Here is a 72,089-nt window from a genome sequence, read left to right as displayed (position 1 = left end):
TCACTGCCAAAGTAAATGTAAACCTCAGTCTGAATAAGCTTTGCACTAACCGTGGCCTACTTTTACTGTCATAAAACTACTCATTTCTGTCTAAAGGTTCATGTAGATTTCAAGAAGCTGATGTGTGTCAATTGAGGCTCTTTTAGAAATTCGCTTCTAATGCCAGGTAGCATATACCTGGCTTCCACTAAGAAGTGTGATAATTTCATCGCTGTTTAATGGATGTTATGGCTCAATATTATGGCCAATAAAGTTTGTTAGCACATATTGTAGGCTTTTTTGAAGTTAATTAGTTTCATGTTCTGTGGATCACTTTATACGCCCATTGCATGCCTACATGCTGACCATTTACATGCGGTTTTTTTCTTACTTTTCCTGGTACAGATGTCAATTACTAATTCCTACCCACTACCTTTTATAGAATAGAGAAAGCTGAAAAAGAGGTATTTTTCACTTTGTTTTCAAATATAATTTTGCTATGTTTCACACATTTTAAATAACTGTGCAAAAGATTAACAATTTGGTGGCAGCATTGTGTCTCCTTTATTGTGCCAAAGACAATCTTAAGGTGGAATAATGAACCTCATTCTTTCCCTTGGTATTGTTATTATGTATTATTGACTTGTAGTTGATTATATACTGTGAAGCAGTAGTCAAGATCTGCAACTCATTAAACATATGTCTACAAGATGATCATGGGTGACCACAGCATATTATTCTTACAACAGATTTTTGAGCAATGCAGGTTTTCTTTCTTAGAGCTTAGTTACTCTGGAATATTGTCCTATATAATGTGATGGAATGAAAGTATGCAGAATATATTATGTTACTGATATGTTTCTCCCCAAGGTCTGCAACGATTAGAAATGCAAATGTGACTGTTTTAGAAATTCCAAAATGTATTTTTTCGTTTAAACTCTCATCAACATGGGCACCTAATAATTTTGAAATTTCCATCCTAGTTTGCATTTCCTCACCATGTGTTACATTTGTTATTGGTAAAGTACCTCTATATAAATATGTATCTTCGCTTATTTGAGATTATTTGCAGAAAGCCACTCAGTAATGCTGTTAAGGAAATTGTTTTATAATTTATTTTGTTGCTGTACATATTTTTGGATTTATTACAATACTAGTGTCATCTGCGAAAATGACAAATTCTACTTGTTGGATATCAGATGAAAGTTCATATACATATATGAGAAACAATACAGGACCTTAGTTCTTGGCAGTTGGAAGAATTTCCCCAGCTTACATTGGCTGAATTGTCAGATACAACTTTCCACATTCTTTTGGTTTGAGATGACATTATCCATTGGTTGACTATTCCATCAGTTCTATAAAACCCTAATTTATCTAGGACAACATTGTGATTTGCATAGTTAAAGATCACAGAAAATATTAACTTAAGGCCTTTAAATTTGGTGAGTGAATGTATAAATGATACTGTCAATTGAGAAACTCTTCTGAAGTCTAAACTGTGATTTATTGACTATATTAATGTTCCCAGGTCGGATATTAATGTAGAATGCAACGTAACTTCTATCATCTTTCGTAAAGAAGGGTTTAACACTGGCGTGTTTCAATTGCTTTTGAAAAATGCACTGAGTTATATGCATAACATATTTTAGGAAAGACTGCAGTTATTATAAGGGAACAAGTCTTTTGTATTCCCAGGAAAAACCATAAAATCCAGATGACCTTTTATTTTTGAGAGGATACATAATTTTCTTCATTTTCAGAAGAAGAAGTGACAAGAAATCTATAAGACTGAATTTTATGTTAGTTGTTTTTCCAGCATATTGCTCTAGAAATTCTCTTGAAATTTTGGACCTATATTATCTTCTAAATTAAAAAAAATTATTATTAAACATATCTGCTACCCATGATTAATCGTTTATAGGCCATCTATCTAAATCAATAATGATGTTATCTTGTTCTGTATCTTGTTGTCCTGTCTCTCGTTTCCCCTACAATATAAACTGAAATCTTTTGGCATAATGTGCATGTTCATTTCTTAATTATTTATCTTACCAGGATCTCTACTTGTTCTTGCCAACAGATTAATCGCCCTTTTACTTCAACAAGATACTTTAATCACTCTTGTGATCAATGGCTTTTTACTTGGCTGTTTAATATCACACCTGATATGTTTATGAAGAGAGCTATTTTTTTCAATAATGATATAAATTTATCGTTGAATAAATTAAATTTTATGTCAGTGTTGCTTTCCTTATAAATATTATCCCAGCCATCTTTTGCAATCTCCTGTAAAATACCGAAAATATATAGTTACGCACAAAAACCATTTTTTGTAAGGTAATACACAGAGCATATTTACCTTAACCATTGCACTATTCACCAACACCAAGTTAAGATTTTATGGAGTGACTTTTGGAATGAACGTAAATGGGAAATGCCTTTATGATCACTCCTATCTCCCAACATGTCAAATGTCAACTTAGTTTGCAAGAACAGTATTTTCTTCTCTGATTTGCAAACAATGTCAAACGCAATTATGTTTTCCGTCCTAAGAGACCTGACTTTTCCACTGTTAAATGAAAATAGCTTAATGAAAATATCTTCATCGCCTTACAATCTTATTTATACACATTACAGACTTTTTTCCTTTCCAGTTATTGTAAAACTTAATCCCTTTTCGCTTTCAGACATCTGTGAAGGAAGAAAAATCAGTGGAAGAAATTTCCACATTGACATGGAATGGGACAGATGCGAGGTCTGAGATGACTTGACATGGCTTGCACAGCTCCCCCCTCCCCCCCCCCCCCCACCTGTCAGAGGTTCGATTCCTCCCTCAGGCATGGATGTGTGTGTTGTCCTTGGATTTACATATCTGGATTAACAGTTGTTATATTTAACTTATCTCTTTTTCGGAAGTTAGTTCTTTTTTAGCTGCTTGTACCATAAAATTGAGTGCCTTTGAGGTACAAAGTGCAGAAAAATTCGTGTACTCGGACTTCACAGAGCGATTCCTCACATTCACTACCACTATAAAAATGTCTCTCACAAAATTTCGTTCTGACCACATTTCTAGCAGTAAATGAACGTTAAAGATTGGCAATCTGGCAACACTGGAATCACATGTATGGTAGTTCCCTCTATCAGCATGTAGCAGTACTGCTGTGCAATTGGTGCAGTGGATAGCGTTTTAGGTTAGCATATAGGAGGTCGGGGGTTTTCCGGTCTGCGTAGAGATGTATTTTCTTTTATTTGACAATTTGTTTTTGTTATATAATACTGTAATATATACTGTTTCTTAAGCCACACCTATCTGATATTTACAGAGTACAGTGTGTTCAAACGTTGAAAGATGATTAACGTTAATGAAGTAAAGTTCCACGCAGTGGGCACCAAATGAATACGCTACTCCTTATGTTTTTGATCTAGACTGCCATAAAAATGCGAAGGAACTGTTAATCCGAACTCAGGGAGAAGTTGTAGTCTAGTTCACAATCGATTTATTGTTCTTAAACAAGACAAGACAACAAAATTATTAAAGAAACATCATACAAAAAATATTTATTTAGCAAAAGCCTTACTAAAATGGTATCTATGGTGGACAAAGTGATCTGCTGGGGATCTACACACAACACTAACCAGAACACTACTCACTCTATCTCACTTCATACATGTGAATCCAGGTTGTGGCTTCAAACTACGCCACCACCAAGCGTCTATATTCTACCACACAAAAAAAAAAGGAAAAATATGGTTCGAAAGGACTGGGTGATGAGAAATAGATAGTAAAGCCCTACTTCGCAGCAGCGAATACTTTACCATCCTACTGGTCAAGGCGCCACACTACGATGCATTTGCCGACTGAAGTCATGGACGGCAGCAATCTGTAATTAAATGCACGTTCCCGAAAAATGCAAGTACGCGATCTCACGTTCGGTTAATGCAGAACACAGGTACTTCCCTAAGAGCCTCTGAAACCCTGATGAATTCCAGTGTGCAGGTGGACTCGTTTGCTGGTCTGCCAAACCAATCTGACTCCATGCCACGACTGTGAGTGTCGGAATACGTCAAATGTTTAGACGGCCGACTCAAGACAAAAAAGTACACCCATGTGTCACTCGTTGCGATCGTGATGATATAAGCAGTACCTCTGACGGTTCAAAAGGTGACTGGCACAGGCTCTAAGTCGCACCCTAATAAAGGACACAAGTCTCACCGTTTAGGTAGATCTGCGTTCATTACTAGCGAAGCGCCAGTACAAGAGACTTGTACAAGTGTGACCATCTCCCTTTCTCCTGTGTTGCCTCCTCAGGTCGGTTCCAAAAGCACATTTCTCTTTTTTGACGTCCCCCAATTTCGCACAAGCCAATCATGAGCTGGAGCCCAGCATTCTAAGCTCAGTGAATGGTCTTTGCAATGCAAACCGATTTGACCAGTCAGAGACTTAAGGTTAATTGGCAGAAAACGGGAAAAAAATCAGCTTCGTGGCCTCTTTCCCACACGTTTGCTGTGTCTTTTGTTAACACAATATAGGGTGGAAGCACAGCCCTCCAAAACAGTTTGTTATCTCCCCTGTTGCGTCCATTTCAAAGTTTGCAGGGAACAGCCATAAACTCGTATTGACAAAAGATGTTTTGAAATAGAGTCTGCATTACTGGGCCCCAGTGTTCCTGTCCCACGGACATTTGCAGAACGTTTACATTTCTTTTGGAGGCCCACTCGCTAACAAGGCCTACAATGCGCTGTCGGCTAGGCCGTATTCTTGGATGTCTGGCGCCAAAGCTAATGTGTTTCTGCACAATACGACCGCGGTACGGGGCCATCTGGAAATGTCTCTTCATCGCTCTCCAGAAAAAACGCGCTTTTTCGCCCCACCAACGCCGTGCTTTCACTGCAGCCGTTTAAGTCAGCACCCTGTTCCTTTGAAAGCAGGTAAAGCTTACCGTATTTCTTTCCCTAGAGCATGCAGACAAGCCCATAAACTGCTGCCCACCATTTCATCACAATGTATGAATGCAAATCGCCTTAGATCGTATTCCCTACACCGAATTAGAAGTGAGAGTTCCCTGCAATCTCTCAACGTAACAAAAACATGTTCAGAGAAGTCATTTCCTTGCACGTGCAAACACTGCGTGACATGCTGGATCATACAGTACAGGACTCTTCACAATATGGCTGCATCCAAAGATACAAAAGCAGCATGAACACACACTGTCAATTCAACCACATGTACAGGCGAAATATAACACACATGCTCCTTCAGGCATTCCTACAGGATGAAATTCAGGGGATGTAGGTCAGGTGAACATGGAGGCCAAACAACAGGACCTCTCTGGTCAAGCCATTTCCCTCGATATGCTTCTTGTGAAACTTCCGTTTCTAATTACACTGTTTGCCTAGCGCTAGTGGACGTGATGTTACCACATTTCCATCGATTACATTAATTTTAATATTAATGCATGGAGATACTAAACAGTATGTGATTATCAGACTCAATGTTGAGAGGCTTAATTAGTGATTCCATGGTGATAATACATGCAAACAGTAGCTAAGTTTGGTAATTATTTGCAAAGCATGTTGATAGCCCTACCAGTGATGTAAGCTGCTAACAAAATGTGTCAAGAATAATACTTGGCACTGGTTGATGCGACTACTCGGGGAGGGTATGCAGAAAACAGATTTGGAATCTAGTGCTGCAGTGCTGTGAAACAATTTCCTGTCCACGGTATGCAAATGTCTTCTTTAAAAGCTGACCAATGATAACGATTGTACATCCAGTTTTGTGTTCGTAATATGTAAGTGCAAATGTTTTGCAGAAGATACACTGTAATCGCTGTATGACGATTATGAAGCCAGATACTGTATATTATCAAACAAAACCAAATATGAAACTTCCTGGCAGATTAAAACTGTGTGTCGGACTGAGACTTGAACTCGGGACCTTTGCCTTTTGCGGGCAATTGCTATACCAACTGAGCTATCCAAGCACGACTCACGCCCCATCCTCACAGCTTTACTTCTGCCAGTATCTCGTCTCCTACCTTCCAAAATTACAGAAACTCTCCTGCGAAACCTGCAGAACTAGCACTCCTGAAAGAAAGAATATTGCGGAGACATGGCTTAGCCACAGTCTGGGGAATGTTTCCAGAATGAGATTTTCACTCTGCAGCAAAGTGTGCGCTGATATGAAACTTCCTGGCAGATTAAAACTGTGTGCCGGAGTCGTGTGTGAGTCGTGCTTGGGTAGTTCAGTTGGTAGAGCACTTGCCCACGAAAGGCAAAGGTCCCGAGTTCGAGTCTCCGTCTGGCTCACAGTTTTAATCTGCCAGGAAGTTTCATATCAGCGCAGCCTCCGCTGCAGAGTGAAAATCTCATTCTGGAAACATCCCCCAGGCTGTGGCTAAGCCGTGTCTCCGCAATATCCTTTCTTTCAGGAGTGCTAGTTCTGCAGGGTTCGCAGGAGAGCTTCTGTAAAATTTGGAAGGTAGGAGACGAAATACTGGCAGAAGTAAAGCTGTGAGGACGGGGCATGAGTCGTGCTTGCGTAGCTCAGTTGGTAGAGCACTTGCCCGCAAAAGGCAAAGGTCCTGAGTTCGAGTCTCGGTCCGGCACACAGTTTTAATCTGCCAGGAAGTTTTTTATATCAGCGCACACTCCGCTGCAGAGTGAAAATCTCATTCTAAAAACAAATATGTCTCGACCCAGAGCTGAACCCTCATCCACTGCTCACTAACCCAAAACGCTATCCCCTGCACCAAGCACACAGCACTACTCCTATATGCTGGTGGAGATAGTTACCAGACATGTGATTACAATGTTGCCAAATTGTCAATCTTTAATATCCATTTATTGCTGAAAATATACACAGGACGAGATTTTGTGACAGAGATTTTTGCATAGCTAGTATGTGAGGAATAGCACTATGAAGTCTTAGTGTGCAAAGTTTTCTTTACTCTGTGTAATCTGTTTGTTTAGTATTATTATCGTTGAAGATAATTTTATAGTCAACAAACATTGCTTCAAATTTTTCATTAAATTTACATTTTATTACTTTAACAACAAATAATTTCATTTTTGGTGGATTGCCTTCCTTTTCTTGCTCAAATAGTTTACTGTTTGATCTAATGTCAATATTTTTTCTCGTCTTCGTGGCTGTGTGTTTTCAAAGACATCATTGTCAAATTTGTAAAAATAATTTATATTAGGTACACGTTTTGGGCTTGATCTAGTCTTTTAGAATAATTTTGGATGAAATAGTTACTAATTAATTCTGATTTCCTTAATTTGCAGTAGCCTCTGAAACTATTACTTTTAACTAAATTTTTGAATTCAACAGCTTTCATGTTATTGAGAGCTTTCACAGGGTGTGGTAAATTATGTGAAATAATTAGATTAATTAAAACTTTTTTTAAAAAATCTGCTATATACCCTTAAATTACTCCTTCTAGAATAATCACAGAGTTGAGCAAGTGTAAAATCTTTCAAAGTCTGAGCCATTTTATCCTCTATTAAGTCAATAAAAATGTCAAGAAGTTTTTGTAAAACTAATGTTGAAGAAATTTCAAATGCTGTGATTAATTAATTTTCATTAGTTTTATTTAATTTCCATTTTGTTTATGGTAATACTGAAGACAAACCTTTCATATGCTTGAAAGCTTGTTGCTAGATGTAATGTTTATGTAAAAACAACTATAATGTTTAACTTCTTGACAACCAATACATTTTTACATCCTGTTTTCTCTTCATCATTTTTCAGTTGCTTAGAATGTTCATCACTTGGAATTCTTATCTAACGTTCTTTTAATAACGTATTGAAACATATTTTCCGCATACACACATAATTTGTTTACCTCCATACAGTTTTTATGGTCTTCACTAACACAGTCCATACATAAGTTCTTATATTTATCCTTAGTATATCTGTGTGAATGAAAGTTATTGGTCGACTGTAGTACTCAACAGTTCTCACACTTTTTGCATGTTCCCATTTACACAGACAATTTTAATTAGATTTAAATACATTAGGCAAAATACGAATTCATAAATAGAAATTTATATAAATAAATGAAGTCATTTGTTGTTATAGTGACCTAGAAAAAGTGTTCATATAAACTGTTTGAACTCTTAATTTTATTGCTATCACTTCACTTTTCTTTCAGCTACCCAGTTTCAGCTACTTTTTGAGCTATCAAGTTTTATAAAGTTTCACAGCTTTTTGTAATAATTTTGCATCTATAATTATGGGTACTTTTACACAAACAAATTTATTCACTAGATTTTTAACTATACACATACATAGATGAAGCAATAACAAATAATATAGATGTAGATGATACTAATGGTCGAGATGTAGATGATACTAAAACATTATAATATTTATGGGGCATTTCAGAGACTTCTGTGACACAAAATGAAATAACACTGTATTTATCAATGAACTTAGATTACGTTTTCAGCATATGAAAATACAAAACAAACTATTATTAAAAAAAACTTGATGATAATGATATGCCACAATTTAGATTATTGTCTGTGATATCTAGGAGAGATGTCCAGAAAATTGATGTGAAAATCATATTTATCAATGAAGCTGCCTTGATGAAATTTTGACTAATCCTGCTATAGAATTCGCCTGAAATATTTTATCTAATATATTATCAATCTAGATAAATGTTTTAAATTGTAGATCTTGTCAAAAACAAGCTTTTCTGTTAATTGATGCAATTGTTTCCGTTAATTGATAAAGAGAATAATCCTAGTTTTTAGCTAAAGATGGAGCCAAAATTTTAGAATATGAGATACCTCAAAATGATGTACAAATACATGTAGCTCTTGAAGATAAAGCATTTTTCGATGATCTTAACAAACCTGATTCACGACAGTCTCAAAATTTAAATATTATTCGCAATGAATCTGGACTGTACAAGTTGATTTTTAAATCAAATATGCCTCTCGCAGGTGGATAACGAAATAGATTTTACCAACTATCAGAAAATATAGTGAATAAAATACTACAAGAAACTATAAAATTAAAAGATAAAGAAAATCACCATTACAACAGCAACTACAAGGAAAGGAAAATGAATGACTATATTTAAAAGAAATTGTGGATCATATGGTACATATGAGTGAAGAACAAATTATTTAACTTGCTACATCGAAGTACTGTGCCAAGAAAAACTATTTTAAATTTGGTGGTTTATAGTCTAAAAATCATCTTTAGGAAGATTATCTGGTTATAATAGTGGAAGACCGAAAATATGAATGTATTGATTATAAAAAGTAGAACATATGCTTACTATATATTTTTGCGTACATAAAGTAGATAAAAGGAAAGAAATGTGCAATATTGACTTCAACAGTGTAAATGTAAGCCTAAAGGATGACGTGTGTATTGGATAAAGGACAAAAGGAAAATTATAGTAAAGGATCAATTGCTTCTTTAAACAGTTTAAACAATAGTAATACTCAACATACTCTTAATGGTGTTGAAGTAAATATAGCATGAGTACAAGTAGATTATTTTGATAAAGAAACCAATACTGCTTGTCATTGCCATGGTCTATGTAGCATGGTTGTACAACTGTTTTAAAAGTGAGACGATTAACAATAAAAACATAGGGTCAATGGATGTCAAAGGACATTGACAAGAAGTGTAGAAATACGAAATTACGGATATAATTTAGTGGACATGTGAGAATGTGATTGGCTTAACTCAGCAGAGTGTAAAAAAAACTTAGGAAATTGAAACAGTTACCTAAAGTTGTCGACCATGAAATCCAAGAGGTGCTTTCGATGGTGGTCAAACAAATATGACAAAATCAGGAGCTAAAGCAGGTGGTGTTAATACAAAAATAAATTTGGTGATGTGTGTGGTCTTTATCCAGCTGTGCATTATTGTGATTATTATCCTGAGCGACAACCAACAAAAATTTGTAGACCACTATATTATACTAAAAATAGTATAGATTGATAAAATGTAAAATATTAGCACAATGAGGATTGTGTCATTCAGTTTTGGCAGTATGAATGAAAACCGATAAAAATTAAAAACTGTTTTTTCTTTTTTGTGTCCAATGTCCAGAAGAAAAAATATATAATTGCAAACGGAATGATAATGAAAGAAGTTTTATTGGAGCTTGGGTAACTGCTGAAGTAAAGTTAACAGTAGAAATGGGATATAATATTTTAGGTGTTTATGAGGTATGGGATAATAGAAATAATATTTTTTGATCAATTTTAATTTATTTTTTTTGTTAATTTATACAAATGCATGTATTATGTGGGATGTTGTTGATTTTTTGTGTAGACAATATTGTTTACTCATTCATTTGTATCCTACTGTGTCCAACATACCCACTTACTAGTTTTGTGGTCTATACCTTTCTTCATTGTTTGTTGAAATCTGTACCTCAGTGCATAAATTACGAGTGGCTGAGATTTTATGGAGACTCACTATTTCCTTTCTCCTCGACTTATTGTTTTAAACACTGTTATTACTATAAGCGAATCTCCCTGCTCTATTTTCATTATTAACTACCTCTTGGAATATTAAACGATCTTGCACTTTATTCGATTATTTTCAACTGTTATTTTCTTTTCAAAGACTCTTGTGCTCTACATATTAAAGCTTTATTTGTAGGAAGATCTTACAGAGTTGCCCTCTCCAATTATCTTCACACTTCTAGGAATTGAAGGTAAGTAGACATCAGTTTCCCAAAGTAGCACAACGCAATTAAAAAAATTACGCAAGAAAAAGGCTTCGAAGATTAGAAGATTTCCGAGTGCTTTTAATCACAAAAATATGTGCAGTTTAGTTACCAATTCGTCAGTAGCTCAGCACCTATCCTATATGGATTGTGATTCTGAAGTCACTCTCACTATAGTCCATTCCATGAACGATGGTGGCTTGCGCGGGTCAAGACGCAAGTGGGGATTACATTGTTGCCAATTCCAAGCGAGAATTGCGGCATGCTCATAAACGTTATTTGAGATTCATGAAAGCATGTATCCTGCAAATTATGTCTCTCATTTGCTTGTCTAGACTTCGTCGTTTCCCACCACCATCAGTCGTAATAGCTTTCAACAAATGGAATAATAAGCCACTGAATAATTCTCTACTATGACATTAAATGCACACACTGGCTATGACATCCACAGCAGGAGACTAAGAACACTTCTGAAAGTTAATTGACTGTCGGAGATTGCTTGACGTAGGTGCACAGAACAAGTCTAAACTTGACAGCCATCGTTTGTGACTCCAAATATAGCAGTATCCTATTTTAGTTTCCTGAATTCCATATTTGTTAAAAATGAAACAATTATGTAATAAATATATAATCATGTTGTTGTTGTTGTCTTCAGTCCTGAGACTGGTTTGATGCAGCTCACCATGCTACTCTATCCTGTGCAAGCTTCTTCATCTCCCAGTACCTACTGCAACCTACATCCTTCTGAATCTGCTTAGTGTATTCATCTCTTGGTCTCCCTCTACGATTTTTAGCCTCCACTCTGCCCTCCAAAGCTATATTTGTGATCCCTTGATGCCTGAGAACATGTCCTACCAACCGGTCCCTTCTTCTTGTCAAGTTTGCCACAAACTCCTCTTCTCCCCAATTCTATTCAATACCTCCTCATTAGTTATGTGATCTACCCATCTAATCTTCAACATTCTTCTCTCCATACAAATACTTTCAGAAACGACTTCCTGACACTTACATTTATACTCGATGTTAACAAATTTCTCTTCTTCAGAAACGCTTTCCTTGCCATTGCCAGTCTACATTTTGTATCCTCTCTACTTCGACCATCATCAGTTATTTTGCACCCCAAATAGCAAAACTCCTTTACTACTTTAAGTGTCTCATTTCCTAATCTAATCCCTCAGCATCACCAGACTTAATTCGACTACATTCCATTATCCTCGTTTTGCTTTTGTTGATGTTCATCTTATATCCTCCTTTCAACACACTGTCCATTCCGTTCAACTGCTCTTCCAAGTCCTTTGCTGTCTCTGACAGAATTACAATGTCATTGGCAAACTTCAACGTTTTTGATTTCTTCTCCATGGACTTTAATACCTACTCCGAATTTATCTTTTGTTTCCTTTACTGCTTGCTCAATATACAGATTGAATAACATCGGGGAGAGGCTACAACCCTGTCTCACTCCCTTCCCAACCACTGCTTCCCTTTCATGCCCCTCGACTCTTATAACTGCCATCTGGTTTCTGTACAAATTGTAAATAGCCTTTCGCTCCCTGTATTTTACCCCTGCCACCTTTAGAATTTGAAAGAGAGTATTCCTTTCAACATTGTCAAAAGCTTTCTCTAAGTTACAAATGCTAGAAATGTAGGTTTGCCTTTCCTTAATCTATTTTCTAAGATAAGTCGTAGGGTCAGTAATGCCTCATGTGTTCCAACATTTCTACAGAATCGAAACTGATCTTCCCCGAGGTCGGCTTCTACCAGTTTTTCCATTCATCTGTAAATAATTCGCGTTAGTATTTTGTAGCTGTGACTTATTAAACTGATAGTTCGGTAATTTTCACATCTGTCAACACCTGCTTTCTTTGGGATTGGAATTATTATATTCTTCTTGAAGTCTGAGGGTATTTCACCTGTCTCATACATCTTGCTCACCAGATGGTAGAGTTTTGTCAGGACTGGCTTTCCCAATGCCGGCAATAGTTCTAATGGAATGTCGTCTATGCCCGGGGCCTTGTTTCGACTCAGGTCTTTCAGTGCTCTGTCAAACTCATCACGCAGTATCGTATCTCCCTTTTCATCTTCATCTACATCCTCTTCCATTTCCATAATATTGTCCTCAAGTACATCGCCCTTGTATAGATCCTCTATATACTCCTTCCACCTTTCTGCTTTCCCTTCTTTGCTTAGGACTGGGTTTCCATCTGAGCTCTTGATATTCATACAAGTGGTTCTCTTTTCTCCAAAGGTCTCTTTAATTTTCCTGTCGGCAGTATCTATCTTACCCCTAGTGAGGTAAGCCTCTACATCCTTACATTTGTCCTCTAGCCATCCCTGCTTAGCCATTTTGCACTTCCTGTCGACCTCATTTTTGAGACGTTTGTATTCATTTTTGCCTGCTTGATTTACTGCGTTTTTATATTTTCTCCTTTCATCAATTAAATTTCTTTCCCCCATTCCTGTCAATTGTTTCCTTATGCTCTCCCTGAAACTCTGTACAACGTCTGGTTTAGTCAGTTTATCCAGGTCCCATCTTCTCAAATTCCCACCTTTTTGCAGTTTCTTCAGTTTTAATCTACAGTTCATAACCAATAGATTGTGGTCAGAGTCCATATCTGCCCCTGGAAATGTCTTACAATTTAAAACCTGGTTCCTAAATCTCTGTCTTACCTTTATATAATCTATCTGATACCTTCTAGTCTCCAGCATTCTTCCATGTATACAACCTTCTTTTATGATTTTTGAACCAAGTGATAGCTGTGATTAAGTTATGCTCTGTGCAAAATTCTGCCAGACGGCTTCCTCTTTCATTTCTCTCCTCCAATCCATATTCACCCATTATGTTTCCTTCTCTCCCTTTTCCTACTCTCGAATTCCAGTCACCCATGACTATTAAATTTTCATCTCCCTTCACTACCTGAATAATTTCTTTTATCTCATCATACATTTCATCAATTTCTTCATCATCTGCAGAGCTAGTTGGCATATAAACTTGTACTACTGTAGTGGGAATGGGCTTCATGTCTATCTTGGCCACAAGAATGCGTTCACTATGCTGTTTGTATTAGCTTACCCTCACTCCTATTTTTTATTCACTAGTAAACCTACTCCTGCATTACCCCTATTTGATTTTGTATTTATAACCCACATAATCATAATTTTTATTAAAAGTAACATCATTTTTAAATTACTATTTGTATGAAAGTGTAAACATTCACAATAACTTAAAATTTGGTACAAAAGTGTGAAAAATCAAACAGATCTTTTTATTTCTGTAGACCTATTGGTATTATTTATGTATATGATTTTTGCCATTTAATAAAAAGATTTATCAAATTTTGATTTTTTCATATGATCGACTGTTAAAAATAAAAAGGTATTATCTTTATTTTAAAAATATGTGATTCAATATTTGCTATTTATTTTTCCAGGCACCCTATGACTGCAACACGATTAACGTATGCGCTGAGCTACCGACTAGTTCGTTAGTATATTGCAGGTTTTTATACTTAATAGCATTTAGAAATACTCTAATATTCAAAAGCGCTTTTTAATTGATTTTAAGAGAAGTGTCATATTGCTTTAGGAAATTATCTGGATATTGATCTTATAGATACGAATAAAATCGAAGAAACTCAGTCCGCAGGGTGTTCTTGTGAGATTTGTTTGCCGAATATATCCACCGAGAGGTCACATAATTTCTTGTAAGATTTCCTCACTTTCAACTGTCGCTGAAATAGTCATGGTAGAGAGTTGATCTGTGTTTCGCTGTGGACTTAATTCTGCTTTTGTGCGTCAGCTGTAAAATTCATTTGATATCACACACATCCAATTAGATAACTTTTTCCGCATAATATGATCGAGCAGATATTTGAGGATTCCCAATGCGTTCACTGTGCAGATGGAACCGATGGTACTCATAGTTTTCGTGATTAGCTTTGACCTGTTTAAAGTTCAGCAAGGCGAAGATGGCTGCTGCCGGCTTGCGTATGAGCTTGAGGGTGGCATGTGGGTTTACGGAAAGTATTAATGGACAGGCAACAGTTGTAACATCGAGGTATTCACTTAGAAAACGAAATACATAATGTGGTATCAGAGAACAGAACTCATGGCATATATGTTTTACAGATGTATGAGAAATGTTTCTTACATGTTGCGTAAACATTTGATAGGTGCGTTTTCTGGTTCTCATAGATTTTCTCACCTCAAGTATGTTCCCCGCAATCGTCAGCAGTGGAAAACTTGCAGCACAGCGGCATATGAAGGGAAAAAAACCGATCCAGACCCGACGCCTCCAGGAACGGATACAACAAGCAATAACCTGAAATCAGAGATTGAAAAACTGAGTAAAGAAGTTTCGCGGTTGACAGAGGAAAACAAAACATTGGATGTAAGTACAGTAGTTTGCATTGTCACAGATACAAATGATTTATATAATTAACCTAATGTTCAGATGTTTGTTATCAAGAGTTGTCTGCATTGCATTCATCTTTCGACTGTTGCCTTTGATCTTATCTTTGACTACTGTGGACTATCCTGCCATTTATTTGAAGATAAAATGATCTTGTAGCAACATGATGTTTACCTCTGTTCGTTGTGACTGTTTGGTAAAATGACAGACAATAGATCCAATCTTCTGAGCAGTATAACTGGCAAAGTGAAAACGCAAGTTGTGTAATTGCAGGATCTAGCCTAGCAAACCACTGTTGCTTTCATACCAACTTTCATGTTGACACCAGCTTAAAACCTGTCCGTTTCTAATTTTTATTGAAATATTATCTCAAGTGTTGTATTCAGTCAAAGTCAAGCTGAGTGTCATATTGTTGTTTAGTAGTCCTGTCGTTTCGGGCTGTGGCGCTGAAATCGGTAAATGTTTGAGATTGACATCAATGTCCAAACTACATTGGTTGTCAGTCTGTGTTGGTGCAGTTGTGGGCAAGGGTGTTATACTGACAGGACATGGTGCCTGCCCCCTCCCCATCTCTCTCTCTCTCTCTCTCTCTCTCTCTCTCTCTCTCTCTCTCTCTGGCTGTCAGTAGCCCAAGGTCTGAATGAGATTGTGGTAACAAATTTTTCTATTTTCTACCCATATGTAGACATTTGCACCATATTTCGTGCATTTCTTGTCTTTAAAACTAAAACTACAAGATTACTTCAGAAAGCCAAATTATATAGTGGAAGAGTCTGATTGTTGTTACATTTGTATATCATACATACGCTACTAAAAATGCAAGGAGTTGTCCGCTAAATAAATTTAACTCAGTTTGCGTGTGTTTAGTCTTTTATTCCCTTTATGTAACTAATTGATTTTATTTTCGGTGTTGAAGTGACCAGGTGAAGCTAATGTTGCATGCTTATTGCTCACCAGTTACATGGACACCATCCTACCATCACAACCATAGCTCCACTAAGCCATTTGTTTGTGGCCAGTTAACCAAAACGTTACTGCTCTGATTCTTGGCTAACCAGGTGGGTCTTGGTAGTCCTTTGGAAGTTTCTGCTGCCACTGTCCGTTTATCAGTGCCATCATGTTGTGGCCCTGTGCTATTCTACTCACTGGGCAGTGATTCAGAGTGATGCAGGTGGCCATCGCCTGCAAGCATTGGTATGTGGAGGTCCTAATACATTCTCTCTAAGCCATGTGGACCTCCGGTGGTTGCCCTGTCCAACATTGTTCCCAAACCACCCTTGCTATGTGCCCTGGCAGTGGTCATCTCATCAATTATATATATTGGATTTACAAACTTCTTATATATTATTTCTTGATGTCAGTGGTTCATCTACCTACTCTTGCAACGTCAAACACTAATTGAATTGACTATAACATGAAACTTTTGATTCTTATACTTTTGTGACATACTAATGGGTGGGTGTATGACTACAATGGACTAATCTTTATTCAGTCCTCATTTTTTGACCCCTCTATCAGCCAGGACACTGAAATAAAATAAATGTTAAGTTATTATTTCCCTTACATTATGACACTATTTAGCTAGGGTGCTAGAGGGTGTTTTGGGTTCATGTAATGAACTGCTTCAGATGTTGTACATTCCATTATTCATACTTGTTTTGGGATGAATGCATTCCACTACATTAAGATGGCCAGTTTCTTTCACCTGATAAGGTCCTTGATAATTCTGGAAGAACTTTCTCTTTTGTGCTGCTTTTTGCATTATTGAGGACGAGATCTCCGATTTGGCATTTTCTCGGTTTAGCACATTTTTCATGCATGCCCTTGCTTATTTACTTACTTTGGCTGCTTTTTTCTAAATTTTCTCAAGCCAACTTGTGATGTGTTGCTAGCTCCAATGTTCTCTTGGTTGGAAACTTAGTGCATATTGTTATCGAATGAGGGGGGCTTCTGCCCCAGCAGTGCCTCACATGCAGTGAAATGAATAGTCGCTGTTTGTGATTTCGTAAATAATACATTTGGAGAAATTCATCTCACTGCCTTTACAGCTGAATTTAATAATTGATGGTATCGGGAAATGCAGAGTGACCTAATTCTTTCAGTACTTCAACACAGACTTTACAAATGAACTGTGAGCCAGTATCAGAAATCAGCCTCTGTGGTATCCTGTTCTGGAGAATATATTGAGCTCACAGTAACTTGGCCATACTTGCGGTGGTAGCATGTTTTAGTAGAAACAGTTTCATGTGTTTTAGAAAGCACTTTAAGGGCTTGCGCATTGCATTCAGGAGGCGGCGAATACAGACCCACTGTTGCCATATCTTGTACAGTGGATGGCAAAATGTTGTACATTGAAGCTGTGTTTGCCATAGTACACACGTTAGTTTGCTGACAGTTTGTGCACGTGCAACACGTTTTTATTCCATGGACCATATTGTGGAAGGAATATCACCACTCTACATGTTGAAGGCATTTACTGGGCCTGTAGTGTACCTGGTGTGATATGTATGCCAAATTATTTTGATTGCTTCATCTGGCACATATAATAACAGTTTTGGCACCTCCACATGGTTTATGGAATAGAATCTTTTGTGATATAATATTGCCTGATCTGAATATTTGCGTTACTATTCCACTTCTTCATTATTTTCCTTAACCCATTACCCTGTACTTGTTCTTATTCCATGATTTTACATGTGTTTCAAATAGTTCTCGAAGGGGGCTGGTTTCATATAGAGCTTTTCACCTCTGGATCCTCTTCCTCCTCCACCCGCAGTGACCTCAATAACACATCTGCCAGAGAATTCTCTTTTCCAGTGAGGTTGTGACTCTCAAGGCTGTACTTTTGGAGGGGCAGTATCCACTTCAGTAGCCGTCTGTTAGTTAATTTTACCCTTAAGAGAATTTAAAGAGCTTTGTGATTGGTCCAAACTTTTGTGTTCCATCAAAATAGGAAATAGTGGGATTATTGAAATGCTCATACAACAGCTGGGGCATCCAGTTTTGTAACTGAGTAATTCCTCTTGCATTTGTTGGTACCTGGTTCACAAAGGCTACTGTATGTTTTGTGGTTTTGTTTTCGGAATCTCTCACTGGAAACAAATAGGCTCTGACTCCATGCTGGGGGTTATCAGTTGCTAGGTGAAGCGGTAGAGTGAGATTGGAATGTGCCAGTAACTAAGCATTGCAGAACTCTCTTTACTGGATCAAATTCTTCCTTAAAATCCCCATTCCATTTACATGTCACATTGTGACCTGTGACTGCTAGAAAAATGGGATTTACTGAAGGCTTGATCATTGGCATATTTCCTATAGAAGGATACCAGTTCCATAAATACTCCCATTTGATATGAGGTAATAGGCACTGGCACTTTTCTGAAAGCTGCCAGTTCTGTCGGATCTGGCCTGATTCCTTCATGGCTAACTATACGTCACAGAAATTTCATCTCTCCTTCCTGAAACACACACGTCAGGTATATGTGTTGCATTTGTCTTCAAATGCTCACAACAAAATAATAATTCACTACCAAGTCCTTGTCCCAAAGCCCTCATCGATGCAGAGCTTGATACTGCCAGTCCAAGGGGGGGGGGGGGATATCATAAACTGATGCGCAGTACCTCTGTGTAAGCTGTGCCTTAATGTTGAGAAGCCAATCCCACCCATGTGTGAATGGGGGCACATAGTTGTAGCACTACTATCATGAACTCACTCAGAGCCTGCTTTCTTATTGGCTTGCTGCTTTTTCCAGCAGTGTTCTGGGCTCTAATGCCATGTTGTGGCAACAGTGGCATGGTTCCTTCCTTATTAATAACCTGTAAGGTGCCCTCTGATAAAGCTGAAAACTGTTTCCAGAACAGCACAAAAACTCCTTGTTTATCATTGGTAGCTGACTACAAGACTATTCGTATCTTCTTCTAACAGAGCTTCTTGGACCCCATATCCATACATCACCACTCTTAATTGTCATGGTTGATTATTCCAGCTAGATTCTCGTAGGATCATGTAAGAAATTATTTTATCTTTATCACCCTCTTGCACATGCTGGTAGCCAATTGGTCCTGTTCTGTACTTTCCTCTCCTGTTTTCATCAACAAAATGTGTGATATTTGGAGGAGAAACTGTTCTACAGGTAGACTTCACTACAACCATATCCTACTGTGTGTATTCGTGTTTTGGCTTCCATTCGTGCGGTATTTGTCCCTTTCTTCCCAAATGTATGGAATTGCCACAGGCTTCTCAGATTTCCTTATGTAATTTTATTATTAGTGGTGTCACCCAATTTCCGTGTGTAAAAGGTTCATTTAAGTATTGACTGGTTTCCCAGTTCCTGGAGAAAAACCCTTTCGAAGCCCCTGCAATTTTTTCTGCTGTATGTATGACCTTGGAAAACTGAGCCTGAACATCATTTTGCTTCCAGAATGATATTTTCACTCTGCAGTGGAGTGTGCACTGTTATGAAACTTCCTGGAAGATTAAAACTGTGTGCCAGACCGAGACTTGTACACGGTACCTTTGCCTTTCGTGGTTAGAGTCTTGGTCTGGCACACAGTTTTATCTCCCAGAAAGTTTCATCATTTTGCTTATTTGCGACCAGAACTAATTAACACATTTGCTGACGAACTCTTTGAGATAATCAGAACTCCACTGCTTGCAGTCCCCAAGACAATGCTTCTTTTTGAAACCAACTCAACACATAAACACATAACTTATCTTTCATTCCACTTCAGTGGCACCAGGCCCTCAAATTATCTTAAAAATGATTCTGGAATTAACTTTTCCTGTGCATGAAATAGCTGTGGTGCACATACAGTTAAGAAGCACTTGCTTCCATATTTACTAAATGACAGAACAGATTCATTCAGTATTCGTGTTGCAGCTATTGCTACATTGTTTATTGTGCTCGTTGGCTAAGAAATCATAGCATGGTAGTGTCCCTAACTCCATTAACATTTCTTTGCAGTTTTATGTTTCGGTCTTCCGATCCTACCATTACCAGATGCTGGTTCTGTCCATGATGTTACAATGTGGCATATCACATTATACATGCGCAAAAAGGAAGAAAACAGAACATTAGCAGTAGTTTTCTTTGTATGTTTTGGAATGCAAGTTGTGGTGGCAAACTGATCTGTAGAGTAGCCTGAGATCTAGCCAAGTTTGAAAGGCGATTGAGCTGGTTAAGTCAACGAATCTGAGTATAAGTTCTTAGTAGTGGTGAAATACTGGTCTGTAGTGTAGCTTGAGCCCTTTGTTTGGTTGAAATGTGACAGTTTGCTTATGAATTAGAGAAGTGTTATCAAACACTTAGGTTAATTCCTATGTTGCTGATAATGCATCTCTTTATCTACCAGCTGATATTGAATTCATCTTTTGTTGAAGTCAATTCAACCATGAAGTTGGTGGCAATAGCCCCAACTTGTTGTTTTAGGTGCTGCTTGATATTGAAGACTTTGTACACAGTAATTCATTTTGCAGTGGCCTTGGCTAAATGATCCACCATTTCATTAAATACATCTTGCCTTTCAGTTTGTCCCTTCATGTTACGAGAACCTTTGATTTATTGGGCTGATTATTTACAATCTGCTCACGCTTTTTGTGTCTATGCCTATCCTCGTTCAGTTCCCAGTTGAGCTTCCGAGTTAAACGTCGTCTTGTATGGATGTGTATATGCAGGGTGATCAATAATTAAACTTTCAAACTGCTGTAGAAATAACACCACTGGTCAGAATGATGTCAAATTGCAACAGAATATTATCACAGAAAGGGACAATGTATGTCAGAAGAAAAATAAATAGTTACAAAATGTAGCAATAGATGGCGTTGTAAGCATCATAATTTAAGTGATCGACTACAAATGACAAATGAATCATACAACAGTGCCTAAGGTGTACGTTTGGCGTTAAACAAACTGTACTGCTCAGTGTACATGGATGTACAGGTGCGATGCTGTTAGTTGCGTAAGCTCAACCACCATGGCAAGGTCATATCACATTGCATGGGAAAAATTGGTTTTTAATTGTCCTGAGGCAAAAAACCGCATAAAAAAGCATCACTCACATCAGTTTTTATTGTCCTGAGGCCAAAAACTGCAAAAAAAAAAAAAAAAAATCATCACTTGCTTTAATTGTTCCACAACTGATCAAAGTGTTTCTGGGGTCACGTTTAGAATGCTTTGCGCAATGCATGCCTTCAATGCACCTAAGTTTGCAATTGGAATACTGAACACAACGTCTTTCAGATATCCCCACAGCCAGAAGTCACAGGGATTAAAATCAGGTGATTGGGATGGCCAGGCTGAAGGGAAATGGGGGCTGATAAATCTGGCATTTCCGAAATGGCACTTCAGCAGCTGCTTAACTGGATTTGCAATGTGCGGAGGTGCACCATCTTGCATAAAAATGATCCCATCCACACATCCATACTGTTGGAGAGCTGGTATGATGTGGTTGCACAAAACACACTCATAGCACTTACCAGTGACGGTGCAGGTAACAGGACCAGAAGCACCTGTCTCTTCGAAAAAATATGGCCCTATGCCATAAATATGGGGCCATAAACCTGCACCACGCAGTGACCTTTTCAGGTTGAAGTGGTACTGGTAGATTTGTGTGTGGATTTTCCATTGCCCATATTCGACAATTCTGTGTATTGACAAATTATCCTGTCAGATGGAAGTGGGCTTCGTCTGTCCACAAAGCCTTCCATGGCCAATCATTGTCCACTTCCATGCGAACAATAAATTCTAAAGCAAAGGTCTCTCTTGCTGGCAGGTCAATGGGAAGCAACTCGTGCACATGGGTAATTTTGAATGGATAGCAAATAGGGATGTTTCGTAGGATTTTACACACTGGTCACAGGTATGTCCAGTGTTCGGGAAATTCTCCATGCACTACACGTTGGCACACGACGACGCATCTCCTCCTTCATTGCAAGGGCCATTGCGTGCACTGATGTTGAATCAATTAATTTCCTTCCTCTACCAGGTTGCACACCAAAAGAACCCGTCTTTTTGAATTTCTGAATCATTTTCTCCAGACCCATGGCAGTCATTGGACCAATGCCTTTTTTTTTTTTTCAAACCATTCAGTGTCTGGAATTTCTGCAGAGCAACGTGTGCACAGTAATCATTCTTGTAATACAGCTTTACAAGCAGAGTGCGATCCAGCAGTGAGACAATCATGGCGAACATCGCAGACGCGAAAGGAGGATAAGCCATGTACCCAGCGTGTTTATACCAGTTTCAGTGGGTTGTGCGCATGACAGGTGTTTTGATTTACATATTCTGACGCATACAGTGCCATCTGTTGATGAATGTTCACACTGTTTTTTTCTTCTGCCATACGTTTTTCCCCCCTTCTCCGATAATATTCCATTGCAAGTTGACATCATTCAGACGAGTGGTGGTGTTGTTTCTACAGAGTTTTGGAAGTTTAATTATAATCACCCTGTACTTTCAGCTTACTATATCATTCAATTCCATGACTACAGCCTCTCATAGATAGGAGTCCCAAGTTTGAACCACCTACATGCTTGCAAAAGTATTTAACCTGTGAGCTTCTGCTTTTGTATACTCCAACAAAATTTTGTGCTGAATAAGAATACAACTGACTTTCGATAATTTGAAACTCAAAGGACTAGGGAAAAAGTTCAAATTAGAGTGTCCAGACAATTGAGAGGGACGGAGGAAAACATTCATATAAATGAGTGTGTGATTGAAAGTAAATTGTAGTACATACATGTGACATACATATGTACATTCATCTTTATTTTAATAATGTACAAAATAATATGTATGTATGTACCAAGATGACGGAAGTGTTGGACCTCTTTTTGCCCAGCGTGGTGCACCAACTCGACACGGCATGGACTCAACAAGTTACGCGAAGTCCCCTCCAGAAATATTGAACCATGCTGCCTCTACAACTGTCCATAATTGCTAAAGTGTTGCCGTTGGAAGATTTTATGCATGAACAGGCCTCTTGGTTACACCCCATAAATGTTCAATGAGATTAGTGTTGAGTGATCTGGGTGGCCAGATCATTCACTCGATTTGTCCAGAGTGTTCTGCAAACAATTCGCGAACAGTTGTGGCATTATCATCCATATAAATTGTTGTTGTTGGGCTGCAAATGGTCTCTAGGTAGCTGAACATAACCATTTCCAGTCAATGATCAGTTCAGTTGGACCAGAGGACTCAGAAGTCCATTCCATGTAAAGACAGCCCAAACCATTAGCAACCCCACCAGTTTGCACAGTGCCTTGTTGGCAACTTTGGTCCATGGGTTTGTGGGGTTTGTGCCACACTTGAATCCTACTGTCAGCTTTTACCAAGTGAAATGAGTAGTCATCTGACCAGGCCATGGTTTTCTGGTCATCTAGGGTCCAACTGATGTTGTCATAGGCCTACGATAGGCGCTGCAGGCGATGAGGTGTTAGCAAAGACACGCTCTTCATTGTAGGTTTAGGAAGGATCAGTCCACCTTCGATAACCTGGCTCTTGTGGAAGCAGCTGCAGTGTAGGCTTTCTTGCATCGGCATCATCTCCTAGTTATATTTTTTGACATTGAAAAGGCCCATGATACTACTTGGAGATATACAAGGTGTTTCAAAAATAATATACTTATTTCGAATGCCTATATTTATTAAACATTGAGTCATATAGATATTAAACTGTACACATACATTTATGAACCTCTCAAGTTCAGAGTACAGATGTTCAATATGTCCTCCATCAGCCACACGAGCAATATCACATCAGTACTCAAATTCCTCCCATACTCGGGCAAGCATGTCCTCCGTCACTGATGTTATGGCAGTACGGATCCGGTTCTTCAACTCTTCCAGGTTCTGTGGGAGTGGTGGTGCATAAACATTGTAATGAAACCTCACAGGTAGAAGTCAGAGGATGTCAAATCCAGTGACTGTGGAGCCCAGCTGAGACTTGCTAAGTTGCCAGCTACTTGACGACCAATCCAACAGTTTGGTAGAGTTTCATTCAGATATTCATGCACTTCACAACTCCAGTGAAGGGATGCCTTGTCTTGTTGAAAAATGAAGTTGTCCTCATGCAGTCTCAGAAACAACTAGTTTTGTAATATATCGAGATACTGATGAATGTGGGCCAGAAACAGGTGATCGGGATATTGCACAAAACACATTGACTAAGGGCAAATCTCGTACATGTTCAGTGGCTGCATGTGGATTCTGTAGGCTCCAAATTTGAACATCATGTTTGTTCACCTGACCACTAACATGGAAAGTCGCTTCATCACTGAACACGATGCGTTGTGCAAAAGTGTTATAATTGTCAGTAGCATCAAGAGTCTCTTTACAAAATGCCACACGTTTGCGTTTGTCATCAGTACGTAACTCGTACAGCTTCATAACCAACCAACGTCTCAAAACACACCAAATTGTTGTTGTAGGCAGTTGTAACTTCCGACTGGCACGAGGAGTTGATTTTGAAGGACAACGTTGGAAAGCATTTGTATTCGTGCAACATTTTCTTCAGGAACACGAGGGCGGCCAGGACTCTTTCCTTTACATACACATCCTGTATCTAGAAACTGTCTATACCATCTGCAAGTGTTCCTTCCTATCACCATGCTGTTTTCAACATCAAGTTAATGACACCTTATGTGATCATTATCACTCAAGGTAGTGTTTGAAGTGTAACGATGTTGATCATAGCTGTTAATAGTATTATGTCAATAGTTAAGTGCCTAGAGTCTGATTAAAATTACTTGATATGACACTTCATGGGCTGGAGCTGGTTTGTTTCAATCAGAGCACTCAACGTCATTCCTGAACTGTCCACTATTGCCAAACTGTCGCAATATTGGCCAGTTCACCTTGTACAGTTTTCTTTGTTGTTGTATTTGGATCCCAAATCCTGGATCTGGCCCTCTAATTTTGTATTTCATCATACATGGAAACACACACACACACACACACACACACACACACACACACACACACACACACTTATTCCGTACACAGCAGTAGCCAAACACTACTAGATCCTTCTGCTCAAGACGTGATTCAGCGTTACATATACAGTTATTATAATCACAGAGAAAAGTTTTGCATGAGATTATGTGAAGCCAAATTTTTGAAGGTTGAACTCATAATGGCTACTGCTCTATGACTGTAAACGTAGTGTTTTAGCTTAGGAGCTTCGTGGAGAAGGTCACAGGTTTGAAACTCGTCAAGGACAGCCATATTTTTTTATTTCTACACCTAATTAAGAATTTCATTGCTATTTTTCAGTTAATTGGTTTAAATCTAAGTTAAAAGCTCTTTGTCCAATGATTACATTTCTTTAAATGATTTAAGCTGACTTTTACTGTAGTAAAATGATGAAGGCTTATGACAGTCAGTGCCATTTTAGTCACAAAAAAAAAAAAAAAAAAAAGATAGAAACAAGCACTTCTTGGTTCCTTTCACAAAACTTATAAAACACAAATTAGTTCAGTCACAAAACTTTCCAAGAGCAAACTAATCACAATGTCAACACTGGACCCCCCCCCCCCCCCCCTGCTGGTCCGGGGATTAGCATAGGCCTGAGGTATTCCTGCATGTCGTAAGAGGGACTGAAAGGACTCTCCCACTTTCTGGCCCTATAACTTCAGGTCCCGTTTTATGGTTTGAGCTATCCCTTCCCAAATTCTTCAGAAGTGTGGGTCATTTGGGGAAGGACACCTTACACGGTGCACCAGTTATCCATAGTGCCATTAGATTCGATCTCCTGAACCTCTTCTTGTCATGACTTTGCTTCTCCACCTACAATTCAACTGTTTGGCCACTTTCCGGGGTACATCATCATCATCATCTTCATCTTCTTCTTCTGTTGTCTCCTGTCCTCTTTTGCCCCCATGACAATATTGGATTTCTCTGCGCCCAATATCTAGCACGTTAGCCAGTTCGTTATAGTGGGACTGTCATGTAGCCATTTGGTGGTAGCCCCCTGACAACACAGGGATTGCACTACTGATACCGGAGCTTTAAATACCCCACATATGCCAAGGAGTAGATGCCCGTGTTCTTGGGGCATCAGGACTCCTAGCAATGGCCCTCATGCCAGGTGGCCTTTGCTGTGACTGAGTGGCGCCCAATGGGAGCGCCCCTGATCAGAGTGAGTAGCATCAGGGCGGATGACCCGCTATGAAACGGACCAAGTCATCTCTTGCTGGTGACCAAATGGTGCCAGCAGTCCCTAAGAAGGGAAAGATTGAATACGATACTGACAAGTATGACCCTAACTCATTTCCCTCCCTTGCTACAACGTGCGAGGAACATAGGGCTACAGAAAGAAGAGAGCCATATTCGCCTTGGTATTTCGCCTGTAACAGAACGGATGGGGACTCCTTTCTACCTACAAAGCCTCAATTTTTTGTTGAACATCTCGGGGAAAAGTTGGGGGAAGTCACAGTGCAAGATGAGAGATGATTCAGTCTTGATGCAGACAGCATCCCCAGCCCAGTCCTGGGCCATAATCGGCCTGTGACCAGCTGGGTGATATTCCTATTTCCGCCACTCCCCATAAAAGCCTCAACATGGTCCAGGGGATTATTTTCCATCATGGCCTCTTCCTGCAGTCTGATGAGCTTCGCACCAATTTAGAATGGCGGGCTGTTCATTTCATCTGGCATGTTTACAGGGAACCCAAAGACAGTAGGGTTGGTACTGGTGCCTTCATCTTGGCCTTTGAGGGTGATTCATTGCCTGAAAGATTCATTGTCTGAAAAGGTCAAGGTGATGGTTTACTGCTGTGATGTTAAACCATATGTCCCTGCCCCTATGTGGTGCTTAAAGTGCTGGGAATTCAGGCACATGTCTTCCCACTGCAATTCCAGTGCCACACATCAAGACTGTGGACGTCCACTGCATCCAAATACTCCATATGCGCCTCCTCCCACTTGTATCAGCTGTGGAGAGCACCACTACCTGTGCTCGCCAGACTGCACAGTACCCCAAAAGGAGTGGAAAATTATGTTGTATTAGACCCTGGACCGGCCGACTTTCTTCAGTTGCTCCCAAAACACCTACTTCGGGAGCAATATTCCCCCCCCCTCCCCCCCCCCCCCCCCGCAAGTTCAGGGGACATCAGTTCCATCCCCCCAACTGGAGAAGCAACAGTCTCCTCTGGCTCCTCTCATGCGGAAGGGGTCCCTTGGGTCTCTCTCTTCAGAGATCTCCACTAATGCCACAGCAGACACTCGCCAGTGGTGAAGAGTTTCATGGTCTTCCTCTGTGCCTGAAGCTACTTCGGAGAAGTTCTTAAAGCAAGCCCCTAAAGAGAAGTGAGAAGGCAAGCACACCAAGTAGTAGTCCACTAAGAAACAGGACCCTCTGGTGGCCCCAACACCACCACTCCCTGTCGATTCTGCATCCATGGATGAGGTGGGGATTTTAGCATCCCCTGAGGACCTGGATCTCACTGATGCCTCATCTGCAATGGCAGTGGATACAAATACTTGACTGGTGGCAGTAGGTGATGCTGACGCATAACCTGCCTCTTTGGTCACTACATGCCTTCTCCGATTCTGGAAGGTGTCATCATCCAGTGGAACTGCAGCAGTTTTTTTTCTCCCACCTAGCTGAGTTACGTCAACTTTTAAGCGTTACACATGTTTTTTGCATTGTCCTTCAGAAACCTGGTTTGCTGCAGTGTAGGCCCCTGCCCTCTGTAGCTTACTACAAAAACTGTCCTGCCTGTGACACCTTTGTCAGGTGGAGTTGGCATCTTTGTCCTTACCTCTGTCTGTAGTGAACCTGTGCCCATTCAAACACCTTTAGAAGCTGTGGCTGTCAGGGTGAGGACAAGACAGGAAATTACTGTCTGTAAAATCTACCTCCTTCCAGATGGCGATGCATCGCCTCATGTATTGGCTGCACTCATTTTGCAACTCCCCCCACCTTTCCTCCTTTTGGGTGATTTTAAAGCCCATAATCCTTCGTGGGGTGGCACCAAGGTTACTGGTGATGGCAAAGATGTTCAGGACCCACTAACTCAACTCGACCTTTGCTTCCTAAATACAAGTGTCCCCGCACATTTCAGTGTGGCACATGGCACCTATTCAGCCATTGATCTCTGTTTGTAATCCTGGTCATCTCCCATCTGTCCACTGGGGAGAGCACGTGATGACCTGTGTGATAGTGACTGCTTTCCACTCTTCCTGTCCCTACCCCGGCATCCCCCATCTCGATGCACGCCCAGGTGGGCTCTTCCCAAGGCTGACTGGAACACTTTCACAACTTCTACCAAGGTTGAGTAACCGTTGCATGCCACCATCAATGAAGTGATCCATGCCATCACTAATACCACTGTTGCCGTGGCTGAATCGGCAATCCCTTGTTCCTCCAGTTGCCCCCAGCGGAAGTCGTGCTGTGGTTGTTGCTGGAAATCGCTGCGACCATCAGAGTCTATAGGCGGATCCTCCAATTTCATAAGCACCACCCTCCCTGGAGAACCTTATTGCCTTCAAATGGCTCTGTGCCCATGTTCGTCTCATCAAACTAAGGAACAGGAGTGTTGGGAATGCTATGTCTGCACCACTGGAATGCGAACCATCTCCTCCCAGGTCTGGACCAAGCCCCGCCTACTTTACGGCTATCGGACACCTACAGGTATATCTGAAATTTCCACAAATGGATCTGTATCTGCCAAACTAGATGTAATCGCAGAGTGTCTAGCTGAGCATTATGCTTGCATCTCTGCATCTGGGAATTACCACTCAACCTTTCGTCTCCTCAAACAGAGGGTGGAAGATAACACCTTTCTTTTGCTCCATGCCATCCTGAGCCTTGTAATGCTCCCTTCAATGATTGGGAATTTCTCAGTGCCCTTGTTGACTGTCCTGACACATCCTCTGTCCCAGACTGCCTCCATTCTCAAATGCTGAAACATCCGTCAGCGTATTCCCAACGCTAACTCCTTGCCAGCTTCAACCGCATCTGGAGCGATGGCGAATTCCCGTCACAATGGCAGGAAAGTATCACCATTCCAGTGCTAAAGTCCGGGAAGAACCACTAGATGTCAATTGCTATCGTACTATCAGCCTCACCAGTGTTCTGTGCAAGCTGCTGGAACGTATGGTGAGCCAATGTTTGTGTTGGCTCCTTGAGTCTCGGGGACCTCTGGCTCCATCACAGGGCGGTTTTCACCAAGGATGCTCCGCCATTGACAACTTGGTGCACCTGGAGTCAGTTATTCGATCAGCCTTTTCTCAGTGACTACACCTTATTGTTGGCTTTTTTGACCTGACGAAGGCCTACGATACCACTTGGCGACACTACATTCTTGCTACTCTGCATGAGGAGGGTCTTGGGGCCCCACTTCTGATTTTTATACAGAACTTGTTGTTGCTCCACACTTTAAGAGTTCGCATCAGTGCTTTCCACAGTGCACTCTGTATATGAGACAATGGGGTCCTGCAAGGCTCTGTCCTGAATGTCCCACTCTTTTTAATTGCTGTCAATGGTCTCGCAATAGTGGTAGGATCATCAGTGTCTCCCCTCCTACATGCTGACGATTTCTGTATTTCCTTCTGCTCCTCTTCCATTATTGCGGCTTAAAGGTGGCTGCAGGGAGCTATACGGAAGGCGCAGTCATAGGCTCTCCCTCACGGCTTTCAGTTTTTGGCTGCCAAAACTTGTCATGCACTTCTGTCGTTGTTGTACCATCTATCCCCATCCAGAATTTTATATTGATGACCAACTGTTAGATGTAGTGGAGATTTACCACTTTTTGGGACTGGTATTTGACACCCACTTAACTTGGCTTCCCCATCTTCATCAGCTTAAGGACAAGTGCTGGCGGCACCTTAATCTTATTCGATGCCTGAGCCACACCAACTGGGGTGCTGATTGTCCTACACTGCTGCAGCTGTACAAAGCCATTGTACAGTCCCTTATTGATTATGGGAGGGTGGTGTATGGTTCAGCATTGCCCTCTGCACTGTGTCTGTTGGACCCTATCCACCACTGTCGAGTTCGCCTTGTGACGGGATCCTTCAGAATGAGCCAATTGAACAGCTTCCTTGTGGAAGCTGGAGTTCCTTCATTGTGACTCTGGTGGCAACAGTTGCTTGCAAATTATATCTCCCACATTCATGTTTGCCTTGCCATCCAAATTACCATCTCCTTTTCCCTAACACAATGATCCATCTTCTGCAACAGCGGCCCCGAGCTAGGAATCCCTTCGCCATCCATGTCAGGTCGCTTCCTAATGAACTCGAAGCTTTCCCGTTACCACCTTTATTGCGGGTCCACTTCCGTACACCTCCATGATCCATACCTCGCCCACGGCTTCAGTTGGACCTATTGCAAGGCCCCAAATGCTCAGTTCCGCCTGAGACCCTCCGCCTGAGACCCTCCAGTCTCTCTCTCTTCTCGGCGAGTTTGAAGGCTCAGAAATAATCTACACAGGCGGTCTTGTCGGCTTCGCTTACTCACGTTGGCCGTACTGAACAGTGCTCCTTGCCAGACGGCTGCAGCATTTTCACTGCAGAGTTGGTTGCCATCTATCGCGCTCTTCAGCGTATCCGCTTCTGTGCCACTGAGTCCGTCATCGTCTGTGGTGATTCCTTAAGCAGTCTACAAGCTTTTGACCAGTGCTTCCTGTGACATCCTTTGATAATGATTATCCAGGAGTCTCTTTATGCCCTCTGCAACAGTGGACTTTCAGTGACCTTCATTTGTACCCCAGGACAAGTCGGTATATCGAGCAATGAACCCACTGACTGCCTGGCCAAAAAGGCGACTGGTAAACCATCTCTGGAGATTGGACTGCCGGAGACTGATTTGCAATTGGTCTTGTGCAGAAAAGTTTTGTGATCTGGGATACTGAATGGCGCATTCTGAGAACACCAAATAAACTCTGTTTTATCAAGGAGACAAGAAATGTGGGGCAGTTATCCATGCGAGACACTTGAAGGGAATCTGTTGTCCTTTGCCAGCTCCACATTGGCGATAGGTGGCTAACACATGGTCACCTTCTCGGTCACGAGGACCCACTTCGGTGTCGCTGTGGCTCACCTGTGATTATCGTCCACATCATGTTGGATCGCCCAATTTTAGCCACTCTGTGGCAGACTTTTAACCTTCCCAGCACCCTACCTAGGTGTTGGGGTGACAATGCCTCAACAGCAGATTTAGTTTTACATTTTATTCGTGAGGGGGATTTTTATTGTGCCATCTAAGGATGGGCGTCTTGCGTTCTCTAAGGCCTCCACTTTCCATTTTAACTATCTGTCACCCTTTCTTTGCATTTGTTTGTCTTCGTGCGTGTTTTGTCTTTTCCCTATGTGTGTTCATCTCGCCTATCCTTTTGGGATGGACATTTTAGTGTGTTGCAAAGTGGCTGGCTCAGCTTCTTTTATTCTTGTAATTAGCCAGCCCAGACCATCTGCTCTATAGTTTTAATACCTTCCTGTACCTTCCCTTGTGGTGTACATTTTCCCCGTTTTTTGTTCGTTTCTCTTGTTTTCTCTTTCGGTTTTGTTTCCCCCCTTTTACTTCCCCAAACTTAATTTGGGTGTTGTTTTACCATGAGCCTTCTTTGTGTCAGTAAAAAGGGCTAATGACCCTGTAGTTTGGTCCTTTTATACCCCAAACCAATCAACACTGGAGAGCAACTGACTGTTCAGAGGAAATAAATATTTCTTCAACAGTGATGATAAAAAATATTTTGGCTATATTTTCAGTAATGTCTTAAATAATGCTGTAAAATAAGTTTTAGTAATGTAAATGTTTTAGGTGTAACAAGGACCTCTCATTGAGAAACAAGTTTTGAGTCATCAACAGGCACTGTGTGTGTGTGTGTGTGTGTGTGTGTGTGTGTGTGTGTGTGTGTGTGTGTGTCGGGGGGGGGGGGGGGGGTTGGATGAAAATTATTGGTGGGGAGCGAGGTGTGCGCACAATTTAGAAGAAAATGATGGATTGAGAGGTTTTGTTGAACCTAGGCACAAATGGGCCAGCAGTTTATTAAGTACTAGCTTACCTGCGACTTCAAATGGGTTTAGGACATATTGGTAAAAACACATTGTAATCCATTGATTTTTTTTGTTTTGTGTGTAGTTTTATATGGTAAATTCAAAATGTAAGAATACCAGGTAGTGCAGATTTCATGAATGCAAGAATACATGTTGAAAATTATTGCTAATAGTCCCTTGAAAAAATTTTGAAATTTAGTTTCACGGGACTTCCTGTAATGCAATTTGTAACATCAAACAATAAATTAATTAAAACAGTCTTCAGTGCCCAGAGATTTATGTTCAAAGGTAAGAGACAGTTGTGTTGTATGTTATCCGGGGACCTAGGAATGACAGAGGCTCCGTCCCCGCTGCAGCCACAATAGTCCACAACCACACTACTACTACTACTACTACTACTACTGCAGTCCACTTTACCCCTCCGCCACCCCACACTGAACCCAGGGTTATTGTGCAGCTCAGCCCCTGTTGCCCCCCCCCCCCCCCCCCCCCAGGGAACATCTCACACCAGATGAGTGTAACCCCTGTGTTTGCGTGGTAGAGTAATAGTGATGTACATGTACATGGAGAACTTGTTCGCACAGCAATTGCTGACATAGTGTAGCTGAGGCGGAATAAGAGGAACCAGTCCGCATTCGCCGAAGCAGATGGAAAAGTGCCTAAAAACCGTCCACAGACTGGCCGGCTCACTGGACCTCGACACAAGTCCACCGGGCCAATTCATGTCAGGGACCAGGCGCTCCTTCCCACTCCGGAAAGCCGTGCGTTAGACCCCTCGGCTAACCAGGCGGGCTTAAGAGACAGTTACTTCAATTCTATGTAACTGCTGGAGGAATTACACTCCTCAGTAATTTTACTTGATGTTTACTTTTCCTCCATCCTCTTATCATTTTCTCCAATTGGTATCTGAGTGAACAGCGCAGAACCTGCCATTGCTCTATGTTAATAATAGATGGAGAGTTTACCAGATTTTAACTACTGTACTGAAATGCCAGGAGTACAGGCGCTGATGTACTAATTTTGTTGAACACAGTTACTGAAAGATACAGAGAAAATATAAGATAAAATAATGTTTCTTTCATATTATTATTTAATGACCTTGTTGAATGCACTCACTGCTTTTTTAATCTGTTTAAGGTCAGTTGTTATAATTATGTTGTGGCTGCTCATCTTTGTTCCCAGAGGTGTAGACATAAACGAAGGTTGTTGTTGTTGCTGTTGTTGTTGTTGTTGTTGTTGTGGTCTTCAGTCCTGAGACTGGTTTGATGCAGCTCTCCATGCTACTCTATCCTGTGCAAGCTTCATCTCCCAGTACCTACTGCACCCTACATCCTTCTGAATCTGCTTAGTGCATTCATCTCTTGGTCTCCCTCTACGATTTTTACCCTCCACGCCACCCTCCAATGCTAAATTTGTGATCCCTTGATGCCTCAAAACATGTCCTACCAACCGATCCCTTCTTCTAGTCAAGTTGTGCCACAAACTTCTCTTCTCCCCAATCCTATTCAATACCTCCTCATTAGTTACGTGATCTACCCACCTTATCTTCAGCATTCTTCTGTAGCACCACATTTCGAAATCTTCTATTCTCTTCTTGTCCAAACTATTTATCGTCCATGTTTCACTTCCATACATGGCTACACTCCATACAAATACTTTCAGAAACGACTTCCTGACACTTAAATCTATACTCGATGTTAACAAATTTCTCTTCTTCAGAAACGATTTCCTTGCCATTGCCAGTCTACATTTTATATCCTCTCTACTTCGACCATCATCAGTTATTTTACTCCCTAAATAGCAAAACTCCTTTACTACTTTAAGTGTCTCATTTCCTAATCTAATCCCCTCAGCATCACCCGATTTAATTTGACTACATTCCATTATCCTCGTTTTGCTTTTGTTGATATTCATCTTATATCCTCCTTTCAAGACACTGTCCATTCCGTTCAACTGCTCTTCCAAGTCCTTTGCTGTCTCTGACAGAATTACAATGTCATCGGCGAACCTCAAAGTTTGTACTTCTTCTCCATGAATTTTAATACCTACTCCGAATTTTTCTTTTGTTTCCTTTACTGCTTGCTCAATATACAGATTGAATAACATCGGGGAGAGGCTACAACCCTGTCTCACTCCTTTCCCAACCACTGCGTCCCTTTCATGCCCCCTCGACTCTTATAACTGCTATCTGGTTTCTGTACAAATTGTAAATAGCCTTTCGCTCCTTGTATTTTACCCCTGTCACCTTCAGATTTTGAGAGAGAGTATTCCAGTTAACGTTGTCAAAAGCTTTCTCTAAGTCTACAAATGCTAGAAACGTAGGTTTGCCTTTTCTTAATCTTTCTTCTAAGATAAGTCGTAAGGTTAGTATTGCCTCACGTGTTCCAACATTTCTACGGAATCCAAACTGATCTTTCCCGAGGTCCGCTTCTACCAGTTTTTCCATTCGTCTGTAAAGAATTCGCGTTAGTATTTTGCAGCTGTGACTTATTAAACTGATAGTTCGGTAATTTTCACATCTATCAACACCTGCTTTATTTGGGATTGGAATTATTATATTCTTCTTGAAGTCTGGGTATTTCGCCTGTCTCGTACATCTTGCTCACCAGATGGTAGAGTTTTGTCATGACTGGTTCTCCCAAGGCCATCAGTAGTTCTAATGGAATGTTGTCTACTCCCGGGGCCTTGTTTCGACTCAGGTCTTTCAGTGCTCTGTCAAACTCTTCACTCAGTATCTTATCTCCCATTTCATCTTCATCTACATCCTCTTCCATTTCCATAATATTGTCCTCAAGTACATCGCCCTTGTATAAACCCTCTATATACTCCTTCCACCTTTCTGCCTTCCCTTCTTTGCTTAGAACTGGGTGGCCATCTGAGCTCTTGATATTCATACAAGTGGTTCTCTTCTCTCCAAAGGTCTCTTTAATTTTCCTGTAGGCAGTATCTATCTTACCCCTAGTGAGACAAGCCTCTACATCCTTACATTTGTCCTCTAGCCATCCCTGCTTAGCCATTTTGCACTTCCTGTCGATCTCATTTTTGAGACGTTTGTATTCCTTTTTACCTGCTTCATTTACTGCATTTTTATATTTTCTCCTTTCATCAATTAAATTCAATATTTCTTCTGTTACCCAAGGATTTCTGTTAGCCCTCGTCTTTTTACCTACTTGATCCTCTGCTGCCTTCACTACTTCATCCCTCAGAGCTACCCATTCTTCTTCTACTGTATTTCTTTCCCCCATTCCTGTCAATTGTTCCCTTATGCTCTCCCTGAAACTCTGTACAACCTCTGGTTCTTTCAGTTTATCCAGGTCCCATCTCCTTAAATTCCCGCCTTTTTGCAGTTTCTTCAGTTTCAATCTGCAGTTCATAATCAATAGATTGTGGTCAGAGTCCACATCTGCCCCTGGAAATGTCTTAAAATTTAAAACCTGGTTTCTAAATCTCTGTCTTACCATTATGTAATTTATCTGATACCTTTTAGTATCTACAGGATTCTTCCAGGTATACAACCTTCTTTTATGATTCTTGAACCAAGTGTTAGCTATGATTAAGTTATGCTCTGTGCAAAATTCTACAAGGCGGCTTCCTCTTTCATTTCTTCCCCCCAATCCATATTCACCTACTATGTTTCCTTCTCTCCCTTTTCCTACTGACGAATTCCAGTCACCCATGACTATTAAATTTTCATCTCCCTTCACTACCTGAATAATTTCTTTTATCTCGTCATACATTTCATCAATTTCTTCATCATCTGCAGAGCTAGTTGGCATATAAACTTGTACTACTGTAGTAGGCATGGGCTTTGTGTCTATCTTGGCCACAATAATGCGTTCACTATGCTGTTTGTAGTAGCTAACCCGCACTCCTATTTTTTTATTCATTATTAAACCTACTCCTGCATTACCCCTATTTGATTTTGTATTTATAACCCTGTAATCACCTGACCAAAAGTCTTGTTCCTCCTGCCACCGAACTTCACTAATTCCCACTAGCTGCATGTCCTCGGGAAAAATTACGGCTGTAGTTTCCCCTTGCTTTCAGCCGTTCGCAGTACCAGCACAGCAAGGCCGTTTTGGTTAATGTTACAAGGCCAGATCAGTCAATCATCCAGACTGCTGCCCCTGCAACTACTGAAAAGGCTGCTGCCCCTCTTCAGGAACCACATGTTTGTCTGGCCTCTCAACAGATACCCCTCCGTTGTGGTTGCACCTACGGTACGGCCATCTGTATCGCTGAGGCACGCAAGCCTCCCCACCAACGGCAAGGTCCATGGTTCATGGGGGAAGAAGGTGTATAATCATAAAATACATATCTCTAAGAAATCGTTAAATTCTAATTTTTGTCGAGAGAACCACCGACTCAGTCTTCGATGATTTACATATAAATTCTCAGCTACCTGAATCAAATTAATGTTATCACTGAATAATATCAAATATTATTATAAGAAATATAAATTGCATACATGTAATGTCTTTTGAAACTTTTATACACAGATGCTACAAACTACTGCAACTCACCATTCCTGCACCGTGTGACATCACATTCCTGCTTCTTCTCTACAGCTCACCAAGTTCATTGTCCAATCTACTGCCTCTCTTGAAAAATCCATAGTACTGGAAATGTTGGCAAGTGTGATACACTGCTGGTTTTAACAGAAGACTCAGTAATTCTATCCACGAAAAACTCTGTTGTAATAGAAATTTAAATCGTTTTTAGTTTCGTGGGCAGAAATGAGATTTAAGACCATTGCCAAGTACTGGGAGTACAAGACACTTCACTTTCTTCAGTCCCCCAAGCGTATATGGGAAGTCAAAGCTATCAAGTGTCCACTAAAAATACACTTCACCGTTTCTTCTGGGGAATTGAGGGAGAATTGTTGCCCAAGTATGTTCTGATAGGTCAGCACTTTATAAGAAGTGCTAGCCAGTCACTGAGCTGTTCCTTCCCCCCCCCCCCCCCCCTCCCCCCCCATGCGTGCGAAAAAGAACACACACACACACACACACACACACACACACACACACACACACACACACACACACACACACACACAGATATTCTGTCTAGTTTTGTGTATTTACCTACATTAAATTCTGTTCTTCTTCTTTGTCTGTTAGATTTTTGTGAGCTACTGTTTTTTTCTTCTAAATATCTGTTTTAGTTATTGGTGTATTACTCCTAATTATCTCTGTTCTGTGATTTTCTGAGACAGTATTTGGTGCACAGCCTTTTCTAGCTGCTCCCTGGGAGGACTATTACATTTCCTTGTTGCAGAAACCCACTTGCACCAGTGTTCTGGCCTTCAGGGTGGTCATTTATGAGAATCTACTTCTTCTTTGAGCTCCAAATGGCAGCTCTAGCCACTCGCGGCACTCTCCTGTCCCTCACCCCCTCCTCCTCCCTCCACTCTCACTGCCCAGAAAAGCCCTACACACACACACAAACACACACACACACACACACACACACACACACACACAGTCCAAGTGCCTAGTTTATGTATAATGTATTTTAATAACTTGTCGGGAGGATTGTATCATTACACCCAGCACTAATAACTCCATCCACATCATTCTTACTTTTCCTCAGGTTAAAAGTAATTACTCTCAAATTGAAAAAAATTGTGCGCTGTTTATACTTGTCACTGCTTCACAGCAAAGACAGGGGCTATTTGGGGCCACTATAGATAACTCTTCCAGTCATTGCTTCTGCTAAGAGATTTCAGTGCACCTAACAAGCTGTGGGGCTTTGCCAGTACCTGCCTGTAGAGTTAAATTATGGAGAGCTCATCATAGAGCCATTTTTCTTACAAACTAAAAACTGGGTGACAGCACAGAACTCTGCTTTTCTCAGTCACTGACCTCTTCTTACTTGCTGCTCTTAATAGCACTCCGCATCCCTAAAAACAAAAAAACAAAAAAAAAAAAAAACTTGTTTATAAATAACTAAAAATGAAAAGCAGCATTATGCAATAGACAAATCTGCAGTGAATATTTTGGTTCATATTTTGTACATTTGTCCTACATCAGCTATGGAAGTGGGGGGAGGGGCTACTGTGTAACTTTTTCCAAATATTGTAATTACTTTTTTGGAATTAGAACTCCCTAATGTGAATTCATGTACCTGAAATAGTAATGCCGAAAGGAAATCTGTCCAAATGGATGCATAGCAGTATACTCAACGTCTACAGCCAGCCAGCTAGCTTTCTGTGTTTTGAGCAGTATAACATTGTCCAGAACAAAGCGATTAACTTTTTCAGTGGTTTTTCTATGAAATCTTATTAATAGTCTTTTGAAATACGTAACAGCTTTACACTGTAGTCTTACTGTATTTAAAGGAGAAGTGTCTAATGGGAACCATGTGTCCTGGACACATATTAAGGATGCGGGAACTAATTGAATTCATTGTTTTAAATCTTTGAGAGTTACTACTTGAACTTTCATGCATCTTTTGGCTTCACAGAGTGATTGTATTATGTCACCTGTCACTACCTGGTATAAGGATGGAAAGGATAATAGGACTGCTAAATAAGGACTTTCATTAATCACATTTTTGATAGCTTTTTATGTCTTAATAAAACCTGTGTCCATTACTTCTATCATCATGCGATTTAGACCAAAAAGTAATTACTGCTCTCTTTGTGTGCTATCTGAAAGATACTTGATCACTTTGCTATAGTAACCTTAACAAAGCAGGTGTAGAATAGTTAAAAATGTGTGTGCATGTGGGTGTCAGCATGCATTTTTTTAATACCCTTGTTTTAACCTCCTCTTTCAATAGGATAAATACAAACGTGCACTTGCTGATGGAGAGAATCTCAGGAGAAGAATGATGAAGCAGATAGAAGATGCGAAATTGTTTGGCATCCAGAGCTTCTGTAAAGACTTACTTGAGGTATGTGTAGAGAGTTCGTGTTTCAAGATGCTGTTCAGTGCCTTGTATCTTTTTGATATGCAGCTTCAGTAATGACAAATAATGTGTGGAATGCTTTTACTTGTATACTGCATATTTTTGTCAAGTTGTAGGTAAAACAGATTTATGGAAAGGATATTTCGCTATGCACAGCTGTTAGTTGGGCCACAGTGGCTGGAGATGTTGGCTGTGTGTGTGTGTGTGTGTGTGTGTGTGTGTGTGTGTGTGTATTTCTGAAGAAGGGCTTTTGGCCAAAAGCTTAGATGTTCAGTAGTCTTCTCATTATGCCTGTGTGTGACTCAACATCTCCTCTATGTGGTGAGTAGCACTCTATCCTTTTCATAATACCGCTGTTAGTCCATCCAGGACTTTCCATTATCTGGCAAACAAACCTGACATAATTAAGTTGGCTGACACAATGACTTACATGTAATGGTAATTAAGTAAATGAATACTAATATGTGATGTCCCTGGTAAAAGTTAAGAGTGAATACTTGCTGTTTGGTGTTTTGTGAAGCAGTGTTGATAGCACACATTGAGAGGTATGGTGCCTATCCACAAGGTGTGTCCACAGCTGGTTTTAAATAACCAGTAAGACAATAGAAGTTATCTGATATCATACTTACCGATGAATTGCTACTATGGTATCTTGTCTCATGATTGAAGTATGACCTAATGATATGCATTGTATTTTTTTTTTTTTAATGGCAGCAAGCAGCTTGATTTTCGTCATCCAAGTTAAACTCTTAACTTACCAAATCATGCACCATTGTAGTAGCAAAATTAAAAATTAGTTGCTGTTCATGTGACTGACACATTCTACTTCCATTCACTAGTATTCTGATTGACTAATTCCTTCATGTGTCGTTCCTATGGGTGCTTAGGATATGCTACTATCAATTAGAACTGCAAAGCACTGAAGGTATAGCCAAAAATAAGGTGAATTTTTTCTCATTTGAAAGATTATGAGATGATTTAGTAAATTAAAAATGTGAATGAAAGTAAAGTAGTGTTGTATATTTAAAACCAGTATTTGGTGAAGCTGCCAGATGCCTTAATAATAGTTAATAACAGCCTCTTGACACTGCAGTTTTAGGTTGCTTACCTCAGAGTCTAAAGTTTGGTAATATTAACTACTGTATGACCCATGAGTGAGGTGCTAACTGTCAAAGTTAGGCAACATTTCAGGCTAATGAAATAGGAAAGGAACTATTGCTACTCGTTTAACGTAAAAAAGATTTCGAAAAGTCTGTACTACACTTGAAGGAGCTTTGTTCTGTTGTACTGCAGCTTCAGTAGTGTACTGAACAAAGTGAACCACATTTATTTGTAAATCTTTGGTGATGGAGAGTTCTTGTTGAGAGTACCCATGGTCAGAAACACGCAAGGATATCTATAGCATTCTGTCTAATCATGGTGGGCTTCAATTTGGTATTGTGCTGTATATGGTACTGTAAAGTGACTCACATGTGTGTGACAGTTCTGAATTGTTTGAGCACTGATTTTATGTATGTTCGTACACTGATGGTGATGGAAAGATGATCCAGTCCGCCATTAATATCTTAGTAGACGTGAGGGAATATCAGTTTGGATTCTGGAGAAATGTAGTTAATACACATAACAATAATAACCCAGCAACTTCCTTAGAAGATAGACTAAGTAAAGACAAATCTATGTTTATAGCATTCATAAATTTAGAAAGTCTTTTGATGATGATGACTGAAATACTCTGAAATTGTGAAGTTAGCTGGGATAACATATTTGGAGTGGAAGGCTATGAGCAACTTTTACAGAAATTAGATTGCAGTTATGAGTTGAAGTACATTAAAGGAAAGCAGTAGTTAAGGAATAGTGAGATGGGGCTGTAGCCTGTCTGCACATTGAGCAACCAGTATAGGGCATTGAGCAAGCAGTAAAGGAAACAGAGAAATTTCAAAAGGGAATTAAAGTTCATGTAGAAAATATAAACCTTTGGGGTTTCAATGATGATGTAACTCTGTCAGATGGCAAAGGACTTGAAAGATCTGTTGAACAGAACACCACCGTCTTGGAAAGAGGGTTGTACGATCAACAAAAGTGAGACAAGGGTAATGGAATATAATTGAATTAAATCAAGTGAAGTTGAGGGAATTAGATTAGTAAATGACATGCTAAAAGTAGTAGAGGAGATTGTTATTTGCGAGGAGATGTGTTCTCTCGGTGGCAGTTAAAGTAACAATGGCTGAAGTAGACAAGATATAATTTGCAGACAAGCAATAGCAAAAAACATAGTTCTGGGAAAAAGAAATTTGTTAACATTGAGTGTAAATTAAAGTGTTAGAAATTCTTTTTGAAGGTATTTGTCTGGAGTGTAACCTTGTACAAAAGTGAAAATGTGGATGATAAACAGATCAGTCAAGAAGAGAATTGAAGCTTTTGAAACTTCTGCTTAGGGTACAACTCATTTGAAGCAAAGGTTACATTCTGTAATACAAATTACGAACATTTTACACAACATTTTTATTGACTTGTGAAGTTTGATAACATTTGTGTTGTTTCTTTTCGGTGTAAAATTTCATTAACAGTACTATAGACACCTTAAATCACTGTGACTCAGTAAGTGGTCAACTGTTTGATTATAGTTTGTGATAAATGGCTCAACTTCAAATATTACACTATGCAGATTTACATTTTTATTGAGTACACTGTTAGGTATTACTTTTTTCATAAAATATTTATGTATACTCTTTCCAATATCAACAGTTTCTACAGCCCTTGTAACAAAAAGAAAATGGACCATAAAGCATTAAGTAGACAAAGGAAAACGACTTCCATGAATCAGAAATAAAGTACCACACATATAATCAGTATGTGCTTCATTCATAAAAGATTGATTAGCTGGGAGACACGCATGCAGAAGTATACCTGTGTTTCTCAAATCTCGAGGGATCCATTGTCTCCCGGGAACATAAGTTGTATCTGTACAACATTACAAGATCTCTCCTAGCTGTTATTCCATCATTAAGGTATTAAAGAGGTCTTGTTCTCATGATTTGGTAAATTTATATTAATCCTGTGCTCAGATATCGTTCGTGCCGTCAGTTGACCTAATGAAAAGAAGTTGTGTACAGGCTAGTGTGTACTTTGTCTGTGTGGTGTTTAAATTGTTTATGAATCATATTTTTTGAGGAGGAGATTGGCTCCAGTCCAGCATTTGCCGAAACAGATATGGAAAATCACTTAAAAATCAATCTCAAGGTGCCTGATTACTTGACAAACAGTTGTTAATCTGCCATGTGAATTTGATCCTGAGCTGGTCTGCTTCCCTGTCGTGCATGCTGCGTGTGTAGCTGTACTAGCAGATCTCCTGAAAACTATACTGTCAAAATACTTATGCATTTGAGTCATCTATTCTATGTGGCCGTAAAGATACTGCGTATAGACACAAGTGCTCATACTAAAAATGATTCGCTGGTATGACAACATGCTGCATTTGCTTTTTAAGTTTCAAATACAGCAGGTCTATTTCACATAAATAGTTTGTGCTTTGTTAGTAATGACCTTTGCTCATCAGATTGTTTGCTTCCTGACATTATAAGGTTTACTCGTTCTGTTGAAGTTAAGTCATTATGTATTTCTCAAATATATTTTCCGTCTTGCTCATGGGACGATGATATGTGTAGAGACTGTGTTTGAAGTTTTGACCATGAAAGCATTGATTTTAACCAGTGATAATTGTTGGATGAATTTGTTGGATTAAACAACTATAAATGGAAATTGTGTATGAAATTTCTCATGTTTGAGCATTTTTAATTCTTGCAGGTTGCTGATGTGTTGGGGAAGGCAACAGAAAGTGTACCAAAGGAAGAAATTAAAGACACAAATCCTCATCTGAAGAGTTTATACGAAGGTCTTAAAATGACAGAAGTTCAGTTACACAAGGTGTGTGTGTATTTTCTACATAGTTGCAGAGCAGTTTTTCTACCTGGGATTCTTTGTGCTGAGAAAAACTGGTAGAGAGGAAAAATGACTTTTTTAATTGATTCGACTAGATGTAAATTAATAGTGCAATACAGCAAACTGAGTTTTATAGTTGAAAAAAATTAGAATTCATTGCGAGACCAGTTGAGTGCGAGGGGAACAGGGAAGGAAATGACCAGTAGTGGTACAGGGTACCCTCTGGCATGCACCATATGATAGCTTGCACAGTGTGAATGTAGATACGTTGGAAGTCAAGGAATGAAGAAGTGGAATATCAGTGACACGTTAGTGATGATAGCTAAAGAAAATATTGGACAGGAGCACCAAAAACAAGGAACTGAAAAATGAATTTGTTCATTGCTGCCATTTTGCCAGCAACTATGTTATGTAATTTTTTTTTTTTTTTCAAAATAAAAGCAGCCATCAGCTACACTAATGTAATATTTTATTGCAGTTAACTGGCTTTGACAGATTAATGTATCGTATTCAGAAGTTCAGTACTGGCTTATAATATGGATAAGCAGAGGTCAATTGTCTGATACTCATTTGAAGTCTTGTCTGATACTCATTTGAAGTCTGCTTATCCATGCTATAAGCCAGTATTGAGCTTCTGAAGATCACAGTTTAATCTGTTGAAATCAGTTAAATACAATAAAATGTTCCAACTGTGCAGGTATTGTCTGACTTTATTTTGGGGGAAAAAAACTAGAAAATGTGATCCATGAACTGGATACCTAAAGAGGCAAAGAGAAGAAAAAATATACACAGTATAACCCCAATTTTATTTTTGCAGAGTTTACCTTTTTCCCATTTACAACACTTTTTAATTGGTTAGTTGCTTCAAATTCTCTTTGTTCAGAATGATAATTTCCACCCACTTTTAGGTTATCATGATTGTAAATTTCTCGCAGTTTACAATTAATGAAACAATATTAAGGGGAGGAGAGGAAAAAGTGTAATTGAGATATAACAATATTGACAAGGCACTGACTTTCCAGAGGGGTTTGCAAATGTTATGCAGCAAAATTACTTGTGCTCTGGACTCTCTGGCATGGAAATGGTAGAAGTTGTTTCAAAAATTGGAAGTATTCATATTGCAAATGCTTTGTCTCCCTACACGAGCCATTTAACAAAACTGTATGTAGCTTAGTGATTGTGTTATCAAATGAAGTGTCAGTTTGGGCTGAAGCTCAGTATTAGTCTGAATTGAGGGAAAGTTGGCAACAATAAACAAAAGCTATGGCAGTGTGGATGATATACAAACTACCTCCAAAACTCTTGCAAAAAATATATACATGGGAATTGTTGGAATATTATTTCAGGTGGGGGGAGGGGAGAAGTTGACTTTCATTATTTGATTTGCAGAGAGATATTATAACATTATGAGGAGGTATTGAATAGGATTGGGGAGAGGAGAAGTTTGTGGCACAACTTGACTAGAAGAAGGGATCGATTGGTAGGACATGTTCTGAGGCATAAAGGGATCACAAATTTAGCGTTGGAGGGCAGCGTGGAGGGTAAAAATCGTAGAGGGAGACCAAGAGATGAATACACCAAGCAGATTCAGAAGGATGTAGGTTGCAGTAGGTACTGGGAGATGAAGAAGCTTGCACAGGATAGAGTAGCATGGAGAGCTGCATCAAACCAGTCTCAGGACTGAAGACCACCACAACAACAACATTATAACATGGTGTATGGCATATGGTGTGTGTTTTTGTTTTTAAATTGTAACTATTTCTAGAATGATGGTTAGGTAGGGAGCTCAGAGCAAAGCCCAAATAATTTAGATACAGTCATAACTGTTGCACACATTCGGCACTTTTTTAGAAATACCTCTTAATTTCTGAGATCTTACGATGGAACCTCACAGCCCAGTTAAATTTTCACTGTACATTCCACATTAAATTAAGTCCTACAGACTTACATGTGTAATGCCATTGTGTATCTACATATGTATGTACAGTCAACATCTTGCTAACATTACTGGAACATATTCCTGCCATTGCGTCTGCTATGTTATGTAACCAGTTAACATCACCACTTGCCAATTGCTGTTCTGTATTTCACATAAAAAAAAAAAAAAACTTTTATTAGTGTATGATATAGTAAGTACACCCAGGTCTCACATTTCTTTCAGTCTTCTGCTCATTTTTTATATAGTCATCAACACTTTCAAATGTTGTTACGGCGTAGAAAGCCATTTGGGAAAAAAATAGACAGAAATTATTTAAAAAACTTTAATTCTGTATTAGTCCCCTGAAAAGAATATAAAAAGGTGTTGCACTGTAGCAGAAAAGAGGTAGGTGGTTATTTGAAGAAGAATTTTAAGCATTATGTTGAAGTTAGGTGGCTGTTAGAAATGACCACCATTTTGCAGAGAAAGTTCTTGTTTGATAAATCAGAGTGCACTATTACCAGGCGGAAAAATCCATATTACTTACACTATCTGATAAAAAATACCTGGCCACCTATTAATGGACAGTAATATGAGGTGTATTCACCCTCTGCATTTGTAGCGACTTGAACTCTATTTGAGGTGCTTTCAATGGGGTGTCTGAATCTCTATGAAGGAATGGCAGCCTATCATTCCTCAAGAACCAGCTGTAGAAGGTCGTGATGTCAGACGCTGGGGTTTGTAGCGAAGTCGAGATTCTAACTCATCCCAAAGGTGTTCCATCAGGTTTGAGTCAGGACTGGGCAGGCCAGTCCATTTAAAGAACATTATTGCCCACGAAGCAGTGTCCCACAAATGCTGCATTATGTCAGAGTGGATAATTGTGCTGATACAATTGATCATCATCTCCTATCTGGTCCTCTACTATATGCAGTACACAGTTCTATAAAATGTGTTCGTATCCTTTGGCATTTAACGTTTTCTTAGCATAGCAAGGGAATCACATCGAAATTGCAAAAAACATCCCTATACAGTAATTTCACCACCTATTTCCTTCACTGTTGGCACTACACATTACAGCAGGTAACATTCAACAGGCGTTTGCCAAACCCAAACACTTCTATCAGGTCGCCACAGGGTATAGGATGATTCGTCATTCCAAATCACTCATTTCCTGTCATCCATCACATTGAGCTTTGCTTAGCATGGCTACAAAAATGTGTGGCTTATGAGGAGCTAATCGACCATTGTTTTCCATTCATTTGAACTCCTTGTGCACATTTCCTATGCCAGCTGGACTGCTGGTAGCACTTACGAACTTGTGAGTCATCGTCCTGATTTCATGAGATTTTTTACAACCACCCTCTGGAGTGCTTGACAGTCCCTTTTGCCAGTATATGAAATCTGCTGGGTCTCGGTTTAGCTGTGGTTATTACTTTGCATTTCTTCTTCACACACATCACCAACAGTCAATTTTGGTACCTTTAGAAGGTTTGAAATGCTTATGATGGATTTATCACATCCAATGACTAGTTCATATTCGCAATCACTTAGTTCTGACTGACCCTTTCTACTGTTCCTGCTTCTTTGCTGACAACCAGTACTCTCCGCCTTCATATATGATGGCAGGTCTGCCTGACATCTAGTGGTCAGTTTTGTCTTGCATAGGGATGGGCTGGATACTTTTGGTCAGATAGTGTACGTGGTAAAACAAATACTATGATCTGTCTTGCAGAACACGATAACCCTATTGCAAAATAATGGCAGATACATAGGGTGCCAGCCACATGACTGTTGCAGTTGGACCTGTGCTCTGAGTGCTTCCAAAGATCTAGAAATTTGCTTCTATCTAGTTCCTCACCAACTCTGTTACCTTTATCACTTGTTTCTGCCACACTTGATGGGCTCTGCTATTTCTGCTTGTGTTAAATTTCATTTCTATTCAATTTTGTCATTTCTCTATTTCTATAGTACCTGGCTCAAGTGTGGGCTCTACGATTCTTCCTTAAAAAAAAAAAAAAAAAATAAATAAATAAAAAACACGTTCTCTCTATTCCAAATGAATTAATCTCATTTTACGAAAGCTAACAACATATTTGCTTTTCTGCATATAACTGTGAATCTGAGATACTACCTCTTAACTATAGATTTCTTTTTTATCTTTATTTGGTTTCAATTCTGTTGTGGCATGTTCTTTGCATTATAAATCTTTCATAATTCTAGGTTTTTAAGAGACATGGCCTGGAACCAATAAATCCACTAAATGAGAAATTTGATCCAAATCTGCATGAAGCTCTGTTTGAACAGGTAAGTGTTGTACTTACTCATCTGTGTTAGTATGATGTAATGGTTTGTGTCAGTTCTGTTATACTGCTTTAATTCTTACGGGCAAAAGGAAAAACTGACAATAAGGGGAAAAAGGCTATTGATGCTTTAGCTCTACCAGTCAAGGATCTGAGACTTCAATGTGTTGTACAGCAAAGAAATACAATACAAGTGCTGTCATAAATGATAAAATTTGATTGTAGGAGTGCAGAATCGTACTATGGTTAAAGTTACATAAGTGCTGTGATCAGAGAGTTCTAAAGTATGCATAATGTGCAATAAGTGAGGAGTGGGTGGTACATACCAAAAATATGTGCAGCTGACTGGTAAACACAGTGATTCGTGCTGCCAGACCTCCACAGCAATAAGCTTCGACATATGGAGGTCACTCAGAACCTAGGCAGTATGCAGAAAAAGGCAGCCAAAGATAATGGAAAAATATCAGGACATATCACATACTCCTGATGTAGTGATGGTGGAACAGTGACCAATAGACTACTGAAAAATTGTCTGTAGTCACAATTTATTTATGTTCACTACAGAGTAGCAATTTTGATATACAGTACCATCTTCACGGCCATCCCCTTTACGCAGTCATCACTCGTGCATCCCAAATAGATGTGTAAGTATTTGACACAACTACTTGTGGTGCAGGAGTGATGACTGCAAGCCAGGGTTGGCCTGAGGATGATACTGTGTACAAAACTGGTTGCCTGTAGGCAAAATAAATAAACTGGGACTATAGATTAAAACATACTTTTTTGTATTGGAGAGTGTGTGAAGATAATACATGTGTAAGAACTGTTTGGAGATGATAGAAAGGAGGAGCATGTGGACGTAGAAGAAAAATATGGCAATAATACAAATCAAATGTAATTGGGGGAGGGGGGGGGAGGAGGAGATTAGGTGCACAGAGTGAGTCAGTTCTGGAGAAAATGGCTAGGGGGGGGGGGGGAAATTAGAATAGGTTATATAGATTGAAGCACCAAAGGAAGTGGTATAGGCATGCATATTCAAATAAAGATATGTAAACAGGCAGAATACGGCGCTGTGGTTGGCAATGCCTTTATAAGACAGCAAGCATGTAGTGCAATTGTTAGATCGGTTACTGCTGCTACAATGGCAAGTTGTCAAGATTTAAGTGAGTCTCAACGTGGTGTTACAGTCTGCACATGAGCAGTAGGACACAGCATCTCCGAGGTAGCGATGAAGTGTGGATTTTCCCCATTTCATGAGTGTACCATGAATATCAGGAACCTGTTAAAACATAAAATCTCTGACATCGCTGTGGCCGGAAAAAGATGCTGCAACAACAGGACCAATGATGACTGAAGAGGATCGTTCAATGTGTCAGAAGTGCAACTCTTTGGAAAACTGCGCAGATTTCAATGCTGGGCCATCAAGTGACAGCATACAGACCATTCAATGAAACATAATCAGTTTGGGCTTTCAGAGTTGAAGGCGCACTCATGTGCCCTTGATGACTGCACGGCACATAGCTTTACACCTTGCCTGAGCCCATAAACACTGGCATTGGACTGTTGATGACTGGATACATGTTGACTGGTCAGACACGTCTTGTTTCAGATTGTATCAGTCGGATGGACGTGGACGTGTACAGGTATGGAGACAACCTCATGAACCCATGGACCCTGCATGTCAGCAGGAGACTGTTCAAGCTGGTAGAGGCTCTGTAATGGTCTGAGGCATGTGAAATTGGAGCGATGTGGGCTCCTGGTATGTCTAGATACAGCTCTGACAGGTGACACATATGTAATCATCCTTTCTGATCATCTGCATCCATTCATGTCCATTGTGCATTCCGACAGACTTGGGCTATTCCAGCTGGACAATGGTACACCCCTCACATCCAGAATTGCTATAGAGTGGCTCCAGGAACACTCTTCTGAGTTTAAACACTTCTGCTGGCCACCAGACTCCCCAGACGCGAACATTATTGAGCAAATCTGGGATGCCTTGCAACATGCTGTTCAGAAGAGATCTCCATGCCCTTGTATTCTTACAGATTTATGGATAGTCCTGCAGAATTCATGGTGTCAGTTCCCTCCAGCACTACTTCAGACATTAGTCGAGTCCATGCCACATCGTGTTGCGGCACTTCTGCGTGTTCGCAGGGGTCCTAAATGGTATTAGCCAGGTGTACCAGTTTACAAAATTGTTAAGGCTTTCGTGGCCACTTGTTGACAGATTGAACAAAGTTAAGTACTTCATCTTATCTATGTCATAATAGAGTGTTGTTGTATCCAGTTGGTCTCCACCTGGAGCAAGCCAAAGAACCCGCTGTTGTATTGACGAGTTTATCTTTGTTCAATACAACAAACGGTGACAATGCTGGTCGTTATATAAACTCGTCTGTTTGCAAAAGGTTGATGTGTGCAGGTTCACACATGCCTTAGCTGCCTGGGGCTAGCCTTATCTCTAATCCTATTTTTCTGTGTGTTATATCAAGTGTTTACATAGTTAAATGTCCCTTAATGAAGTTATTCAGTTTCAGGTGCAGCAGACTGAATGCCTGCTGCTGAATGTACAACAAATGACTGCCCTCCTCTCCCTATGAGCAGCACTGCCATCAGTTGCTGCACCTAAGTTTCATCCAGACAGTAGTAGGAAGAGAATAGTTATGACAACCTTTTTCAGTTACTGACCGAACATTATGAGAGTCAGGTGCAAGGTTTATATTTTTTCAACTCAAGAAGCAGCCGGCACAGACTTCAAACAGTAGATTGCTGAATCTGAAGGCTAACAAGACAGCATATGTTTAAGAGTTCTTATGGACTAAGTGACAGTAATGTCATCTTCAAACCATGCAGAATATGTCAGATGCATGTATTCACACTGTTATTCTCAACTTGTTGGATCCTGATCTGAAAACAGTTTTGTCTTGTGGAATCTCAAACTATTTTTGGACACAACTGCCATTGATTTTAAGGCTCTGTGTATTTTGTTGTTCAAAGAACACATGACACTCAGTCTAAGGTTAATGCTAGAGTTAAAATAAATAAAAATAGGACTCAGACAAACAGTAAATGTACAGGTAAACACTTTCAGCCCCTTGGTACACAACGTGTACTACATCATACTCCTCAGGGTTTTCTGAATCATGACTGAAAAATTTGTTCTTGTCATGATGCAAAATGTTTCCAGTGTGGAAAGAAAGGTCACATTAAAAGAGTGTGTTTATAAGGCAACCCAGGCCTGAGCAATGTCGGATGCTGTGCAGGCACATGGATGCAGCACAGCTAGCAATAAGTGCATTTTGTAACAGCAAGGCCATTAAACCAACACAAGCAACAGATTGCACTTCCACATCACTTAACTCTTCTGCAGCAGTATGCACACAGGAGAGACTTTTTGTTCAAGTTGTTGTTGTTGTTGTTGTCTTCAGTCCTGTGACTGGTTTGATGCAGCTCTCCATGCTAATCTATCCTGTGCAAGTTCCTTCATCTCCCAGTACCTACTGCAACCTACATCCTTCTGAATCTGCTTAGTGTATTCATCTCTTTGTCTCCGTCTATGATTTTTACCCTCCATGCTAAATTTGTGATTCCCTGATGCCTCAGGACATGTCCTACCAACTGATACGTTCTTCTAGTCAAGTTGTGCCACAAACTTCTCTTCTCCCCAATCCTATTCAATACCTCCTCATTAGTTACGTGATCTACCCACCTAATCTTCAACATTCTTCTGTAGCACCACATTTCGAAAGATTCTATTCTCTTCTTGTCTAAACTATTTATCGTCCATGTTTCACTTCCATACATGGCTACACTCCATACAAATACTTTCAGAAATGACTTCCCGACACTTAAATCTATACTCGATGTTAACAAATTTCTCTTCTTCAGAAACGCTTTCCTTGCCATTGCCAGTCTACATTTTATATCCTCTCTACTTCGACCATCATCGGTTATTTTGCTCCCCAAATAGCAAAACTCTTTTACTACTTTAAGTGTCTCATTTCCTAATCTAATTCCCTCAGCATCACCAGACTTAATTTGACTACATTCCATTATCCTCGTTTTGCTTTTGTTGATGTTTATCTTATATCCTCCTTTCAAGGCACTATCCAGTCCGTTCAACTGCTCTTCCAAGTCCTTTGCTGTCTCTGACAGATTACAATGTCATCTGCGAACCTCAAAGTTTTTATTTCTTCTCCCTGGATTTTAATACCTACTCCGAACTTTTCTTTTGTTTCCTTTACTGCTTGCTCAATATACAGATTGAATAACATCGGGGAGAGGCTATAACCCTGTCTCACTCCCTTCCCAACCACTGCTTCCCTTTCATGCCCCTCGACTCATATAACTGCCATCTGGTTTCTGTACAAATTGTAAATAGCCTTTCGCTCCCTGTATTTTACCTCTGCCACCTTTAGAATTTGAAAGAGAGTATTCCAGTCAATATTGTGAAAAGCTTTATCTAAGTCTACAAATGCTAGAAACATAGGTTTGCCTTTCCTTAATCTTTCTTCTAAGATAAGTCATAAGGTCAGTATTGCCTCACGTGTTCCAACATTTCTACGGAATCCAAAATTATCTTCCCCGAGGTCGGCTTCTACCAGTTTTTCCATTCGTCTGTAAAGAATTCGCGTTAGTATTTTGCAGCTGTGACTTATTAAACTGATAGTTCGGTAATTTTCACATCTGTCAACACCTGCTTTCTTTGGGATTGGAATTATTATATTCTTCTTGAAGTCTGAGGGTATTTCGCCTGTCTCGAACATCTTGCTCGCCAGATGGTAGAGTTTTGTCAGGACTGGCTCCCCAAGGCTGTCAGTAGTTCTAATGGAATGCTGTCTACTCCCGAGGCCTTGTTTCAACTCTGGTCTTTCAGTGCTCTGTCAAACTCTTCACGCAGTATCATATCTCCCATTTCATCTACATCTACATCCTCTTCCATTTCCATAATATTGTCCTCAAGTACATCGCCCTTGTATAGACCCTCTATATACTCCTTCCACCTTTCTGCTTTCCCCTCTTTGCTTAGAACTGGGTTTGTTCAAGTAAGGGTGGCTCAAAGGGCAGTTAAGTTAGATACTGGTGCATCTGTTTCCCCTAATAATGAGACATTAGAAAAGATCATAAGCCCACAGCTACAGCAGCCTACTTCTCTACTGTCTATATACAACAGACATGAAATTCCAGTGCTTAGTGTGTGCAGTTTACCAACAACTTTTTGTGAAGCTATGAAATGTGAATAATTTCATGCACTCAGATCTAGAAACAGTGCAATCTTTTTTGGTTTAGGCTTGTTTTGTTTGTTCAACCTGCACATATAAGACAATGTGTTATGTATCAGTGTTACAGTGTGTCACACTAATGTTTCTGACTTGTGCAGTAAGTACAAGGAACTGTCTGAACCAGATTCAAGAAGGGATAATGATTCTGAAGTGCACATCACTTTTAAAAAACAATGTGAAACTGCAAATTTTTTGTGCACACAACCACAGCATCTGCTTCTCTGGATGCAGCCACATACCCTATGCCCAGCTTTTCAGCCAGAATTCCAGTTACTCACAAGGCAGGTACCGGGTTGCAGCCAGGGAGCTGCCATCTGCTACAGTTACACTTCCTGTCTCCCCATATGTGTCCACATTCAGTCCTCCCCTCCCACATAATCAAGTGCCACAACCCTACACAATGACTGTGCAGAGGTGGGTGGGGTGAGAATTTTGTGTCATCTGAATAGCAATGTCCCAAAGCAAGGTTGGTACCTCACGGTGCAACCACAAGAAAAGATGGCTGTTGCAAGCTGCATCAACCAATGAGCGACACCTTAGCCACACCCAGAAACATTTCATTACACTGCCGCATCAGCTCTTGTATTTACAGCCAAGCACAGGACTATCCAGTCCAGCCCAGTCCACCATCATCCAGTAGGCCAGCTGTGTGACCAATATATTAAGATGAACTCAACATCATCAAAGTTATTGTTCAATACACTCCAAATGAGAGACTTATAAACTGTCTGCATCAAGTGATATGTTAATGCTCAGAAACCGTTGTAAATACTCATGACACTCCTGTAGCAATGGAGTGTACAAAGTTAAGTACTTCGTCTTATCTACAATGTAATAAACTGGACTTATATTTTATGTTTCATAGTACCCACTCAGTCTTCTCCTGGAGCAAACCACAGAACACATTGTTTTTGATCAGTACAACACTATTTACTATGTCAACATAATGTTTTGGCACACCAATGTAAGTTGAAAGTGTGATTTAGGTGGAAATCACAATTTGGATTACTAACACAATCAGGAACTTACATGCAGAATATTTCCTTCACTGACATGATTAAAGGCAGGTACATACACTAAACTATTCATGTCGTTTGTCAGTTTACATGTGTTCACTAATTTGTCAGATTGCACAAATGGACACACCAAGACTGTGTCTTGGCGATTTCCAATATCCAGTTGCTGAATTTGGTCTACAACATGATTCAGAGAGACCTGTGTGCCTACTACACTACACTGAAGAGTCAAAGAAACTGGTACACAAACTACCTATTGGCTTCTGTCTCGAGTTCTTCGGCCGACATTTGTCTAATGATTTTTCTGACATTTCGCCAGCACGAGTGGCTGTCATTGTCAAAGCTTCACCCTCCATTGCCGGTGGTGAACTGGAGCCGAGCTCGTGGCCGCAGACTATATGTACCTGGCGCGCCAACGTCCGAGGGCTTCTCCGCGGTCATTTCCGGTGCGGCTCTCCTCTTGCTACCTGCAATGGTCGTTCGCTGCAGTACGGGAAGCCAGGATCTATTTACCTTAAGGCTTTCCTCTTTCTTGTTCAAACTGTTTGCGTGTTTTTGTATTTCTACAGCTTCTCTGAACATGCGCGTGTGATAGTGCTTCTCTATAGCCAGAACTTCCGTATCAGCGAATTTTATTACGTGGTCGGTCTCATTCAGTGCGTGCTCTGCTACTGCCGATTTCTCCACCTGCCCCAACCTGCAATGTCGCTTATGCTCTTTGATCCTGGTGTTAATGGATCGTCCAGTCATTCCGACATAAACTTTTCCGCATGTGCATGGTATACGGTATATTCCCGACATTGCAAGTGGGTCTCTTTTCTCCTTCGCCAATCTGAGACACTCTTTGATCTTCCTTGTCGGTTTGAAAATCGTCTTTACGCCATGTTTGCGCAATATACGGCCGGTTCTGTCTGTCACTATGGGAATGTATGGCAGAAAGGCCGTACCCGACATTTCTTTTTCTGGTTCCTTACTTCGCCGAGTGTTTGGCCCTGTTACACTTCTAATATAATTTGTGGAGTACCCATTGTTCCTCAGGTGTTGCATTTCTCATTTGAGGTGTTGCAGCTCACATATTCGTCCTGCTCTCGTTACGAGCATACTGATCATGCCTCTTTTCTGGCTCGGGTGGTGGTTTGACAGTTTGTGCAGGTATCGGTCTGTGTGTGTCTGTTTCCGATACACGCTGTGTCCCAGGTTTTCGCCGTCCCTTGTGACCAGCACATCTAGAAATGGCAGTTTCTTGTCCTTTTCTACTTCCATGGTAAATGTTATGTTGGCATGGAGGCTGTTCAAGTGTCTTAGGAAGTCACCAAGCTGTTCTTCACCATGGCTCCACACCACGAAAGTATCATTGATGTACCTGTACCACACCTTAGGTTTGCAAGTCGCCGAGTCCAGTGGCTGTGCTTCGAATTTTTCCATGAAGAAGTTGGCCACCACTGGACTGAGAGGACTACCCATGGCGATGCCTTCCAGCTGTTCGTAGAAATCACCATTCCACGTGAAATAGCTCGTGGTGAGACATGCATGGAAGAGCTTTCTGATGTCTTGCAGGGAAAATGGAACCGATGTGCTCCAGAGCGTCACTGAGTGGCACTTTCGTAAATAACGAAACAACATCAAAGCTGACCAGGATGTCGTTTGGTGCAAGTTTCAGTATTTAAAACTATCTCTGAACATTAACGTATCCCTTGATAAAGACAATTTGCGAGTCTCTCACTCGGAGTGCATTCAACAATAACTTTCCTGTTGAGTTGAGCTTCATACATTGATCACCCACCTGGCCTACTAAGAGATGGTGCCAACTGACTCAGTGCTTGCTTTGGCACTTTGCTCTTCGGAGACACCACAGAAAATATGTAAGCAGAACAGAAAAGATTGGGTAATCATTCTAGTGATGATATGGGTCACGAATGGGAAATGTTCTGACGTCAGTGACTTTGAAAAATGGCAGATCATGGCCCAGTGCATGAGAACAAGGGTCTTGAAAGCAAAGGAGTTGGTTGGCTGTTCTCTTGCAACTGTCATGAGCATGTGTCGAAAGACTGTGGAACCATGTGAGCAGGCAATGATGTGTTTGCTGTCCATGCCTCACCACAAAATGTGGAGATTGGAGGCTTTTCCGTTCTGTAAAGCAGAATAGGTGGTGATCTGACGACAGTGTGTTGACCTAATGACATCTTCAATTATTATGTAACTCGGTGCCCAAAACCACTGGCCCGCAATTTATGGGAATTGCGTGACCTGTGCATAGACATCTGGTACCACATACCTTCGAAAAACTACCAAGGAGTTGTGGAATGCATGCTATGCAGAATAGCTACTGTATTGTGTTCCTAAAGTGGACCAATACAATGTTCAGCAGGTGGTCCAATGTTTTGGGCATCATTGTATTAAGCTCTAATTATTAAAATGGTTCAGTACACAGCTATCATCCAATACAAATTGAAGGCAGTCCTTAAGAGAAAACAGGACCACCTATATCACAAATGAGCTGCTCCGGTATTTGTGGGAATGTCGGAGAGTATGTTTGATGCTTAGTTGCTTTGGGATGTTAAAGGTTGAGGGAAAATTTTGATAGGACATGTTTACCAAAGGTAGGACTTGAAGAGGAAGTTCACTTAGTTAAACCTACAGGAGGAGGCGTGTTTGGTCATGAGTTTATGAGTTAAGACAATATTATTGATCTGTGCCTAATAACATATGTCACAGAGGAGGGGGGGGGGGGTTGGTTTTACCATGTTGACTTTCATGTCCATGAGAGGCAGAGGCTTCTTTGTTTTGAGGGTGTACACTAGGGTGGCCTTTAGCTATATTTAATTTTCTGAAAGTTAGAATTTTGCTTCCCGCCCCCCCCCCCCCCCCCCCCACTTTTGTTCAAACTGGTAAAAAAAAAAAAAAAAAAAAAAACCTGTAAAAATTTTCATCTCATCACAACAAATTTTAGGTGACCCTCAACTGCCTTGAAGTTAGAACATAGCATCCACAACACCTGTTTCCATTAATGTGCACTGTATTCTTCACCTCCACTGTTTTCTTGTCATTGTGAGAGTAATGTGTCACACATTCAGACAAACCCAGAAATTGTTTAAAATCAGTTTTACTCATATTGCTAAAATGTTCATGTGAGGAATTCCAAAAGCAACATCAAATATTTAAGAAATATCAAGTTTTTTGATAATGCACACATTGTGTCTTACAATAATTGTCTAACAACATTCATTTCTGTAGAATCAAAATATAATTTGATTGAATGAGCCCTGAACATTATTTTTCCTAGGAGAAGATTTAAACATTGGAAACTCCAGCTTGGAATGTCAACAATGTAGAAAAAGACAGATTGCTACGTAGCATAAAGAGGACAATTTAAGTTGCAGCAGGCACAATTAAGACACACATAAGCTTTTGGTCACAGCCTTCATCAGAATGAAGAAGAGAAACACACACCATTCATTCATTCACACAAGCAAGCACACCTCACTCACATGACCGCAAACTCTGGCACTTTGGGCCAACATGCTGTACGTTGTTGTTAAGAGAAGATTTAGCAGCAGCTAGGTGTTTTTTACAGTTTCCAGCAACAGCTCGTAAAACAAACTGTTTCTGTGTTTTGCCTTTTGTGAGAATGTTATTGTAGTCCTGAATGGATTTGACACCACCTTCTGCAACATCATTCACAACCACCATCTCCTCAAGTTTTTGAATTGCACTTTTGTAACACACGTCACCTCTGTGTTTTTTCATTATTGCATTTTAGTTTACAGTCAACACAGATCATGTTGCTAGGTCACCCTTTTCGACATTGAAGTGTTAAAAATTTCTTATCCTCTTTATTGCCATCTGTCCTTAACGATCAGAATGAGCTACAGCAAAGAGATCGTTGAGGTTTTGCACAAAGTTGTCTCGCTCCCCTTTATTTTCCTTTTTCTTATTCTTCTTTGCCTGAAGTTTTAATCAAATTTTTATTTCAAACTTTCCATTTCATCATATAGATTAACTTTTCAGTGCAGTGGTCTGTTCTTCTTGTAGGATTTCGTGCTTTCTACCAAAAAATGGAAACTTAGTGAATTGCCAGTATGGTCCTTTGGCTCTTTGTTAGATTTACAACTGTTACATTGTAGGACAAAAACTTGCAGTAGTTTGGTTGGAAATAGAACTAGGAAGAGACACATTGAAGTCTTTCCGTAACATCCATAGTGAAGAACATCAGGCGGTCGATGGCATTTTTGAGTAGGCAGAATAAGCCAGGAAAGTCAGTTGTCACCAGTGGTACAACTGTTCTGAAGCAATAATTTAAAGTCAGTGTGCTTCTTTTCTTCACTTTATTTCTCAAAAAGCTTCTTCTTGAACTTTAGATTCGATGAAACTAGATAAATAAAGTCCAAAAATATGCCTACTCTTCCATGAGAAGCAACTGACTGCTGTCCCCATGTTGGTGCCATTACATTAAATGTAGTTGAATACGAAATCACATAACCCAAACTGTTCACAAAAATATCCTTCCGAATGTTGGAATATAAAATTTTGTCTAAAAACACAGATGTTGTGACTTACCGAATGAAAGTGCTGTCAGGTCGATACACACAAACAAAAACAAACATACACACGAAATTCAAGCTTTCGCAACAAACTGTTGCCTCATCAGGAAAGAAGGAAGGAGAGGGAAAGGGAAAGGATGTGGGTTTTAAGGGAGAGGGTAAGGAGTAATTCCAATCCTGGGAGCGGATAGACTTACCATAGGGGGGAAAAAAGGACAGGTATACACTCGCGCGCGCACACACACACATATCCATCCGCACGTACACTTTACATTTGATGAAACTAGATAAATAAAGTCCAAAAATATGCCTACTCTTCCATGAGAAGCAACTGACTGCTGTCCCCATGTTGGTGCCATTACATTAAATGTGCGGATGGATATGTGTGTGTGTGCGCGAGTGTATACCTGTCCTTTTTTCTCCCTAAGGTAAGTCTTTCCGCTCCCGGGATTGGAATGACTCCTTACCCTCTCCCTTAAAACCCACATCCTTTCGTCTTTCCCTCTCCTTCCTTCTTTCCTGATGAGGCAACAGTTTGTTGCGAAATCTTGAATTTCGTGTGTATGTTTGTTTTTGTTTGTGTGTCTATCGACCTGCCAGCACTTTCGTTCGGTAAGTCACAACATCTGTGTTTTTAGATATATTTTTCCCACGTGGAATGTTTCCCTCTATTATATTCAATATAACATTTTGTTAATACTGTAGCAATTAACTATCAAAATATTTATTTTGGTATGAAATATTTCTTACTCACCTTACATGACAATACAGGAAACACAGACAATAACAAAGCAGATGATCACAGCAAGTATTGCCGTGAAACTTGCTGACGGTACCAAAGCAGTCTTTTTGTTTGGTTTTAAGTGTTCACTGCTTGGCTGCAGCTCTCTCCAAATCCATAAAAGAAAGGGGTTACTTTTATATGCACCTGGCTGCTGCAAACAACTGTATTTACATTATTAATGTTTTGCTATAAATAAAATTGATATTTATTATATACCGTATTTTATGGGTTATGAGATGAACCTCAATTTTTAAGCATTTTAAAAATTCTTCATCATCATTGTTATTCTCTTCATATATAACATGGTCTTCACTGCTATCGAGAGCATTACTTATGCTGCGCTTCTTGGAAGATTTAACATTACTGTCTTCTCTCATTCTAGACCACGACTGTTTGATTGTAGGTAGTTTTAAAGCTCCCTTCGGTGTGAATTCATCTTGGGTTTCATCCATCAGCCATTTGTTCCTTTTTCTCTCATACACATTTTAAATGGTTTACTTATTAAGACATAAAGAGGTTGCAGTTGTGAAGTAAGTCCTCCCAGAATAACAGCAAGCACTGTATTTCCCAGTCTGTTTCTCTTTCACAGAATTTTTCGAATGACTACTAAACTGATCCAGCACAAGAAAACAACTCTTCTTCAATGAAGCATCTTTCCTTCTCTCCCCTTTGTTAATTGATAATTTCGTAAGAGCCTTATACATCCAACCCTTGTCACGTATGTGTACAACACTACCTTGTGGCATTTCAGGTTTTGGCATTGTTTTGCGCTTGAAAATGATCATTGGATTAAGTTTAGCATCGTCAGCACAATGGAAAAGGACGAAAGTGTAGTGTATTTTTTCGTGTCCACGTGTTCCTATGGCTACAGTTTTAGCATTTTCCATGGCAAAAGTTGTGTTACTCGGCACATCAAATGTCAGGGAAAATTTGACCATATTCGCTATTTGGCTCAGTTCCAACTTAGTTTTCTTTTGATGTTAAATAATAAAGTGATGGAAAGATAATATTTTTTGTTCACACTCTTGCATTGTTTTCTGAGATATTTAGGTTTTGGTTTGCATGCTGAGTTCACAATACTTCATAAACCTGTAGCAGCAACCACCTTCACCCTTAAAGTCTGTTAAGTTCCACTGTAGCGCTAGCTTATGAGTGTGTATTTGAATCATTTTTGTATTAATTCCAGTGCCATTTTGACAATGTCCACGAATCCATTTCAATATGTTATCTTCTAGATTTGGCTGTTTTGCAATTAGTCCTCTATTTGCACATTTAGTCTTCGTCATTTTTTCATTTCTTTACTAGCCCACCAATTGCGAATGGTTTTTTGTGTTGGTGGAGGGCCAAAATGCCACTCAGCTGCTCTGTTCCATGTTGTGCTGCGTATGCTATTACTTTAAATTTATGGCCTGCATAATATGGATACCTTTTATTTTTTCCGTTTTGAAACTAGCTACTAACAAAAATATTGTATTGTTACTGATAACACACAACACTTTCAATTAAAATTAACTGGCACTGTAGGCTGCAGTGATGATCATAGGCCAGACTGTGTCCTGGGTTTGTGACGGAGGGACGGGAAGGATACAGTGTCAGCAATATTGTGAATCCCCGCAACTTAAGTTTGTCGTATTGGTGCACTGCTTCCGAAGTGGAATCCAATGTTGCCAACTAGAGATAGGTTTCCCGTGGCATTGAGTATGTGGCCATTTTTAAGATTAGTGGGAATTTTAACTAAAACACTGGACATTTTTGTATTAATTTTGGGTAGAAGGCACACCTGAATTTTGTAGTCAATTTTTCGAAGAAAAAAGTGTCTTATAGTCTGTAAAATATGGTGAAGAGTAGTAGTAGTAGTAGTAGTAGTAGGAGGAGGAGGAGGAGGAGGAGGAGGAGGAGAAACTGCATAACAAAATTCGCACAGCAAAATTCGAAACTATTGTCAGAGCTAAAATTTTGCACATATAGTTTTTTTGTTGATTGGAACAAAATAGGGGGGTGTGAGCTAAACTTTCAGAAAGTTGAAAACTAAGAGCCACCCTAGTATACACTTTTTAAACGCAATGCAAAGTATTAGTTCCAATGTGCTGTTATGATTTGACATGGACAGAAGACACCTTTTTTGTGTAGTAGGGTCTGTTGCTGTACATGAGTACTTTCCCAGTTTCCCTTTTGGTGTATGTAGATTTGTCAAGTGTCCCAGTATGTGATATAAAATTTTGGTGGTGCAGTTTTTCACTGAAGCCTCCTGCTGTTTCAAGGCTTTGCTTTTAGCTTAATTTGTCTGCTTTCACCTGGTTTATAAATGTTTAACAAATATAGGAATGCATAAAATAACTGTTACTGGTGAGGGTTTATGTAATTTGAAGGAGAGTGCATATTTTTGCCATTCAGTCATTAGAAGAGTCCTGTGCCATTGCAAACTTTTGAATTGTATGAATATCTCTCTTCCTTCTCAATTTTTGTGTAGTATTATTTGGCCACACCTGTTGTGTGACTTGCGTTTTCTGCACCTTAAGCACTCACTTAAGAATCCCTTTTGTGACTCACTGAAACTGTGAGCATTCTGTAAAACACAATGAAAGACAATCCATTGCGTACCAGTTGCCCAAACTAACATCAGAGATGAGGGTATTGTCAGGAGTACTCCAAGGAGGTGTGATAGGACTGCTGTTATTTTCTATGTACATAAGTGATCTGGTGGACAGGGTAAGCAGCAGTCTACAGCTATTTGCTGCTGATGCTGTGGAGTATGGGAAGGTGTCATTGTTGAGTGACTGTATTGGGGATACAGTGTGACATAGACAAAATTTCTAGATGGTGTGATGAATGGCAGCTAGCTCTAAATGCAGAAAAATTTAAGTTAATGCAGATGACTAGGAAAAATGAACTCATAATATTAGAGTACAGCATTAGTAGTGTGCTACTTGACACAGTCATGTTGATTAAGTGTCTAAGCAAAACTCTGCAAAGCAGTATGAAATGGAATGAGCATGATGTAGTAGGTAAGGCGAATGGTCGACTCAGTTTATTAGGAGAATTTTAGGAAAGTGTGGTTCGTCTGTAAAGGAGATCACATATAGGACACTAGTGCAACCCATTGTTGAGTACTGTTAGTGTTTGGGATCCGCACCAGGTTGGATTAAAGAAAGATACTGAAGCAGTTCAGGCTGCTAGATCTGTTACTGGTAGGTTCGAACAATATGCAAGTATTACAGAGATGCTTTGTGAACCCAAATTGGGAACACTGGAGGAAGGCAACGTTCTTTTTGAGGTGTACTATTGAGAAAATTTAAAGAACCGGTATTGAAGGCTGGCTGCAGAACGATTCTACTGCTGCCAATGTACATTTCACATAAGATCTGTGGAGATAAAATTAGAGAGATTAGGGCTCATACTGAGGTGTACAGTCAGTCATTTTTCTGTTGCTCTATTTGTGAGTGGAAGAGAAAAGGTAATGACTAGTAGTGGTAAGGGATATCCTCTGCCTCACACTGTATGGTGGCTTGCGGAGTATGTATGTAGATGTAGATGCATATATAGACTGCACTGTCAAAGGGATATTAACTGCTAATCTTCCTTTTTTTCATCTCTTCCAATAATGCTATAGGTCCATTCTTGGCTTGATTATGGGGAATTGCCTGTCTAGCCTAGAACATGTGAGCTGCACTGAGTTTGTAGATCTTTAGTTTCATGCAGCAGGGTGGCAGCTGTGGTGCTGATAGCAGTGGCCTCCCAGGTAAGGGATCTAAGAACTGACTGACAGAGCAACCAATAACCCAAGTGTATTCCTGAATTTTTTCTTATTTTGTAATTGCAGATGGTATTACATATGTTGATACAAAACTGTTACTTCTCAAAAATGTGCAGCAGAATAATAGCAAGACTTTGGGGAAGTGAGGTAGCATATTGTCTAGCACTCTGACTGGTTGCACAAACACCCAATCAGTAGCATCTCAGGCATGCCTCTTCTTTTTATGTTAGTTTTTGTAATTGCTGAATTGGTTTGCGACTTTAAGCTCCTCTTGGAGCATCCAGCCTTCCCCATGGTGTTATTTCTGTCTAGTTAAAACTGGCTAACAAAGATGTAACGTAACACCCCGATAATCAAGATTGCAAATTTTTTCATGTTTTTGATAGACCTTGTGCTTTCCAGATATTGCATTTTTACAAATTCTTAGCAAATGCGTTTTTGACGCCTACTGACTTCAATAGGAGTAACTGTAGAAGTAACCTGTATATTAGGCTGCTGTGTAACATCAAAACTTTTAACACAGCAACAACAAACCTCTGAATATAAGGTGGTCCTGTATTCTTCGAATGATAATTTGGAGGAAAAAGTCTCGTCTTGTAGTCAGCTGTAACAAGTTGTGGACAGTGCAAATGCTCATACAGATGAAGAGCACCACCTTCTTGTCACTGGGAAGGAAGGAAGGAAGGAAGGAAGGAAGGAAGGAAGACAGACAGACAGACAGACTCCCTATCCATCCATCTATCCGCTTGTGTTCTTTTATCTGCCATGACATTTCACTCTGGTGGGAAGAAACAGTGTGCCACTTTTTATGCCAGTGCATTATATTTCCATTGAAAGAGATGAGATGTAAATTTCAGTCTGAACTTCTTAAATGATAGACATGGTATGAATTTTGAAGCTATATAACTGAATTACTACCTGATGAAAATTGTAATAATTAAATAAAATCCAGTATTACCATTTTATCAAGTAGTCAATCAGTCACATTTGCCTTGAATGGTAAGTTTTAAATAATAAAGAAGACAGGCTGTTTTCTTGTTTTTGGCTGGTTTTCGACATTTCAACAGATTCCATTCTGTAACATTTTTAATATGTTAATAATATTTTACACAAGTTTTAATTTCCGTGATTCTCTAGGACTACGATGTTGTGGTAAAAAAAATCTTTATTGAATTAGTGCTATAGCTGAAATACCAGAACAATAAGGGCAGCAGAGTGAGAACAAACAGCAATTTTTGACTCTAATTCAGTTTTTTAAGTAACACTGTGATGCTGTCAGCGCAAGAGTTACTGTATTTACTCGAATCTAAGCTGCACTTGAAAAATGAGACTCAAAATCAAGGAAAAAAAAAATTTTCCCGAATCTAAGCTGCACCTGAAATTTGAGACTTGAAATTCAAGGGGAGAGAAAAGTTTTAGGCCGCACCTCCAAATCGAAGCAAAGTTGGTCCATTGTAATATGAGACACAATTTAGGTCGAATGAAGGATGATACAGCTACAGTAGTTTGGTTAGAGACGTAAGCTTAGCAGTTAAGCTTTACCAGGTAGCCATTGCTATGTGTCAGGCGCTCCATCCGTATTTATACGGGTACCCTTCCTTTTTCACGTGCTTCGTCTGGTTTGAATTGATTTCTTTTTTTTTTTATCTGATAAGCGCCGTTCTCTTTGTTACAGGTGTTTGCGTCACTCTACGCTGAAAATGCATTACTGCACTGTGTCATGCATTGTTTGTCGCATTCTGATAATGAGTGTTTACGGCCTGTCGCCGCTCGCGGCATGGCTTGCTTTTGTGCGTGCTACCGAGAGAGAGAGAGAGAGAGAGAGAGAGAGAGAGAGAGAGAGAGAGAGAGAGAGAGAGAGAGAGCGTCTCATTAGCGAAACAATGGCAAGAGACTGCTATTTGTTGTTACTTATACTGCTGCTTTCTTTGATAATGATCAACAAGAACCAAATAATAGACTGCGTATGATAGAAGATGTTCTGAACGAGAGTTTAGCGAAAATTTTTCTCCGTTTGAAAATCTTTGCAGACGCCTCTTTAGTACATTACATTCTGCACAGAAATTAGTCATCTTAGATTTAAAAATCTAGTCAATTGCCGTCCTTCATTTCTGACTGTATCACTATTACGCATAAGAATAATATGATATAAACATGACATGATATGTATATACTTTCGCGTTTTCTGTTGTCTCACTCTAGTTTCGTAGTTTATTAGGCAGACAAAATTTAAATGAGATAGCAGCAAACACGAAAGAATACGTGGCAAAATGTTTGTATTCATATTATTATTCTTATGGTGAAGAGAATACTGCATGTGATTCACAATTCATAAAAGTTCCTATTAGCAACCATCTCTTCTCACAGGTAGGAATAAATTCAGAACGTAGAGTTGGCCATATTGACAAACATCCCTAACAGTCCTGCCAGTCGGATTTTCGTAGTACATTGAAACGCTGCAACATTTGAAGATGAACAATACGGGATTTGTATTTACTTTGATCGATAATGTATGAAAATGCAGTGGTCGAAACTTAGGGCGGAGGAAAAAATGCTCGTCTTCCGCCTTTTTTTAAAAATTATTTACTGGCACAGAAGTTTCTGCGCCAGTATTTATCTTTGTGCTTGCAAAGCATGCCTTTGTAGCGCTACATATATTCGACGGCAGAAGTTAGTTGTGGCGGCACCTACCAACCTTTTTCAGAACTACCGCTTACTTTGCACTCGATTCTAAGCCGTAGGTGGTTTTTTGGATTACGAAAACCGGAAAAAAAGTGCGGCTTAGATTCAAGTAAATACGGTACACTATTTGAAAATTTGTGCAGCAAAATTTTGAACCAAAGAAAGGAAAGGAGATCGGGCATTATAAATATCTTGAAAGTCAGAAGGCATCAAAATATACACTGGTCATCATAGTCAAGGATTGTGGACTCTGTTATCAGTTGCCTTCTTCAGGCTCTCTTGATCCATGCTAAGCCTGATATCCAGGTTTTTTACAATTAAAGTATCACTACTTGAGCCATAGTACAAGGTAAACTATTTACCATGATGATCAGATTGTGTTAAAGAAATGACTTGCCATTGGGCGCAGGTACTGGTACGCTGACTTCGGGTTGAAACACAAGAATCTGTGTGCATTATAGTTGTAGTCAGTCAACCTGGGTGTGGACAAGGGGAGCAGGACTTGGCTTGTAAACCTACTTCGATAAAACGATGGCAATAGTGCTGCTGCTCTTAATGAGTATCAAAGCATGAAAGATACATGAAGAGGTCCTCTTTCCACACCGGGGCTGAACAACAATGTCTGGAAGCTTGAATTAACTCACGGTTTGGGAATTGCTTCTAGTGGAGACTGACAGCCAGTTGCACCCAAATTGCTTAAGTTGTTCAAAAGTGCTACAAACAGTTGTGAAATGGTATACGTACAACCTTCCAGGCTGTCATAGATTCAGGTGGATGTCACGTTGAGCAACGTATGTTAACCTGGAATGTAAACAGGGTATGTAGTTAATTTGTTACCCTCTCGTGTGGAAATGAAAATGTTTCTTTCAAAGGTTTTTCATTATTTATCTTCCACATGGCTTTACAAATGTTTCCACAAAGTTTCATTTTCCTGCAATCACTTGTTTTTCATGGGGGTCCTTTCTAGTAGCAAAAGTTTAATATAATCACCATATACACTCCTGGAAATGGAAAAAAAGAACACATTGACACCGGTGTGTCAGACCCACCATACTTGCTCCGGACACTGCGAGAGGGCTGTACAAGCAATGATCACACGCACGGCACAGCGGACACACCAGGACTCGCGGTGTTGGCCGTCGAATGGCGCTAGCTGCGCAGCATTTGTGCACCGCCGCCGTCAGTGTCAGCCAGTTTGCCGTGGCATACGGAGCTCCATCGCAGTCTTTAACACTGGTAGCATGCCGCGACAGCGTGGACGTGAACCGTATGTGCAGTTGACGGACTTTGAGCGAGGGTGTATAGTGGGCATGCGGGAGGCCGGGTGGACGTACCGCCGAATTGCTCAACACGTGGGGCGTGAGGTCTCCACAGTACATCGATGTTGTCGCCAGTGGTCGGCGGAAGGTGCACGTGCCCGTCGACCTGGGACCGGACCGCAGCGACGCACGGATGCACGCCAAGACCGTAGGATCCTACGCAGTGCCGTAGGGGACCGCACCGCCACTTCCCAGCAAATTAGGGACACTGTTGCTCCTGGGGTATCGGCGAGGACCATTCGCAACCGTCTCCATGAAGCTGGGCTACGGTCCCGCACACCGTTAGGCCGTCTTCCGCTCACGCCCCAACATCGTGCAGCCCGCCTCCAGTGGTGTCGCGACAGGCGTGAATGGAGGGACGAATGGAGACGTGTCGTCTTCAGCAATGAGAGTCGCTTCTGCCTTGGTGCCAATGATGGTCGTATGCGTGTTTGGCGCCGTGCAGGTGAGCGCCACAATCAGGACTGCATACGACCGAGGCACACAGGGCCAACACCCGGCATCATGGTGTGGGGAGCGATCTCCTACACTGGCCGTACACCACTGGTGATCGTCGAGGGGACACTGAATAGTGCACGGTACATCCAAACCGTCATCGAACCCATCGTTCTACCATTCCTAGTCCGGCAAGGGAACTTGCTGTTCCAACAGGACAATGCACGTCCGCATGTATCCCGTGCCACCCAACGTGCTCTAGAAGGTGTAAGTCAACTACCCTGGCCAGCAAGATCTCCGGATCTGTCCCCCATTGAGCATGTTTGGGACTGGATGAAGCGTCGTCTCACGCGGTCTGCACGTCCAGCACGAACGCTGGTCCAACTGAGGCGCCAGGTGGAAATGGCATGGCAAGCCGTTCCACAGGACTACATCCAGCATCTCTACGATCGTCTCCATGGGAGAATAGCAGCCTGCATTGCTGCGAAAGGTGGATATACACTGTACTAGTGCCGACATTGTGCATGCTCTGTTGCCTGTGTCTATGTGCCTGTGGTTCTGTCAGAGTGATCATGTGATGTATCTGACCCCAGGAATGTGTCAATCAAGTTTCCCCTTCCTGGGACAATGAATTCACGGTGTTCTTATTTCAATTTCCAGGAGTGTATTTGCTGCGTACTTGCAACCTTGAGATATTCTATGCTTCCTCCCATCATATATGCTGTAGCATGCCACAGAAATTGAAGAGCAACCTTTCTTCACTTGGTATTGCAGATTTTTAGTTTTATACCTACACATTTCAAATGCGTCATTCCGTGTAAGTGTTTACCACAGACCACATGTTACTTCGATACAGTGTGGATGGTTGCAGTGCATATTTATGCTTTTCCATGGGCAATCAACGTTTTAATTAATTGATAGGTGCATATGTATTGGAAAGATCTTACAGGATTTTGTCACTTGTTGGTTTGAAGGTGCCCATGCAAGTTATAAGAAATATGTTGTAATATCTTTGAGATCACTACCTTACAATTACCTACTACTTCTACTACTACATCTGCTACTGTTTTAATTCCTTTTATTATTTGCAGGAAGTTGAAGGAAAAGAGCCAGGCACTGTGATTGTTGTCACAAATACTGGTTACAAGCTACATGAACGTGTAATTCGACCAGCAGTGGTAGGTGTGGCTAAAGCCAAATAAGGTGGTATCTTGTTTTGTAGGACTGTGTACGTATGGTGATTGTACTCAGAGGTGTGGATGTCATTAAGCCTTTATTTTTTATTATTCAGTGTTGTGGGCATTGACTTTGTATTGTAAAAAACATGCGATGACCTGCATTTAGTGCCTGTAAATCCTGTTGTGTACATACAAGTGAAATATAATTTTTGTTGCATGTTTTGTTTACAATGTCATTGTACTTCAGATTGATAGTTGTACACAATTGTATATGAAGCAACGATCTTCTCCAAAGTGAATTTTTGGTGGTGTTCTACCACTTGAGAAAAGACCTCTTCACACAGTGTAACACTTAAGAATGCTTGTTTTTGACTCAGAAAGATGAACCAGGTCCACATAGAAAGCACATTGCTGGTCTTGTACACAGGTAAGTTCAAGCATCCCTTTTGCACTACCATCTAGACAAATGGTGAGCTGTATCATGTCTTTGTATTAGAAACACAGTGCAAAAACAATTAAAATACAGAAAAGAAAATTTACATGATAACTGTGTGTATGGTACGAAAACCCCAGCTGCTTCTTCCTCCATCGTAGGTTAAGATGATGTGGCAGTGATAGGAAGGGAAGCTGGGAAGAAAATGGAAAAGTAGTGCTAAGTATAGTGTGTGTATTGGTGTTCATAATGTGAGCAATCCCATAAAGCAGCAAAAAAATCTAAGGCAAACATACTGACACTGTGCAATGAACCTTTTTTATGAATCTCCCCATGAGAGCTGGATTGTGCTCGTGCAATGTACAAATGGAAGTTAAGATGGGGTAACAACCCATTTAAACTAAAGAAACTGCAAAAAGATAGAAAATGAAGGAGGTAAGACCTGGGTGAAATGAAGGAACCAGAAGTTGCGGAAGGGTTGAGGGAGCTTTTTTAACTCCATGTTATACTAACATGGGAAATGAGAAGAATAGAAGGCGAAGATGAAATGTGAAAGTCAGCAGAGGATCACAGAGGTAAAGAGACAATGCCTGGTGGAAATCCTGGGATACGACAAGGTATTGAATTTAATTGATGATGGGGAAAATATGAAAATGCAGCAGGTGATAGATGAAAGGGAATATGGATTTCTAAACTATGAATTTGACAGAAAGTGCGAAATAGTTGAGCAGGAATGGCTAGAGGAAAACTGCAAAGATGTAAAAGTTTGCATAACGATAGGCAAGATATATGTAACCAGTAGGAACATTGAGAATATCTATGGAGAAAAGAAAAGGAACTGTATGACTACCAAGAGCTCAGACATCTATAAGGGAAACAACTGTGAGGGAAATATTATGGAAAAAGAAGAGGAAGTAGGTGAAGTTGAGATGGGAGGTAAGATACTGGAAGAATAATTTGACAGAGTACTGAAAGACCTAAGTGAAAACAAGACTCTTGGAGTAGGTAACATTCCCTCAGAATTATCGATGTACTTGGAGAACCAAGCATGACAAAATTATTTTATCTGGTGTGAATGATAAATAAGAGAGCCGAAATAGTGCCAGGCTTCCGAAAGACCTTAATAATTCCAAGTCCAAAACATCCAGGTGCTGGCAGGTGGGAATACTACTGAACCACCGGTTAAATAAGTTATGTTTGGAAAATACTAACACCAATTATTTACAAAAGAATGGAAAAACTGATAGAAACCAACCTCAGGGAAGGTCAGTGTGGGTTCCGGAGAAATGTGCGAATCGATACTGACCTTACGACTTAAACTAGAAGGTGTGTTGAAGAAATATATACCTTTTTAGCATTTGTAGATTTAGATAGCTTTTCACAATGTTTATTAGAATACACTCTTTGAAATTTTGAAAGTATCATAGATAAAGTACATAGAGCAAAATGTTATTTATGACTTGTACAGAAAGAACTGCAATTATCAGTGTGTGACATTAAAGGGAAGCTGTAGTTCAGAATGGAGTGAGATAGGGTTGTATCCTTTCTCTGATGATCTGCAATCTGTACATTTGAGCAGGTTATGAAGTAAACAAAGGAGAAATGCGGAGAAAGGAGATGAAATAAAGCCTTTGAGGTCTGCAAATGATATTGTAATTGTGTCAAAGGCAGCAAAGAACTTGGAGGAGCAGTTGAACGGAATGGATAGTGCCTGGAAAAGAGATTATAAGATACTAATTGAATGCAGTTGTATTAAATTAGGAGATGCTGAAGGGAATAGATTAGTAAATGTAACACTAAAAGTAACAGATAAGTTCTGCTACATGATGATGCTGGTCAGGGTGCAAAATGCTGACAAACAATAGCAAGAAAAGCATTTCTGAAAAAGGAATATGTTAACACCTAATATATTTAAGTGTTAGAAAATCTGAAGCTGTCTCTTTGAGTGTATTCTTGTATGAAAGTGAAACATTACTACAAGCCATTCAGGCAAGAAGAGAATAGGACCTTTTGAAATGTTGTACTGAATCGGATTTGGGGGGGAGGGGGAGGAGTGTGTGGTGGAACTTTCTAAAAGAAGGGATCAATTAATGGGACGCATCCTTATGCATCAAGGAATGGCAAGTTTGGTAATGGAAGTAAGTGTGGGAGGTAAAACTTGTATGGGAAGACAAAGGTTTGAATACAATAAGCAGGATCCAATTGATGTAGGACACAGTAATTATCCTGTGATGTTGATGCTTGCACATGATAGGCTAGAGTGGGGAAACTGCAGCAAACCAGTCTTCGGATCACAACAACAGCAGCAGCAGCAGCAACAACAGACTCACAATATGAAGACAAGTTTTCATTGTGTTTAAAGTGTGATCTGACAACACATAGTGGCTCTTTAGTGAACTTTGTGAAAATTGTTTTATTAGTGACAATTTTTGTAGTATGAGGTGATAAGTCTCCATCTGTATACATCCGCCTTGATTATAATACTCTGAAGAAGCCACTGATGTAATCTTGAAATTAAAAATGCCTTTCTGAAGAGAGCTTGTGCTGGCTTCACTGTATGTCCAGTGACCTTACAGAAAGACACTACTAATGAATATTCAGATTTTTTCTTCTTTCTTTCTTTCTTCCCCCCCCCCCCCCCCCCCCCCCCCCGAGCAATAATGTCTGCTACGACTTTCTAACCTCTGCTGATTTGAAATATGCTTTTAATATGAGATCTGTCAGTAAGCTGCTCTTCATTGTCAAAAAAATTGTGCACATAATACGTATATGAACCCAGTGACATAATCATAGTTACAAGCTTGTGATTTTAGGCTGAGGAAAATACAATTAGATGTCAATATTACTAATTGTTCCTACACATTCCTTTCGTATTATCAGAATTTTTGCTATCATGTAATTCATACATTGTCTAATCATCCAAAAGAAGGTAAGTGGAATTATATTAAACATTTGTTTGAGCTTTTGGAAGTGAATCTCTGTTAGGTTGAGGTATCATATTCTGGGTTCTTTCCAGATGTACTCTGCTTGCATGCTTTATGGAAGTTGTTGTTGTTGTGGTCTTCAGTCCTGAGACTGGTTTGATGCAGCTCTCCATGCTACTCTATCCTGTGCAAGCTTCTTCATCTCCCAGTACCTACTGCAACCTACATCCTTCTGAATCTGCTTGGTGTATTCATCTCTTGGTCGCCCTCTATGATTTTTACCCTCCACACTGCCCTCCAATGCTAAATTTGTGATCCCTTGATGCCTCAGAACATGTCCTACCAACTGGTCCCTTCTTCTTGTCAAGTTGTGCCACAAACTCCTCTTCTCCCCAATTCTATTCAATACCTCCTCATTAGTTATGTGATCTACCCAGCTAATCTTCAGCATTCTTCTGTAGCACCACATTTTGAAAGCTTCTATTTTCTTCTTGTCTAAATTATTTATCGTCCATGTTTCACTTCCATACATGGCTACACTCCATACAAATACTTTCAGAAATGACTTCCCGACACTT

General features: G+C 40.0%; 1 protein-coding gene across 1 annotated transcript; it reads left to right on the top strand.

The window, feature by feature from the left end:
- The first annotated feature begins 14,543 nt into the window (after window positions 1–14,543).
- Window positions 14,544–68,371, top strand: LOC126253127 (grpE protein homolog, mitochondrial). The gene is made up of 6 exons (XM_049954256.1): window positions 14,544–14,742; window positions 14,880–15,075; window positions 38,875–38,988; window positions 42,808–42,927; window positions 47,084–47,167; window positions 68,068–68,371. Exons 1-6 carry the CDS (start codon window positions 14,654–14,656, stop codon window positions 68,176–68,178), a joined length of 714 nt encoding a protein of 237 aa, XP_049810213.1. The 5' UTR covers window positions 14,544–14,653; the 3' UTR covers window positions 68,179–68,371.
- The last annotated feature ends 3,718 nt before the right edge of the window (window positions 68,372–72,089 follow it).

This window comes from Schistocerca nitens, chromosome 4, assembly GCF_023898315.1.
Source record: "Schistocerca nitens isolate TAMUIC-IGC-003100 chromosome 4, iqSchNite1.1, whole genome shotgun sequence".
Classification (NCBI taxonomy): Eukaryota; Metazoa; Arthropoda; class Insecta; order Orthoptera; family Acrididae; genus Schistocerca; species Schistocerca nitens.
This window is presented reverse-complemented; position numbering and strand designations above follow the sequence as displayed.

Coding starts and splice junctions, on each gene's coding strand:
- LOC126253127 (XM_049954256.1), top strand. CDS start 14,654: ATGGCTGCTGCCGGCTTGCGTATGAGCTTGAGGGTGGCATGTGGGTTT. Junction 14,743..14,879: donor GCAACAGTTGTAACATCGAG/GTATTCACTTAG, acceptor TGGTTCTCATAG/ATTTTCTCACCTCAAGTATG. Junction 42,928..47,083: donor CAGAAGTTCAGTTACACAAG/GTGTGTGTGTAT, acceptor TCATAATTCTAG/GTTTTTAAGAGACATGGCCT.